Source organism: Pleurodeles waltl, chromosome 1_2 (genome assembly GCF_031143425.1).
Source record: "Pleurodeles waltl isolate 20211129_DDA chromosome 1_2, aPleWal1.hap1.20221129, whole genome shotgun sequence".
Lineage (NCBI taxonomy): Eukaryota > Metazoa > Chordata > Amphibia > Caudata > Salamandridae > Pleurodeles > Pleurodeles waltl.
The window spans coordinates 1,322,281,911-1,322,353,999 of record NC_090437.1 but is presented as its reverse complement, the minus strand read 5'-3'; the positions used below and the strand labels follow the sequence as shown (position 1 = coordinate 1,322,353,999).

At 46.8% G+C, this 72,089-nt stretch overlaps 1 protein-coding gene across 1 annotated transcript; it reads right to left on the bottom strand.

Moving 5' to 3' along the window:
• Window positions 1–34,593: 34,593 nt before the first annotated feature.
• LOC138251454 (uncharacterized) lies at window positions 34,594–64,349 on the bottom strand. The gene is made up of 3 exons (XM_069205651.1): window positions 64,222–64,349; window positions 52,069–52,192; window positions 34,594–36,767 (listed from the first exon to the last, which is right to left on the bottom strand). The coding sequence occupies exons 2-3, from the start codon at window positions 52,151–52,153 to the stop codon at window positions 34,690–34,692; spliced, it is 2,163 nt and encodes a 720-aa protein (XP_069061752.1). The 5' UTR covers window positions 52,154–52,192; window positions 64,222–64,349; the 3' UTR covers window positions 34,594–34,689.
• Between the last annotated feature and the right edge of the window lie 7,740 nt (window positions 64,350–72,089).

The following is a 72,089-nucleotide window of genomic DNA, read 5'->3' as shown; positions in this document are numbered from 1 at the left end:
GCTCAATGGAATGAGCGAGAAACCGAGTACTATACTGAGGAGTTGAGTAATCAACTTGAGGTTGATCTGGTGGAAGCCCTTGATACCAGGGTCCAACAATCAGTTAATGATGCTCTCCTGAAAGCTCTGGGCCCTGTTTCTGGGCAAATATTTGACCTCGCCCGATCCCAGGGTTGGTCGCAAGGACAACAAGAACCCAAAAAGGTTAAAGATAAAGCCAAGAATCTGGAGCCAGAAGCAGAGGTCAGTGCTATTCATGCTGACGCTTTCGAGAAACTGCAGAAAAAACGCAATGGCGAACACAGTTACAGTTCGAAAAAAAGAACTCCCCTTTCTTCCTCTGATAAGTCTTCTTCCTCGGATGACTCAGATGGGTCTGATGATCCGGTACTGAGCAAGAAGAGTAAGAAAACGCCCCTCCCCCTTCAGGTCCTAGACTTTGATCCTACTGAAATTATTCATCCCAGATCCTCCAATTGGGTTCCCCCTACCGAAGTAGCGCAATATGTGCAAGCCAATTTACGAAAAAGCTTTGATAAGGAAGTTAGATCACGCTTGAAGGCGGAATGTCCCAGACCTGATCTGGAAGGCAAGGTATCGGAAACTCCAGAGATAGACCCCACCATGGTCACTTTTATGAAGAAGTTCGCTAAAGATCCCAAAAAAGGCCTAGACTGCTCATGGTGCAGCTGCCAAGACAAACTATTGGACCTTTCAGGACCCTTGACTAAGATCCTAGAGCTGGCATATGTAGCCAAAGAATCTGGTTCTCCGGTAGACAGCACTGTTCTTATCGGGTGGGCACAAAGAGCTGTGTGCCTTCTAGGTAACTCTAACTGTGCCATTTCTGCTGAGCGAAGGAAATCAGTGCTCAGAAGCGGGACCTTCGGCCGAAGGACTGCTCTTTGGATCTTCATTCATTAAAGATCTAGTTAAGTTTTGCTCCACCTTTTCCTCGCTGGACAAAGCACAGATGTCACTTAAAAAGACGTTCAAATGAGGCCTTTTTGGCAGGGCCGGTCGTTACGGGGGACGTATGTCCGGCCGCAGCTCCTTTTCCAGTCCCCAAAACTACTACCCAAGAGGCAGAGGTAGTTGGTACGGAGATCAAGACTCCACCTTCTACCCCACACGACCCAGAGGGGGTCGACCCCGTTTCCGTAGGGGCTATCACAGAGGACAACAAGGAGCCATTCAAGACTCAAGTTTCACAGGTGAGCATCATTCACTTTTCTCAGGTCAGACTTGGGGGCAGAATTGCATCTTGCTTAGCAAATTGGAAACGAATCTCAGGGGATCCATGGGTTCTACAAACAGTAGAGGGATTTCGACTGGAGTTTGTCAGTACCCCCAAACAACTCTACTCCCCTGTACTAATGTGTTTTTCCCAAGCAAATCAAGATTTCATAGACAAAGAAGAGCAAGCTCTCTTAGACAAAGGAGCCGTGCAATTTGCTTCCCCGCACCCTCTCGGTTTCCTCAGCCCTATTTTTGTGGTAGACAAGAAGGGAGGAGGTCACCGATTAGTCTTAAACCTAAAAGATTTCAACCAGTGGATTCTGTACAGGCATTTCAAGATGGAAGGTATCCACATGTTAAGAGACATTCTGCTAGAAGGAGATTGGATGGTACGTCTGGATCTAAAAGATGCCTATCTGTCGATTCCAATTTTCCCTCCCCACAGAAGATTTCTTCAATTTCAGTGGAAGGGTCAATGCCTGGAGTTCCTGGCACTCCCATTCGGTCTATCGTCAGCCCCTTGGTGCTTCACGAAGCTATTGAGACCAGTGATGGAATGCCTCAGAACCAAGGGTGTCAGATTGATTATATATCTGGACGATATTCTGCTGATGGCTCAGTCCCCTCAAGTCCTAGTATCATTCTTGGATTGGACCATCAGTCTCCTACAAGATTTAGGTTTCCCGATCAATGTACAGAAATCATTGTTGAAACCCTCACAGATAATAGAATTTCTGGGCTTCCAGATAAATTCCACGTTATGTCAACTTCTCCTTCCATCTCAGAAGATACGCAACATCAAGAGAGAACTGAGATCGGTTTTAACCTGTCAGACAGTATCCTTGAGGAATATAGCCAGAATAGTGGGCTTATTAGCCTCTTCTATTCAGGTGATATTCCCTGCTCCCCTGCATTACCGGGCTCTTCAAAGGCTCAAGATCAGACACTTACAACAGGGTCTGAGCTATTCAGAACAAATCCCATTGACGACCGAAGTAAGATCGGAGATTCAATGGTGGCTTCATCATATAAAAGCTTGGAATGGCAGAGCGATTTTCGCTTCTCGCCCGGAAGTAGTGATAGAATCAGATGCCAGCAGATGGGGATGGGGAGCTCGTTGCAACTCCCTAGTGACGGGGAGCAGATGGTCAGAATGGGAACAATCCCTTCACATCAATTGTCTGGAACTTCTAGCGGGTTCATTTGCCATAAAGAGTCTCTCCCCGCAGAAAACAGATTGTTGCATACTATTACAGATGGACAACATATCGGCTGTGAGGTATGTCAACAAACTGGGGGGCACGAAGTCCAGAATCCTGGCGGAGATTGCCAAGGACTTTTGGCATTATTGCCTGTCTCAGCATCTAGTAGTCATAGCGGAATACCTACCTGGGGATCAGAATATCGTAGCAGACTGGAACTCCAGGTACCTATCAGACTCCAGCGATTGGAAGTTAGATCCTAGGATTTTTGCTCAGATAGTCAAGGAAAGGGGCAATTGCGAAGTGGACCTGTTTGCATCACGTCTCAATTGCCAAATTCAAAGATTTTACAGTTGGCATCCAGACCCTTATGCATTAAAGACAGATGCTTTTCTTCAGGACTGGTCTCAGTTTCGAGGCTATGCGTTTCCTCCTTTTCTTATGATTGCCAGAGTTCTGGCTCAAGTGCGGAGACAGAAAACAGAGATTGTTCTGGTGACTCCGTTTTGGAGAGCACAGCCTTGGTTCCCCACTGCTCTTCATTTAGCCTGTGCCTCTCCTATTCTGATTCTTCCTCGTCCGAATCTTCTTTTGAGTCCAGAGGGCCTTCAACATCCTCTGATCTTGTCAGGGAAGTTCACACTTCTAGTCTGGTTAATTTCAGGTCGAGATGGCATACCCCAGATGTTTTGCAACAAGCTGCGGACTTCATTAAACAGGCCTGGGCCAGTAGTACCCATAAGAGATATGATTCAGCCTGGCGCAGATGGTCTAGTTGGTGTGATGGAAGGGGTGCCAATCCAGTGGAAGCACATATTGGTTTGATTGTTAATTTCTTAGCAGAACTAGCCAGCTCGGGTTTGGCCTATCGGACGGTCAATAATTTTAGATCTGCCATTTCAGCAGGACAATCACAGTTAGAAGGCAAGCCCATTGGTGAACATCCAATAATTGGCAAGATTTTGAGGGGTATACGTCTTTCTAAACCTCCTCAGGCAAAATATACTGTTTTATGGGATGTTAATATTATATTAAAATTCCTTGATTCTTGGCCTGCCAACAGATATTTATCTCGCAAACAGCTTTCAGCTAAGTTAACCACGCTTTTATGCCTTGTCTCTTGTAAAAGAGTATCGGACGTCAGAGCTTTGTATTTAGCAGGTAGAACTTTTTCACCTGAAGGAGTCTCCTTTTCGGTGACAAGAAGAACCAAAACGAATTGTAGGTCAGTATCATATCCGGTTTATTCGGAAAATTGTTACCGAAGAATTTCGACAGGACTCTAAAGGTCAATTGTTGATTGCTTTGCAAAAACCTTTTAAACCAGTTTCCTCAGCTACTTTAGCTAGATGGATGAGATGGTTAATGAGTGAAGCAGGTGTTGATACCTCTGTTTTTGGGGCCCATTCTGCTAGAGGGGCTATGGCTTCAAAATCATTTGCCTTAGGTTCTCGGTTAGAAGATATAATGAAAGCTGCAGATTGGTCTTCAGAAAATACTTTTCGTAAGTTTTATCATAAACCTGTATTGGATGTAGCCAGTGTGGTGATGGAACAGCTTTAAACTAGCATAATCGGAGCCTCCGGTACTGACATAGAATAAAAAAATGTCTAGCTATCGCGTCGAGAATTTTCAATTCTATTAAGGACACGGAGGCGAGGATTATCCCGCCCTTATTATATTTATGCAATATTTATTATTATTTAATATCTATATCTGATGTGATATTGTCATTTAACCCTCCCATTATTTGCAATTAAAGTTTGAGATAACGTATATTTTATGAGATATTACCTACATGTTTATTGTTACAGCTTCTGATCAGAAGAACGCCTGAAAGTCTTAACTTCAAGGAAAGTTTGAGTTATATGTTCTACCGGTTGTTTCTCCGGCATGGAGCCTCCAAGTTGCGGTTTCTTCAGTATGGAGAAGAAGTTTATGACTCCGGATTCGGGATGGCGTAAGAAGCTTGCGTTTTTCAAATTAACAGTATCTGTTTAAACAAAGAAAGAGGAAGTGACTTCATAGGTCAAAGGACTTATAGCAAGGACATGGATGGTGATTGGACCATGTGCCAGGATATTTGGTGTCCTGGGTATTGTAGTTTTTTCTGTTACTTGTATTTCATTGGCTGCTGTTTATGTCAGTAAAGAAAGAGAAAGCATAATCCTCGCCTCCGTGTCCTTAATAGAATTGAAAATTCTTGACGCGATAGCTAGAATTTTTTTTATCCCCCCCACAAAGATGCACAGAAACCTAGAGCAGAACCACGTAAATTTAGTAATAATAGTGAGACAACAAAAAGAAAACTGTATTGAAGGCAGTGACCTAGACAGGGGAGCCCTGATAAGTCCCCCGTCAATCTAAAGGTCAGCCACACACTGACTCCGCACTCACGGTATGGGTTAGAGCGACGGGGGACTTATCAGGGCTCCCCTGTCTAGTTCGCTGCCCTCAATACATTGGGCGACTAACTTTCGCATTTAGGACTTGCAATATACTATATCTGTCTATCAAGAGTTTTATTTTTGCGGATACATTGCTTAATATACCTTGCCCATTTCGATCTCATGACATCAGGTTACTTGTGGACCTTTCTGATATGTTATATTGAGCCTTGAAAACGTCGTCATAAGACTGTGTGGATTAAACAACTTAATTTTGCTAATGGACTACGATCTCTCTATGCACTAATTGGACAATTAATGTTGCCTCACTATTATTACTCAATTTACGTGGTTCTCTCTAGGATTCTGTGAATTTCTTTATGGGACAGGTCTGCCCATGTTTGAAGGGTTACAATTGTCGTTGTTTCATTGTCAGCAATGTAACATCATGCCGCCTGTTGGTGCTGCATTCCCACAGCTGTGAAGGTGTAGAGCGTGCGCGGGCTCATTCGGTAATGTTGTGTTTCGCATGCTCACTTTTTCCAATGATTACGTAAGACGAGCTAATCCTTTTTAAGTTGAGCGCGCAAGCTTTCTGGCCTATTGTAATCTATCTGTGGGCTTTTAACCACACCCACTGCACGCCCATCACTATCACGCGTTCATGTGCTCGCCTTTCAAAAATCCTTTGTTATCATTGGTAAATGCTTCACATTTGTCCCTCCTTGGGGCAGTTTTGTTACTGCCTTGGCCATCAACCCTGTTACATGGATAATTGCACTTTTGCCAATACATTTGATTGTGAGTGAACTTCTTTTTCCTTTTGTGTCGCTCCTTCACGCTCATGCTCATGGTGGCTGTGGTGCTTTGAATCAATGGATTATGTTAACTGTTTTACTTTTCATTTTTAATTTATGTGGCAAGAAAAGTCAGGTTAGGAATTTACGCTAATAGCTCTAACTCGAGCAAACGCGAGACCCACTGCATTGCAAATGCTTGTCTTCTTACTGCAACAGTGAAGAAAGGAGAGTTTGTAATACAAAACTGTGTTTAGGTTTGTGTTTCACCCAGAGGTTGGCACAAGCGGGCAATAAATCACAGAAGTAAGGCAATGTTTAAAAAGAGTACTCGTGTATATCTACAGGCAGCAAAAAAGCATTCGGTAGGGGTAGCCAATGATACTCTGCCTGCCCGTGGAACTCCTCGGAATTTTGTGCAGTTTTTCAGCAATTCCACGGAATTCCGCAGAGTTAAACTCCATGAGCTCTGCCCTGGCCTATTAAAAACGAGTTCAATGTAGTTTCTTCATATGCTCTGTAAGATTTTACAATGGCTCCCCGTTGACACCAGATGAACTGTCACCTAAGCCCTACATAGCCACCGGCTGGATGATGGCAACATGGTCTACGTACGAATCACCATGCACCTCCCAAAGAGGCTATAGACCATTCAGAACTCCGTGGACAGTTTTCAGAATCTGGGCCGTAGAGTCTCTGTTCAAAGAGACACATGGAAGGAGAGTCATCTGTACTGCTCTGAGTGTCTCCCTAATCCTGGGCAATGTGTGCCAGCATGTTTTAATTTGCACAACACAAACTGAAGTAATGGGAGTAACCGTGAGCGTAAAAGTGAACTGACTGGTCTGTATTATTTTATATGTTTTGTTGAGTTCCACAGTTGGCAGTAGTTTGATGTATTTAGTTAGACCTGTTGTGTTTGTAGTCATAGTTGGTTTTTCATCTTCAAATTGGTTTGTGTTTTTTTTTAATTAAAAATAATGTGGTGTGTGTGGACTGTTGCTTGGCTGGCGGTGTGTTTGTGTGTACTGGCGCCTGGCTGGCACCGTGTGTGGACTGTCACCTGGCTGGCAGAGTGCGTGGACTGGTGCTTGGCAGGTGGTGTTCATGGATTGGCACTTAGTTGCCGGTGTGCATTGACTGTTGCTTGGCAGGTGGTGTGTGTGAGCTGGCATTTGGCTGGCGTTGAGTGTGTAGTGACTTGCTGCTGGTCACTACGCACACATTGCCAACCAAACACCAGTCCGCACACTCCATCAGCTGCCATCTGGTGTGATTGGTGTGTCAGTCCTATGGGCGTGTGAAAGTGATGGGCCCTTAAATGCCACTGTCTGTTGAAGTGAGTGTTCTTATGTGCTGGGCCCATGCAGGCAGTGTGAATGGTTTTGTGTGTGTCAGGAAAGGTGTGTGAATGGCCTGTAAAGCGGTGCGTGCCTTATCATAGCTTTACAGCTCACAAGCTGTGAGTCATTGGTTTAGTTTTCTAAACTTTCAATTATTAAAAGTGCATTTCATCTTTGTGGAACCTCTTGTGTTGAACCTTTCACTCTCCCTCATGACAAATGTGTGTGTATTTGAGAAATAGATCTTTGTGAAGTGGTGTTTGTCTTTTCTATATTTGTGTCTTAGGGGTACATTGTCTCTAAGGAAAATCTACCAACTCTAGATATTTTTGTAAACTAGAATCCAGGAGGACACCAGGGTGGCTCTCGTGGATCCAACAAAGTACTGGAATCTGTTTGAACCCTCAAACTTTCTGCAGCTCAGAGTTCCCACATGTCTGCTGATAAAAATGGCACATCACCTTTGTGGGTGAGCCTAGTGCCCACAAACATGTAGGGTCCAAGACGCAATGTGGCAACATCAACAAAAGGGGTAGCTTCAATTTTTGGGCCTAGGTTCGGCGGCCACCCAGGAAAACCCACCAAACCTAGGCATTTTTTAAAACAAGACTTCCAGGGGAGTGCAGGGTGGTGTTCCTTTAATAGATCCGATAAAGCTATCATATCCACAATGCCCTGCAAACCTCACAATTTGACTAAATTCACACATTGTCCTGGCATTTCTGTCCATATTCTTCAGAAATCAGAAGAAATCCACAAAATCCCTACCACCCAGCGTTTTCCCACTTGTCCCAATAAAAATGTTGCCCCACTAGTGTAGCTGGGCCTAGTCCCAGCGACAGGAACAGATCCTTGCAAAGGGACCCTCATTGAACTTGGTTTGGTTTGTTCTGTTGCAGACACTAGGCCCAGTTATACAAGTGAGGTACCATTTTTATTTTCATCAGGAAACTTGGGAGAATGCTGGGTGGAAGGAAATTTGTGGCTTCCCTTCAGATTCCAGAGCTTTCCATCACAGAAATGTGAGGGAAGTTTGTTTTTTAGTCAAAGTTTGAGGTTCGCAAGGCATTCTGGGTAACACAACCGGGTAAAAGCCACAGAAGTCACCCCATCCTGGATTTTGCTAGCTGTCTAGTTTTGAAAAATGTACAGGTTTGCTAGGTTTCCCTTAGATGCCGGCTGAGCTTGTCATGTTGGCTCTCATTATGCTAATGTGATTGCTGTATTTGGTTGCCAGCACCACCACGTTGTAGGAAACTTAGTCCAATTCCACACCGTGTGACAACTGTTGGCCTAACCTTTCCGGCCAGCTAGCAGTACCTCACCAGCACATGAAAGTGGAGGTGATTTGTGGCAGCCTTGTGCATGACATTCTGATTTCTCAGGAAACTTGTGGTGTAACAGATGTCATCCTTTTCTCTCAGTTATATTCATCTGACACATGCGAAGACAAACAGAACCAAGAACTGGTTCACTATATTTTATTGACTCAACTGCGTTCTAGATAAAATGGCATATAGTGCAATGATTAGGATAATAAAACACAATAATAGCAATGCGGTGACAAAGAAAGTGAAACGTAAGAAAAGTCCCACCATAGTGTCAGAATGCTAAGTGTTGGAATTCCTACCTACACCACTAAGGTACTACCAGAGCACAGAAGTGTTAGCCCTAATCCACCCTTCTGGATGCTTAGGAAGACAGTATCCCCAATACCTGAATATGGAAGTAGCGAAGAGTGCTGTTGGTCTACTGAGGGTCCTCTCTCATGTAGGTGGAAAAGACATCAAGTCTCAGCAGACAGCTGCAATGAAGCAACAGCACGCGTTGGCAATTTTCTGGCTGGATCTCTTCCTCTAACTTATAAGGGACAAAGGGATGTTTTATGATAAACATCTAGTGTTCTGAGAAAACTGCCCTAACATAAGAACATGTATGCTTCCAGTAAAGTGGCAAAGATTGTTCTACTTTGTACTGACAACTATATCGGGTACAGCCTTCAGCAAAGCACAGAACAAGAATGTCAGACCAAAAAGAATGAAAACAGTTTCTAGGCTAAAAGTGTATGTGATAAAAAAATAAAACATCACAGCAGAAAAAACTTCTGCTCAGAAAACAAAATGAATAAAAATAAATTATTACTAAGCTGATGTGCACAAACTGCATGCCTATGGCTTACATAACGTGCCCATAAAAAGCCACTAAAATAAGCTCACAACAAGCTAATACCCCAAAACCACAGCTAGGCACGTAGCAAGAACAGGGGCAGTTTTCAGTGGAAAAATGTGATGTGTCAATGTTGCGTTTTGGGCCATTTCCTGTCACAGACACTAAGCCTACAAATACAAGTGAGGTACAATTTGTATCAGATGACTTGGGGGAATGCTGGGTGAAAGGAAGCCTGTGGCTCCCTGCAGATTCCAGAACTTTCCATCTCAGAAATCTGAGAAATGTGTTTTTAGTCAAAGGTTGAGGTTTGCAAGGGATTCTGGGTAACACAACCTGGTGAGTGCCACAACAATCAGCCCATCCTGGATTTCCCTAGGTGTCTACTTTAAAAAAATGTTCAGGTTTGCTAGGTTTACATAGGTGCCGGCTGAGTTAGGGCTCAAAATTCACAGCTAGGCACATTGAAAAAATTGTACAGTTTTCACTGGAAAAATGTAATTGGCCCACATTGTGTTTTATGCTGCTTCCCGGTGCGGCCATTAAGCCTACCCACAAAAATGAGGCACTATTTCTATAAAAAGACTTGGGGGAGTGCTGGGTGGAAAGAAGTTTGTGGCTACCCACAGATTCCAGGACTTTCCATCATAGGAATGTGAGGGAAATATGTTTTTTAGTCTAAGTTTGAGGTTTGTATGGGATTCTGGGTAACACAGCCCAGTGAAAGCCATGTAAGTCACCCCTTCCTAGATTACCCTTCATGCCTAGTTTTAAGAAATGTACAGGTTTCTCGAGGTGCTGGCTGAGCTATGGCCCAAAACCCACAACTGGGCATATAGCAAAAAAGGGTCAGTTTGCAATGGAAAAAATGTGATATGTTCGGGTTGGGTTTTGGTTTTCCTGTTGCGGGCCCTAAGCCTACCCACACAAGTGAGGTACTATCTTTATCAGAAGACTTGGAGGGATTCTAAGTGTAAGGAAGTTTGTGGCTCCTGGCAGATTCTAGAACTTTCCATCACTAAAATATGAGGAAAATGTTTTTTTTAGTCTAAGTTGAGGTTTGCAAGGTATTCTGGGTAACACAACCTGGTAAGAGCCATGTGTCACCCCATCCTGGATTTCTCTAGGTGTCTAGTTTTCAAAAACATACCGGTTTGCTAGGTTTCCATAGGTGGCAGCTGAGCTAGTGCCCAAAATCTACAGCTGGGCACATTGCAAAAAAAGGTTCAGTTTTCAGTGGAAAAAATGTGATGTGTTCGGGTTGGGTTTTGGTTTTCCTGTTGTGGGCACTAAGCCTACCCACACAAGTGAGGTACTATCTTTATCAGAAGACTTGGAGGGATGCTAAGTGGAAGGAAGTTTGTGGCTCCTGGCAGATTCTAGAACTTTCCATCACTAAAATATGAGGAAAATGTTTTTTTTTAGTCTAAGTTGAGGTTTGCAAGGTATTCTGGGTAACACAACCTGGTAAGAGCCATGTGTCACCCCATCCTGGATTTCTCTAGGTGTCTAGTTTTCAAAAACATACAGGCTTGCTAGGTTTCCATAGGTGGCAGCTGAGCTAGTGCCCAAAATCTACAGCTGGGCACATTGCAAAAAAAGGTTAGGTTTTCAGTGGAAAAATGTGATGTGTCTATGTTGCGTTTTGGGCATTTCCTGTTGTAAGCACTTGGCCTACCCACACAAGTGAGGTACCATTTTTATCAGAAGACTTGGGGATTACTTAGCAGGAGGATTTTTATGGCTTCCCTCTGATTCCAGAACTTTCCATAACAGAAATATCAGGAAAATGTGCTTTTTTTAGTCACATTTGGAGGTTTTCAAAAGCAAAGATTCACAGCTGGGCACACTGCAAAAAAGGGTCACTTTTCAGTGGAAAAATTTGGTGTGTCCATGCTGCATTTTGGGCTGTTTCCTGTCATAGGCACTAGGCCTACCTACACAAGTGAGGTACTATTTTTATCTATCATGAGGCTTGGGGGAACAGAGTATAGTAGAACATGTGTTATTGCTGATTGTATTTCTCTTCATTGGCACCTTCCAAATGTAAGACAATGTGTAAGAAAAAAGTCATTTTGAGAAATGCCCTCTTATTCACGTGCTAGTATGGGTACCACAGATTCAGAGATGTGCAAATAACCTCTGCTTCTAAACTACATATCTTGTTTCCATTTCAGAAATACATAGGTTTCCTGGATACCTATTTTTCATTCTTGACATTTTACTATATAAATCGCTCAATATCTTGTACACAATAAAAAACATTTGTAAAGTGCAGCTTAGTTAGTGGCTCTGGGTACCTCGAGTTCTTGGAAAACCTACATCCAGAAAGGTCAAGCAAATGTAATGGTATATTGCTTTTGTATATTGGTCATCATGATTAGAAGTTAAAAATAAAAATATTGTCACAAATGGTCTTTTATTTCCTACAACTTTTCAATATTTCTTTTTATTGTAACACTTAGGGGCATATTTATAAGGCCCTAGCACCTCCTTGAGCCACCCTAGTGTAATTTGTTTATGATAAGGCAGCGTCAAGGAGGCCTTTTCCAGCACCAGATTTACAAAGTGGCGTAATGCAAGCATTGCGCCACTTTGTTACCCCTTGCGCCACATTATGCCTACGCCATGCGAAATGTTGCAAGGGTGTATCCCCCCATTGGGTGGCTCAGAAAAATGGTGCAGTGAAACTTACGATATTTCACAGTGACATTTTTCCCATCATTTTTAATGCCTACCCAAGGCAGGTGTTACAGTGACGCTCCCATTATTTCCAATGGGCCTCCCCACGCATTGCTGGACTAGCACCATATTGTGCCACTTCATTGTAAATTTACCCCCAAGTTTCTTTGTGAAAATCTTGAGGGATCTACACAAATGACCCCTTGCTGAATTTGGCATTTTGGCCCTCATTACAACCCTGGCGGTCGGTGTTGTAGCGGCGGTAACACCGCCAACAGGCCGGCGGTAAAAAAAATGGAATTATGACTGCGACGGAAACCGCCAACATAGACAGCCACTTTAACATTCTGACCGCCACGGCGGTACAAACAAACAGCATGGCGGTCACTGCCAACAGACAGGCGGAAGACAATGTACCGCCCACACCATTATGAGAAGCCAATCCGCCACCTTTTCCGGGGCGGATTCAAACCGAACAAAAACACAGTGGAAACTGGACTTTGAAGGGAAAACGCTCACCTCTACACACCCCACGAGGAACCAGGACGCCATGGAGCCGAAACTCCAAATTCTACCTGCCATTGTCCTCCTGCTCCTCTACCAGGAGCACGACCGACGGCGGCGACGACCACGGTGAGTACTGCAGCTATGACACAGGGGAGGGGGGAGGGAAAAGAGAGTGACACACACACAACAACACACACACCAATACATGCTGAAACATTACATTAACACCCTCCAACCCCCCCTGGAAGAACGGAAAAACAAAAGGAAATGAGGTGAACGATTGTAATCAGGAAAAATCCATTAGTCAAAAATATACATACACTGTTAACAAATATGTACACCAAGAATTCAAGTCCATTTACTGCACCTACATAGTCCGTGGACCACTGGGCCCAAAATGCATGGGCGAGGCCCACACTCAATACCCAATCCAAATGGAGGTGACACTGCAGGGGCATCAGATCAAAATAAAACAGGCACCTCAGCGGGAAGGAAAGGGTGGGCACCTCAGCCGGATGAGTGCACGGCACCAGCTCCACAAGGGGGCTCCATTCCCACTGCTTTATCCTGGGGAGTGCAAAGCCACAGTCTCTCAAGTCTCTCCAGTGGGTGGTTTGCCCACTGCTTTATCCTGGGGAGTGCGAAGCCAAAGTCTCTCAAGTGGATAACAGTCTCCACTGGTTCTGGAGGGGGCTTTGTTGCCAGAGTGCTTCATCCTGCCAAGGACTGAGGTAGTGGATGCCTTTCTCCACTGGTTCTGGAGGGGGCTTTGTGCCCAGAGTGCTTCATCCTGCCAAGGACTCAGGTAGTGGATGCCTTTCTCCACTGGTTCTGGAGGGGGCTTTGTGCCCAGAGTGCTTCATCCTGCCAAGGGCTCAGGTAGTGGATGTCATTCTCCACTGGTTCTGGAGGGAGCTTTGTGCCCAGAGTGCTTCATCCTGCCAAGGACTCAGGTAATGGATGCCTTTCTCCACTGGTTCTGGAGTTGGCTTTGTGCCCAGAGTGCTTCATCCTGCCAAGGACTTAGGTAGTGGATGTCATTCTCCACTGGTTCTGGAAGGGGCTTTGTGCCCAGAGTGCTTCATCCTGCCAATGACTCAGGTAGTGGATCTGACATTCCACCGACGGTGGGCCAACATGGAAGCTGTCCACGCCCATGGAACTGACCACCAGCCTTGTATGACTTACCACTGGGGATGGCAGTCATGTCTGCGGTGGTGCCACTGGCACAGGATGTGGGGTGGCCGTTGGCCGTCTCAGTAGCGGCGGTGCTCCTTGGGCAGCGGTGCTGATGGGGGGCTCATTGAGCATGCTGCTGGCGGCGGTGTCCTGGGCAGCGGTGCTGGTGGGGAGCTCAATGAGCGTGCTGCAGGCGGCGGTGTCCTGGGCAGCGGTGCTGGTGGGGGGTTCACTGAGCGTGGTGCTGGTGGTGGTTTCCCGAGCGGTGGTGCCTGTGGCGGCAGTGGCGGTCTTGTCCACAGTGCAGGTTGGCAGCGACTTCCCTTTCTTTCTCTGGCCCTTCCCCACCTTGGATGGTGGCACAGGTGTCTTGCCACTCCCAACTGTTGTCCTGGCTGAGCCATTGGTGGCCGGTGTTTTGGCCTTCTCCCTCTGGGCTGTGGCCAACTTCTTTTGTTTTTGAGGTGGGGGAATGTCCTTGGCCTGGCTCCTTGGGACACTGGCTGCTCTGCTGCTTGGCGCACTCCAGAAGCCAGTTACTGCTGGCACCACTGTTCCCAGTGATGTGGTGGCTGGGGTGCTGGGCTGGGACCTGGAAAGGCGGGCCCTAGGGGATGGAAGGGGTAGGGGAGGTGAAGGGAAGAGGTCAAAGTTTGACAGGAAAAGTGTTTTAGACACACTGGGATGGGTAGATGGAGGGGGTTTGGGAGTGGAGGAAGAGGTAGTGGTTGTAGGAGGTGTTCCTTTGCTGACTTTGGGTGAAGGTGCATGGGCTGGAGGATGTTGTGAGGTGGATGGCTGTTGGGTGGGTGTGTGACTGCATTTATGTAGTTTGGGAAGAGGGCTCACAGACACACTGGGAGAGGACACAGGGGATGTGTGATTGGTAGTGGGGGTGGTGAGTGCACGTGAGCGGTGTGTGGTGATGGGCGTGCTGGTAATGGACGTAGTGGCTAAAGATGGAAGCGTGACAAGGAGGCAGGAGGGAGACGTGGAGGAGGAGGACACAGTGGAGGCAGTGGCTGTTGGTATGTCTGCATGGGTATGATGCTTGTGTGAGTGCCTGTGGAATGTGTGGTGCTGATGTTTGCCAGAACTACCCTTGTGTGTTGAGGTGTGTGCATGCTAGTCTGAAGGTATGCTTGGGATAGGCTGAGGTAGTGGGGATTGGGTCTGGGTGGAGGAAGTTGGAGGGGGGAGGCTGGACACAGGGACAATGGCTGCCATCAGTGCTGAGGCCAAAGTCTGAAAAGCTCGCTGTTGGGCAGCCTGATCAGAATGAATGCCCTCCAGGTATGCACTTGTCTGTTACAACTGCCTCTCTACACCCTGGATGGCATTCAGAATAGTAAACTGCCCAACAGTGTGGGATCTGAGGAGGTCAATGGCCTCCTCACTGAGGGCAGCAGGGCTGACTGGGGCAGGGGCTGAGGTGCCTGGGGCGAAGGAGATGCCCACCCTCCTGGGTGAGCGGCCACGGGGCACACGCTGAGAGGCTGCTGGGAGGGCGGTGCTGGCAGGGGGGCTGGCGGCTGTACCTGTAGATGCAGTGGGCACAGAGGAGCCCACCACCGCAAGGGAGCTCCCATCAGAGGAGGAGTCGGTGTCGCTGGGCTTACCTACTGTCCCCGCTGTGGAGCTCCCCTTGCCCTCCATCCCACTGCTGAATTTTGAATCCGTAGTCTCACCCTCCAGGGCCATGTAGGATGCAGCTCCCTCCTGCTCTGGTGGCACAGCTCCTCCGCCTGATGATGCTAATGCACACAAGAACAGGGAGACCACAAAAAGGGGGGGGGGGGGAGAAAGTAGGAAGACATTTCAGTGCATGCAATACCGCTACAGTTGGCAGATACTACAGACACAGCAGCCCTCTGCACTACGCCATGCACTTAGAGATCCCTAATTAATGACAGGGCCATGGGGTACAAGGCCTATGCTGCACACATGGAAGTCACAGGAGCCTGACTAGGGGTAGATGGCTCTTAACACTGGTGGGGTGGGGTGCCACATAGCCTGCCTCACGAAGGGACCTTGCCTACAAAACTTGCCCTGGCCTAGGGGAACCCACAGCCCACCTCCCCCACTCAGACACCTCCAATGCGCGCTGAATAAGATGGATGTAACTGTACTCACCCCTTTGTGGCTGCTGTGATGCCCTCAAGCGCCCATCCAACTCCGGATACGCCACCGCCAGGATCCGGAACATCAGGGGGGTCATGGTGCGATGGCCACCCCTCCCACGTTGGGAGGCCATCCCCAGCTGGGCCTCTGCTGTCTTCTTGCTCAGCGGCGAATGTCCTCCCATCTTTTACGTCAGTGGGTGCACCGTCTGTGGTGGACCCCCAGGGCCCTGACATCTTTGGCGATGGCACGCTAAATATCCTTCTTCTGGTGGGCGCTGACCTACAGGAATAGTACAGGGCAAAAGGAAAAACTATAACCGTCCGGACCGTCACCGTCATTGGCCCACGTTCCCACCCTTGCCCTGACGCACATCCTCTCACCGTTGTTTCATGCACGCCTCATTCCACCCCCCCTATCTCCCATCCACACCACTCCAAACAGGCATTTCCCATACAGCATGCTCACAGTGTACTCACCTGTTTGTCTGGAGGACCGTAGACTAGCGTGTACTGGGGGAGGACCCCATCCACTAGATTGTCCAACACCTCCGATGTGAAAGCAAGGGCCCTTTCCCCAGACACTTGAGCCATTGTTGCTTCCAGACTGAGATCACAGCAGCACTTGCAGTGTAGGTCCGCTCCTGTCGAAGAACAGGTACTGTCACTGCCGGCGTACATCGTCATTGGCTCCTGGGACCCATAGGGTCCAATAATAACCAATGCAGGATTGCGCCGCGGTCTTCAACCGCCTACCCCGACGGTGTACAACGCCAGCGCAATTACCTCATATCCCATTGTCCCACATTACAGGTCAGGCAGCCTCCATTTCAGGGGGCCACATGGCATTAATTTTAAATGCGTCACACATATCTAGGCCTTGCATACACACTAAGACAGGCACATAGTGGATTGACAAATGTGTGCAATAAAGTTGTTTATTTCGTACCTCAGTGTTGGCTGACCCTCTGATCGCTGTTCTCATCCATGGAGCACGTCAGCTGGGGCAGGTGAGGAGATTGCGGCATCCTCTGGTATACAGACAGCTGGTTGACCTGTAGACAATGGAAGAGTGACATGTAATAGTCACCTACAGACTTGATCGTGCCACAATCTAAGAACTGTGTGCCCAGTTTGAGCCAGACCTGATGTCAGCTATCCGCCATCCCACAGGAATCCCCCCTCTAGTGCAAGTCATGTCAGTACTCCATTTCCTGGCAAGTGGGTCCTCTCAAACAACAGTGGCCATTGCATCAGGCATGTCCCACCCAATGTTCTCTAACGTGTTGTCCAGAGTGTTGTCTGCCCTGCTGAAACACATTTGCAGCTACATCGTCTTCCCCCAGGTGGAGGATTTGCCCAAAGTGAAAGGTGACTTCTATGCCATGGGACATATCCCCAACATCATTAGTGCCATTGATGGGACACATGTGGCCTTGGTCCCCCACCGCAGGAGTGAACAGGTGTACAGAAACTGGAAGAGTTACCATTCAATGAATGTGCAGATGGTGTGTTTGGCCGACCAGTACATCTCCCATGTGAACGCCAAGTTTCCTGGCTCAGTGCATGACGCTTACATTCTAAGGAATAGCAGCACCCCTTATGTGATGAGGCAACTCCAGAGGCACCGTGTGTGTCTATTATGTGAGGACATGGACCCTATACAGTGTGGATAGTTGTCTGGGTCTGGGGTTGTCCCTAAGGGTTAGTGTGTGTCAAACAGTTGTCCCTCAACATTTGCAGGTGACTCTGGCTACCCCAACCTGTCATGGCTACTGACCCCAGTGAGGAATCCCAGGACAAGGGCAGAGGAACGCTACAATGAGGCACATGGGTGAACTAGGAGGGTTATAGAGAGGACCTTCGGCCTCTTGAAGGCCAGGTTCAGATGCTTCCATATGACAGGTGGTTCCCTATACTACTCACCAAAGAAGGTGTGCCAGATCATTGTGGCTTGCTGTATGCTGTACAGCTTGGCTTTGCGACGGCAGGTGCCTTTTCTGCAGGAGGATGGTCCTGAAGGAGGTGTTGTGGCAGCTGTGGAGCCTGTGGACAGTGAAGAAGAGGAGGCAGAAGAAGAGGACATAGACAACAGAAACACCGTGATCCATCAATACTTCCAGTGAGACACAGGTAAGAAGACATCACTGCCTCCTACATCTGATAAAATTGTTCGAACTCTCATCTGTCTGTCACTTTCACCCAGTGTATGGACCCTGATTTGTCACTTTCCCTTTCGATTTCACAGATGTGGGTCCCACTGTGTGACCTCTGCTATGTTACCTCATGGTCTAGAGCTGTGTGACATTGGTATGTTGGCAATACAATGGACATTGGTATTTTCCTTAGTTATAGTGAATACACATTTGTGAAAGCACAGACTGACTCCAGGTTGTTTTGTGATTCAAGGGTGTTTATTTAAGTGCAAAATTGTGGAGGGGATTGTAAAATGGTCAGGGGAGATGGTGGAGGAACATCCATGGCAGAGTCCAGTTATTTGTCTCACAGATGCATTGTCCAAAGGGGCATAGGAAGTGGAGTTAGGGCAGTTTAGGGATGGACAGGGTGACAAAGTGGGACGGAAGGATGACATTCAAGGTGGTCTCATTTCTTGGTGGGGGTCTTGGCATTGTTCTCTCTCTTTGTCCTGGATCTCAGGGACCGCTTGCAGGGTAGTTCTCCATCTGCAGGGGGTGGGGTGCTGGTGTCATGGTCCTGTGGCGGTGCCTCCTCTCCACTAGCGCTGGCGGAGGTGCTGGGCAGTTCATCGTCCAGGCTAGTGTCAGGGGCCCCTTGTTGTGCCACATGTCCCTCCTGGTGTTCATGAGGTCCTTCAGCACCCCTACAAAGGGTGGTACTGATGGATTTGAGTTCCTCCCTGAACCCCAAATACTGTTCTTCCTGCAGCCGCTGGGTCTCCTGAAATATGCCCAGTATCGTTGACATCGTCTCCTGGGAATGATGGTAGGCTCCCATGATGTTGGAGAGGGCCTCGTGGAGAGTGGGTTCCCTGGGCCTGTCCTCCCTCTGTCGCACAGCAGCCCTCCCAGTTCCCCGGTTTTCCTGGGCCTCTGTCCCCTGAACCATGTGCCCACTACCACTGCCCCCAGGTCCCTGCTGTTCTTGGGGTGGTGGGTTAGCCTGGGTTCCCTGTAGTGGTGGACACACTGCTGCTTGACGTGTCCTGGGGACAGAGATATGGGGTGCTGGGTGGGTGCTGTGCTGGTGTTTCCTGAGGGGGGAGGCTCTGTTGTGGCCTGTGACTGTGTGCGGGGAACCAACTGTACCGAGGTCCCAGATGGGCCGGGCTGGTCATCTAGATCCAGTTGGACAGAGCTGCTGTCATCACTGTGGGCATCTTCTGTGGGGGGAGTGGACATGTCTGGAACCTCCTGTCCGGTGACGTTGGGTAGGGGTCCTGCAGGGGTGTAAATGCATAGTTTTAGTATCTTTGTGTGCCATGGTGTGCAATGGGTGGGTGACCCTGTACCCCAGTGCTTCCATTCCTGTGTAGGACCGTGTGTGATATTTGTTTAGGGGTCTGTGTGGGTATGTGTAGTGGCCATGCATTGGTGATGGGTGTTCATGCTTTGTTGTTGCATGCAGGGCCTGGTTTTGGGATGTATGGTTTGAGATAGTGGGACATATGTGAGGAGTTGGAGTGATGGGGGTGAGGGCGAGGGTGGGGGTATGTGATAGCATGCAGGCAGGGTGGGGAATGAAGTAAAGTTTTAACTTACCAGAGTCCATTCCTCCAGCTACTCCTGCGAGGCCCTCAGGATGCATGATCGCCAAGACCTGCTCCTCCCATGTTGTTAGTTGTGGGGGAGGAGGTGGGGGTCCGCCGCCAGTCCTCTGAACCGCTATGTGGTGTCTGGAGACCGCGGAACGCTCCTTCCCCACTTCCTCGCCCTTCCTAATGTCATCCTGTGTTCTTGGGTGCTGTCCCACTGCATAGACCCTGTCCACGATTCTGCGCCATAGCTCCATCTTCCTAGCTATGGTGGTGTGCTGCACCTGTGATCCGAATAGCTGTGGCTCTACCTGGATGATTTCCTCAACCATGACCCTGAGTTCCTCCTCAGAAAACCTGGGGTGTCTTTGCGGTGTCATGGGATAGTGTGGGTGATGTGTGAGGTGGTGTGTGTTGTGATGTGTGGGGTGATGTTTAGGGGTGTGTGGTGTTTTGTGCGTGGATGTGTATGTGTGATGGTGTTGTTTGCCTCTGTATGCTGGTGTTGTCTTTGCTTTGCTGTCTCTCTGGCCTTCTTAAAATTTTTGGGTAGTTAGGGTTTGTGGGTAATGTGGGGGGGTATTTTATATTGTATTGGGTGTGTGGGAGTGGTGTGTGTATGTGTATCAGGTGTGTGTATTTCGAATTGTCCAATGTGGTTGTGTTTTGTAAATGTATGTGTATTTTGAGCATGTCGGTGTGTACCGCCAATGGTTTACCGCAGTTGAAAGACCAGCGCGTGGAATCGTGGGTCGTGATAGTGTGGGCGTATTCCTGTTGGCATGACGGTGGAGGTTTTGTTATCAACAGTTTATCACTGACTTTTGGTGTGGCGGACTTGTGTGGGTGTCTAGATTTTTGGCTGGTTCCGAGCTGTGGGTCGTAATAGCTGTGGCGGAATTCCGCTGCCGCAGCGGTGTGTCTTCTGCACGGCGGTAAGCGGCATTTACCGCCAATGTTGTAATGAGGGCCTTTGTCTAGTTTCAGAAAGGTATAGTGTAGGAGGCTGGCCTGGCTTGTAGTGGGTACCAGAGGTACTTACACCTCGTGCCAGGTCCAATTATCCCTTATTAGTGTAGAAGATGTGTTTCTAGCAGCTTAGGCTGATAGAAGGTAGCTATGGCAAAGCAGCTTATTCTGAACTAGGAGACATGTAAAGCTCCTACTATACCACTGGTATCATATGCACAATATCATAAGAAAACACAATACACAGATATACTAAAAATAAAGGTACTTTATTTTTATGACAATATGCCAAAGTATCTCAGTGAGTACCCTCAGTATGAGGATAGCAAATATACACAAGATATATGTACACAATACCAAAATTATGCAGTAATAGCAAAAGGAAGTAATGCAAGCAGTGTAAAGTTACAATAGATTGCAATAGGAGCACATAGGTATAGGGGCAACACAAACCATATACTCCAAAAGTGGAATGCGAACTACGAATGACCCCAAACCTATGTGAGCTTGTAGAGGGTCGCTGGGACTGTAAGAAAACAGTGAGGGTTAGAAAAATAGCCCACCCCAAGACCCTATAAGGTAGGTGTAAAGTGCACCTACAACCCCCAGAGAGAACCGAAGTAGTGATAGGGGGATTCTGCAAGGAAAACCAACACCAGCAATGCAACAACAGTGGATTTCCGGACCTGAGTACCTGTGAGACAAGGGGACCAAGTCCAAGAGTCACAACAGTGTCGAGAGTGGGCAGGAGCCCAGGAATGCCAGCTGAGGGTGCAAGGAAGCTGCCACTGGATGGAAGAAGCTTGGTGTTTTGCAAGAACAAAGAGGACTAGGAACTTCCCCTTTGGAGGATGGATGTCCCACGTCGTGAAGAAGCTTGCAGAAGTGTTCCCATGCAGAAAGACCGCAAAAAAGCCTTGCTAGCTGAAAGGGTCGTGGTTAGGGTTTTTGGATGCTGCTGTGGCCCAGGAGGGACCAGGATGTCGCCACTTAGATGAGGAGATAGAGGGGGCGCCCAGCAAGTCAGGGAGCCCTCACAGAAGCAGGCAGCACCCGCAGAAGTACCTGAACAGGCACTTAGAAGAAAAGTGAACCAGAGTCGACCTGAAGTCACGAAAGGGAGTCCCACGACGCCGGAGGACAACTCAGAAGGTTGTGCACTGCAGGTTAGAGTGTCGGGGACCCAGGCTTGGCTGTGCACGAAGGAAATCCTGGAAGAGTGCATAGGAGCCGGAGCAGCTGCAAATCACGCGGTACCCAGCAATGCAGTCTAGCGTGGGGAGGCAAGGACTTACCTCTGCCAACCTTGGACTGAAGAGTCACTGGACTGTGGGAGTCACTTGGACAGAGTTGCAGAGTTCCAGGGACCACGCTCGTTGTGCTGAGAGTTGACCCAGAGGACCACTGATACAGTCTTTTGTTACCTGCGGTTGCAGGGGGAAGATTCCGTCGACCCACGGGAGATTTCTTCAGAGCTCCTGGTGCAAGAAGAAGGCAGGCTACCCCCAGAGCATGCACCACCTGGAAACAGTCGAGAAAGCCGGCAGGATGAGGCGATACAAGGTTGCTAGTAGTCGTCTGGCTACTTTGTTGTGGTTTTGCAGGCGTCCTGAGCAGTCAGCGGTCGAACGTTTGAGAGAAGGTGAAGAGGGAGATGCAGAGGAACTCCTGTGAGCTCTTGCATTCGTTTTCTGGTGAGAGACCCTAAATAGCCAGAAAAGGAGGTTTGGCTACCTAGGAAGGAGGATTGGCTACCAAGAGAGGTAAGAGCCTATCAGAAGGAGCCTCTGACGTCACCTGCTGGCCCTGGCCACTCAGAGCAGTCCAGTGTGCCACAAACACCCCTGTTTACAAGATGGTAGAGGTCTGGGACACACTGGAGGAGCTCTGGGCACCTCCCCTGGGAGGTGCAGGTCAGGGGAGTGGTCTCTCCCCTTTCCTTTGTCCAGTTTCGCGCCAGAGCAGGGCTGGGGGATCCCTAAACTGGTGTAGACTGGCTTATGCAGAGATGGGCACCATCTGTGCCCATAAAAGCACTTCCAGAGGCTGGGGGAGGCTACTCCTCCCCAGCCTTCACACCTATTTCCAAAAGGAGAAGGTGTTACACCCTCTCTCAGAGGAAGTCCTTTGTTCTGCTTTCCTGGGCCAGGGCTGCCTGGACCCCATGGGGGCAGCAACCTGTCTGAGGGGTTGGCAGCAGCAGCAGCTGCAGTGCAAACCCTGAAAAGGCAGTTTGGCAGTTCCCGGGTTCTGTGCTAGAGACCCGGGGGAGCATGGAATTATCCCCCCAATGCCAGAATGGCATTGGGGTGACAATTCCATGATCTTAGACATGTTACATGGCCATGTTCGGAGTTACCATTGTGACGCTATACATAGGTTGTTACCTATGTATAGTGCACACATGTAATGGTGTCCCCGCACTCATAAAGTCCTGAACGATGTGGGGGCACCTTGGCTAGTGCTAGGGTGCCCACACACTAAGTAACTTTGCACCCAACCTTCACCAGGTTAAGGTTAGACATATAGGTGACTTATAAGTTACTTACGTGCAGTGGTAAATGGCTGTGAAATAACGTGGACGTTATTTCATGCAGGCTGCAGTGGCAGACCTGTGTAAGAATTGTCAGAGTTCCCTATGGGTGGCAAAAGAAATGCTGTAGCCCATAGGGATCTCCTGGGACACCAATACCCTGGGTACCTCAGTACCATATTATAGGGAATTATATGGGTGTACCAGTATGGCAATGTGAATTGGTAAATTTAGTCACTAGCCTGTTAGTGACAATTTGTACAGAGAGAGCATAACCACTGAGGTTCTGGTTAGCAGAGCCTCAGTGAGACAGTTAGGCACCACACAGGGAACACATACATATAGGCCACAACCTTATGAGCACTGGGGTCCTGACTAGCAGGGTCCCAGTGACACATAACAAACATACTGAAAACATATGGTTTTCACTATGAGCACTGGGCCCTGGCTAGCAGGATCCCAGTGAGACAGTGAAAACACCCTGAGATATACTCACAAACAGGCCAAAAGTGGGGGTAACAAGGCTAGAAAGAGGCTACTTTCTCACGTATAGCTTTCCAGGATTCACCATGGGTTTCACACCCATTTCCGCCACAATCTGAAAGGAGGTTGAAAGTACAAAAAATAGGAAAAATGTGTATCTCCCAGTAAAATGCCAAAACTGTGTTAAAAAGTTTGGTTTTCTCAATCAAGTCTGCCTGTTCATGAAAGCTGGTAAGATGGCGATTTTAACACCACAACTTTTTGCTGATGCCATTTGCAGAAATAGATAGGGGCATCTTGTTAAAACCCACTTAGAAGTGACACAGTGATATTGACAACTTTTTCAATGTGTGACACATCTTCGAGATGCATTGCACTAAACCTCTTATGCATCTTCAACCCAGACATGGGGAATGACCAAGTAACTTTTAAATAGGAATCTGACCAGCTGAAGTAACTTTATACACTAGAATAAGTTATAAAATCACATCGTCTCTACTAGTAGTAGACATACAGATGTGAGAATTACGTTGTAGGACCACCTTGACCAACCTGTCACCATGTCATCTATGATATCATCATCCACTGCAGCAAGGCAATGTGATGTTGTGTACTCTATGTGAGTGACAGGACAGAATTGTCACTTCTTCATAGAGGAAAGGGTCCCCAAGTCCAACCAAGTGTACTCCAAAGCATAACAGGTAAGTAAACATATAAGGCAGGTAATACATGTATTGCCATTTAACACTACAACATAGACTTGCATTCACTCACATTACACTGTCACTCATTATGTCACACATATTCAGTTCTCTAAATGCATATAAGTAGACTATACCCACTGTAATGTGACACATAGCCATTCTGCATACATTACATCTAGGACCAATGTAAGAGTGTGCAAGGTGCCATTCTACCATTTTACAGTCTTTTACATTGGTCCCCACACAGCAGGCTACTTGTGTCAGTCAGTACTGATGCATCACCTCTGATTTTTTATGTATTTCTGAAGTTGCAGAATTTCTAAGGCCGACTTTAGCAATGCGCCACTTTTGAGACTGATGCGTTGTGGCAAATTTCCCTCCAATGCGTCTTGGATCTTTTACCTGTCTTTACGCCATGGTGCTTCATATTATAAATACAGAGCATTCATGGCAGTGTAACCTGTTTTGATGCATTGCAAGAGAGTTTGATGCATCGCTGGTGCAACACAGCAATGTGTAATTTCTTGTAAATGAAGCTCTACCTTTGGTGTCCAGCATGTCCTAGCACCCAACCTCAGAGAATGCACAGTCAGTCCTTCCTGGGTCCTCTCCCTGGCAGACCGATATCTTGAAGGGCAATGAAAGCACTTCTGCTATCAAGCTTCCCCTCCCTTAGCAAAATCATGAAGTTATAAAACGGTTCATCCTTTGTGTCTGGAAGCACGATGGCCAAGCAGAGGGATTTTCTCGTGTTTTGTCTTCCTGTGGCAAGGAGAGACATCGGAGGAAAGGTAAAAGTTTTTCCTTTCTCCAGTTCCCATTGCAGTATGGATTTGTCCTGAGGGATTATGGTTAGGACCATGATTCTCCAACGTGAATCCACAGTAGAAGAGTAGTAATTTTTGGGTGCAGAATGAGAGTGCCGCCCTGGCAAACGGACGCTCGTCCAGCAGCATTATGACTTCATATTTTGTTTGGACTAAGCACAACAGAAGTCACCCCTAAAACCCAAATAAGACCTGGTTAAAGCAGTAGATCAAGCAATCATTTCTCATAGGGTAGAAACAATAAAATGATTATAGGAAACTTAATTTTATACCACCAAAAAATATGGCAACAAAAGTACAAGGGATGAATATTTTCAGTAAAATGTAAACACGGTTATCAAAAGGCAGCATTTGACATAGTTTAGGATTGTGTTTTTATGTGCAGACTGAACACATGGTGCTCATGAAAAGACAGAAGATGGTGCAAAGGGAAACACCTAAAAGGAGGTTGTACAGCAGACAGACAATATTTGGTAATTCATGTGCAGGAGTTGAAACAGTTCCATAGTTACCCCAAATATCATTGCAGTTCCTCCATATTCATAAGAATTGACCATAAGAGATAAGATCTCCCCATTTCCTTGCCAGATGAGGAGAATGTCACCAGGGTTTTTGAAAATGCTATATTCATGACATCCTCTTCATCTGGCATGGAACTGGGGAGTCTTTATCAGTTTTTGTTCATTGGCTCAGTATAATGCAAGAACATCTCAGGTTCACTTTTGATGCCAAAAAATAAGAACTGATCTTTTCTGAACATATCCCTTCCAATGCTTGATGGCAAAATTGGCACCACTTTGTTTAGAAAATCGACTGAAAGAAACAACCTACTTCTATACTCCTGCAAAAAGAACAATTGATGGACAGAATGCTAAACAATGTCAAACACTCACACCCAGTACAGAAAGCTGGGGCTAAATAAATAGTTTTTTGCTTACCACGCAACCCCTGCCACATGCAAATCTGTATTGACTCTGCTCCCCATGGGAATAATCCAGCCCAAACTGCCAGGCAAGGTCCTCCCTGGATCAGAAACAAGGTACCGGGACAAGTTTTGGGGTATCACCCTAGATTCACCAGGATAGCTTGAATCCAGTGGCATGGCAGGCATGAGACCTCTATCTCACTCAGAGTGACAAATGCAAAAAAAAAAATTCATTGGTGGAACGCTCAACAATTTCAAACAATCACCCCCATTAGAGATATCTGTGGCTAAATCCATTACTTTTTTGCTCACCACACCACCCTAGTTTGGACATTGCCATATGCAAATAAACTGAGCTGCTGGTTAGATCATGCAGAACTGAGCATGGCATTCTGTAAGACGTATTTTCCCAAAAGGTTAGTTCCTTATTTGTTTCCTCTCCACCGCTTGAATTACCACCCACAAATCTGGTTTGACTGGGATCTTGTATTTACAGATTCTGTTGTATTGGGGCTTGTGTGATCAGCTGACACACACTAGGCCCCCTTCACGGCGGGTCCTTATTAGTGGATTGCTTCCACTTCCACCTGGATCTGTTCATGCATGACTATCCTTAACTGGCTGGGTGTCTTATGCTCGTTCCAGGTCATCGTACCTGGTGCTTTATCCACATTCTACAGTGCTTTGTTTTCTGTGGATTTACACAACCTACCCATGAGTGTTGTTTTATTTTTTATTTTTTTGCCTTATTTGACCCATTTGTGCTCAGTTGTGCTTCCTCAGCTAATTTTTTTGTTTACCATCGGTTTTAAACAGAATCCAGTCTGTTATCCAACTGTGAGTGTTTATTTCTTCTTCATACTTTCACAGTGGTTATCACTTGTTTCTTGTCCTGATTATTTCCCTCCTGTCTTTGTTTATTCTGCAGGAATCCTCAATATCTCTCAGGTACTGCCAATATGATATTGTAATTCAATACGCCTATTTTTGGTTGAAAGCTTCTAGAGAGCAACCATATTTATTTATTTATTTTGTGTGTATTGTCCTGATGATGACCTCAAGTCAATGAAGGTTGAAACGTCATGGACAAATATCAGCAGATGTTCAGACTTGTACTGTGCAATGATATTTGAAGAAATTATGGAACTGTTTTAACTCCTGCACATGGATTACCAAAATTGTCAGATCTCTGAATAACCTCCTTTTATGTGATTCACTTTGTCCCGTTTTCTGTCTTTTCACAAGCACCATGTGTTCACTCTGCAAATAAAAAACCAATCGTGATCTATGTCTAATGCTGCCTTTTGCTAACTTTGTTTACCTTTTGCGAAATTTATGCATTTCTTGTACCTTTGTTGCCATATTGTTTGTTTGCATTAAATTAAGTTTTCTATAGTCATATTTTTATTATTTTTTGTTTGGTCATGGTTTACATCCCTGATGGTCAGTTCAGCAATTCATGTGGCTGATCTGCCCCCAGAGGGATGGAAGCTGCTGACACAACGCCAAGGTTTACTAAGAGCCACCCCCTGATAGATGGTCGCTCATTGTGTACTTTATCTAGAATTTTGCATATCATGGCCAATGGGATCAGCCCGACTAGGGGCAGATAGGCCTTTTTTGTGACTAATCTGACCCCAGGAAGGGATTGAACCTGTCACTAGACCACCAGGAAGTATTAAAAGCAGTTTCACTGCAACCCCCTAGCATATGGTCACTCCCTCTGTACTTATTTTGAATTATACATACCTAGACCTTATTTTCTGTCCTGCCTGAGTGCAGTTTGGGCATTTGTATGGCTGATTTACCCTCAGTAGGCATATAAATCTCAGCTAGACCACTAGGGATGTCTGAAGATATATCATAAATGCAATGCTTTGAGACCCTCACGGGTGAGTAGCCGCGCTTTACAAATATTGATTGATAGACTGATTGATTGATGTCACAGTTACAGTTATCTAAGTGCATTTATATATCGCCTTTTCATATTTATATTTTGTTTAATTTGAAAATTTCTTAGCAATAAGAGAAAAACCAAACTAATCATATTCCTAGACATGTCAGACAGCCGGGGGGATGACAGCTTTTTTGTAAATGTCAGGTAATTTCAGCTCATGTATGTTAATTTTGTATGTTGATCCACAGGCTTGCTGATGTTATACGTTGACCCATAGGTGGGACACTGAAAAGCAAACTTTGCATTGCCTCTCAGTATCCTCTTCAGCTGCAGTTTAACTAGCACTTTGAGTTGTCCCTATTGAGGACTGATACATAAGTGTGAATGGTAATATTGTAGCCTCTTTTAACTTTTTTACTGTCAGTAGAATCTTCTTCGAATTATTTGGCATTCAGTCCCTGATACCTTAAAATGCACAAGTGCTCCTTGAGTACACTCAATAATTATCTTGCTATAATGTAGTAAATTAGGGCGTGATTTAGATCTTGGCGGTACAGGTTCCGCTGTTCTTTTTCTGTTGGATTTCCCGTCCACTGGTTTGGAGGTGCGCTCACGTATTTTAAAAATATATATTTTTATCTGCATTTTATGAGACAGTACAACTAGAGCACCAACCTGTGCCCAACATAATGAAAAAACATTGAGCAGGAGTCCATCATTGCATCAAGCAAATCATCATACTTTAGAACATCATACAGACAGAAGGACTGGAAGCTCTACATTGAATTAAATTGCACAATGAATGAAAAACTACGCATCATTAGTCCTGTGACTGAGGCCCCTCTTCAACATTGTGTTGCGTACCCAGACCATAACAGTCAATCCAGCTACCCCACACTTTATGAAATTTACGGAGACAGCCTCTACTTTTATAAGGTTCTCTCTCTGCCACCATATAAAGGCCCATGTCGACTTTCCATTTGGACATTCTAGTCGTATCTGGGGCTCCCCGTGGTCGGCCAGGTCACGCTTTGCGACTAATAACCCCAAGCTGCAGAATATGAGTTTCAAACTTAGAAGGTCTACATCATTGAGGATTCCTAAAAGCACAAACTTAGGCTCCCCTGATAGTGTCGTCCCTAACACTCTGCTCGGTTCTAGGAGTATGGTGTGGATATTCGGACATGTATCTGCACGGCTCCCCGCATCGCAGGCATCCAATAGAGGTTGCCCTGCCCATTATGTGCAGCCGGGACCTATCATAGTAGATACTGTGTAAAGTTTTAAACTGGATGAGCTTTAGACTGGATTTTAGTGCTATTTCCCTTGGAAACATGATTGCAGCCTCCCAATCTAAATCAACTAACCCACCTATGTTAGTCCCCCATCTATGCCTACGTTTCGGGAGTGTGTCAGGAATGTTATTTTTAATGGTTTGTATACTACAGAGAAGGCTTTTTTATGTTATTTGCTCCAACAGAAGTCTACTTTCCAGTGGCGAACTAGCATTAGGGGCCAGGGAAACGTTCTCTGATTTCCAGGCATAGGCATGTTGGAGGTACTTATAGCATTGTGTTTCATTTAGATCAAATTCATTCTGAAGGGTTGCAAAGGACATCATAGTTCCTTCTTCTAGGTTGTCTCCTATTAAAGAGATGTCCAAAAGATCCCAGACCGCAAAGCCTGTCAGTTTCCCAAGTTCTTTAAGAATCTCTCCCATCCAGAGTGGGGTCGCCTGGATGATGCAGTGTGCCCATCCTAAGCACTTATTAGCCCTATGCCATGCCTCCATGGCCAGCTGGGTAGGTAGTGATAGACGTCTCGTACCCTTCCCGCCATAAAGATAATGGTGGTAGGAGCGCATTTGGAATTTCGTGCACTCCAATGCATAGGTGGGGTGTTCACAACTCTGGTGGCCCCTCTCCTCAATAGCAATTAAGTGGGAGGCCCAGTAATAGGCCCTGAGGTTAGGGAGTGCTGTTCCACCACTGCAAGAGTGTTGTTGTAGAGTGCACAAGGCTATTCTAGGATGGCATTATTCCATAATAGTTTCTGCAGTTTATCACCTATTTTTACGAATATTTCCTGAAGTAGGTGTTTTGCAAAGCGTGTATGAATTTAGGGAGAGTGATCATTTTTTAATGGTGATGGAGAGTGGTGCCCATCGATCTGCATCTGCTTGGAATTCCAGGAGTACCTTCCTTACATTAAGGTGGATAGATTTCCCCTGATCGGGTGTAACTAAGACCCCCAGATAATGAAATTTCTCACTTGTTACCTTCAGCTGCCCAGGGAGGCCTATCTGAGCTTGAATACTGCTAACTGGGAATAGGACTGTTTAACACCAATTTAACTTGTATTCCGAATGAGTTCCGTACCATTCAAAAACTTTGAAAAACATTGGGATCGATAGCTCTCGGTGTGTTCTATACAGAAGGATATCATCCGCATACACAAATATTATTTCTTCTGGAATCAGGGATTTCTGCACACATAAACCTCTGATGTCTGGGCGCATGTGTACAAGACAGGCCAGTGGTTCTAGGGTCAAGGCAAACATGAGGGGTGGCAGGGGGCAACCCTGTCTATTCCCTCTTTCGATGGGAAACTCTACTGAATGAGTTCCATTGACTTTCACTGTCACCACCAGTTTAGCATAAACTGGAGTGTGCCATGACAAGGACTACAGTCCAAACCACATTCTCTGCAAAGTTAGTGTTATGAAGGGCCAATGTATGGCATCAAATGTCTTGATGGCATTTAAAGATATCACCACTTCGGAGTCAGGTCTAGACTGCACTTCCATCTTCCAGTTGTACAGTCTATGGGGGCTCCCTCTAGTGGATCATTTAGGCATGAAAACAGATGAAACCGGATTGGTCCTCATGGACCAGTAGAGTGACAATTCTCACGAGTCGCGAGGCTAAGACAGTGACAAGTACCTTTGTTTCCATATTTAGCAAAGATATCGGGTAATATGAGCCACACTGTGCTGGGGGGCTACCGGAATTATGGGCCTGATTCTAATGTTGGCGGGCGGCGGGGCCCCAGGGGCCCCGCGGCACCCCCTACCGCCATCCTGTTCCTGGCGGGCGAACCGCCAGGAACAGGATGGCGGTAGGGGGTGTCAGAATCCCCCATGGCGGCGCAGCAAGCTGCGCCGCCATGGGGGATTCAAAGGGCAGCGGTAAACCGGCGGGAGACCACCGGTTTGCCTCTTCTGACCGCGGCCGAAGCGCCGCGAACAGAATGCTCTGCGGGGCACCGCCGGCCTGTCGGCGGTGCTCCCGCCGACCCTGGCCCCGGCGGTCTTAGACTGCCGGGGTCAGAATGACCCCCTATATATCTCCACTATTACAGCCCTGCGAAGATCTGTCTGGAATAATTTTAGCAGGTGCGGGGCCAGTATGTTAGTTTGGTTTTTAAAGAATTCCACTGGCAAGCCATTCGGCTCTGGGGTTTTCTCTGAATTCAGTTCAGAAATAGCTGCCTGTAATTCTGTGAGAGTGAGATCCATTTCTGGTGTGTCGTAGTCTTCACAATAAAGAGTGAGCAGATCAATCTCTGCCATATATTCTGCTAACTGTGTGGGACTGTATCACATAGGACACCATTGCCATCCTTGATTTAGTGTACCCATCTAGCGGCAATTTCCTGGCACGTTAACCACGGGAATAGTTTCCCAGCTTATGCATCTAAATCATAAACGCAATGTTATGTGGCAAGCATTAGCTTGCATGCATCTTCTGATGCCAGAGCTACATATTCTGCTCTAAAGGCCTCCGCCCTTCTCAATGACAGGAGATCTGTTGAGGTGATATTAATGGTTCTGATGCCAGAAGTTTCTGTTCTAATTCTTTCAGGTCCCTGGTTGTTTTTTAATTCTTATGGGCTGTCACGTTTTGAGTTCTATCTCTATTAAAGGCCCTATATGCCCCCCATACACCAGATGCCCCTAATGCCTTGTTCTCAGTGAAATAAAGCGTCGATTTGGTTAGGACCTCTCACAGAGGTTGAGCATCTCGTGGTTCCCATGTATTTAATCTCCACTCTTTGTTAGTCCCAGAGGATTTTTGTCCCATCAATACCTATAGTGGGAAATGGTCAGATAGTCCCTTGCAAGATCTTCAGCTTGATATGTCTTTCAACTCATCCCAGTCAGTGTGAAGAAATAACCGAGCCAGGAAAAGACACGTGTGCCTGTGTAATAGGAGTAGCCTCTGTCACTTTGGTGTTGACGTCCCCATAGACCAGAAAGCCCCAGCAACATCGCAAAGTCAGCCAATGGTGTGTGGCGAGATGGGACCGGGTTCTTCTGAGATCTATCCATAGCCAGGGCCATTATATCATTAAAGTCACCCTCAATGATATGTAAGGAGGGGTCAGTGTCCAGCAAGATCCCTATCAATTTGTTCAGTGTTGGTTGTTGAAGTCTAGGAGGGGCATATACGCTCCCCATAGTAACAGTTTGACACCCTCATAGGCCCTAGACTGCAGCATAGGTCCCTTCCATGTTCTATGTATGTGAAATGAGGGAGACTTCCGGATAAGAATTGCTACTCTCCTGGACCCTGTTGTGAACCCTGCATGTGCAAACATGGTATACGCTCCACGAGCTTTTAGAAAGAGAAATTACACTGGGTACCCCTTAGGTGGGTCTCCTTTAAGAGTACCACATCTGGCTTAAACCACCAAATATATGCTGTCATCAGTCCCCGTTTCATTATATTTCCCAATCCGTTCACATTCCGTGTGAGTATAGACCGGTTCGCTCATCCTATTTGGATGTTGGCAGGACCATAGCCGAAAAAACTGCTACAGTTCTGCTGCCTCCACCAGGAATCTAAACCTGTGTCTGCAGTGCAATAGGAAACAGTGCCTGGCAGTGGGACCCCGAGCACTGTTACCATCAAGCAGATATGGATCTGCCATCCCGACAACTGTAGCGGGAATACCTCCTCACCAAGGCTAGCAGTTTGGGGGAGAAGGGGGTGAAAACCCACCTTTTCCTCCCTTTTGCTTACCTTTTCTAATTCAACCCAACTGGAGGAGTCCTGCCAATGGTGCTGCCACTCAACCACAAAGGACACCGACCCTGTCTTCCCAGGACACAAAGGTGAGCAGTACATGGGACATATACAGGGAGGGGTGTCACTACACAATTGCTCAGGCGACATACATGTAAGTATATTTTATTTTGTATTTGTGGTTGGAATTTGTGTTGACATAAGTTGATCCATACATTGCATTAATAACACTTATACCAACAAATAATCCAATGGGAGACCCCTCCTCCTTTGCTAACCCAGCACCGTTACACCACCACTACAGCTGGGATATCTAAATCTGGTTGGTGGTACACCACCAGCCCCATGATCGCGCATTACTATCAGCCAGCATTGGAAACCTCCATTGTGGGGGTTTGTTTCCCAACCGCTAACATCTAAATATGCTGGGAAGTACTCCGTCAGCTCGACAGAGTACTTGAAATGGCGGGACAGCAGTAAGACCATCAAGATCTTAATCAGGCCCTTAGTCATTATCCTTTGGTTTGTTTTAGGTTCAGAGTTGAGACAACCTCCCCTCAAAAGAAATAGAACTGAAAAATAAAAAAAATCATAGACAGAAAACCTTATTGTGCTAGATTACAATAGCTAAACATAGAAGTACTGACATGATTAAGGATAAAATACAAAAGAAGTTGGTGTACATCTTTTAGCTAAATCACTGAACACTTATAATATTTTTGTCATTAGATAGCCTATGAGTGTCTATGTCCAGTTTAGCATACACACAAATTGCAATCTTTTTATTGTTTATTTTATTATGATTCCAAAACATTAGTGTGCTCACATAGAATTCTAAGTGTATAATGTGCAATTATAGGTTACATACAGAAACAAAGAAAGGAAACATCATATTGTACTTCCTGTTTAATTTTTCACCACCCACACATGCTGGTCTTGCCACAACCGCTCTGAGCACTAGTACATATCCCATAGCCCCCATCCAGATTCATGTGACTATATTTTCTGTCCTGCTGTCCGCATTCTGCAGCACACATAGAAAGAATAAGTCTCAAGGGATTGCTTTTTGTGCAAGAAGGTGCCCTCCTTGCACAAAAACAATCCTATGCCATCCCTGCACAAAAATAATCCTACATGCAATGGAGTGTTGGTGCTAGGCAGCTGTTGTGAGCCAGCCCTGGGCAAAGAAGAGGAATGTGTCATATTGGGATAGTGTGGAGCATTCCTACCCTTTCCCTGTGGTGCAGCACAGCAAGGTGACTTGCTGTGCCACTTGGCCATAAATATGCCCTATGTGATTGATAGTTGGAGTAGTTAAGAGCATTGTTAATGATTTCAATGTGACCGTCTTTAGGATGAACATTAGTTATTTATTGCTAAGTGCAATATTCAACAGGTTAACACCCACCTAAATGGTCCGTAGAAGGCCTAGTCTGGAAATCCTGTACGAAGTTGGAGGTGGTGGTACTCTAAATACAGAATTCCTTGTCAAAGCAGGGTACCTGACAATTCTTTAATTTCACCAGGATATTTGAGACTCAGTTGAATTCAAAGACACACCTATGAGTTTGAGGACAGATGTATCTTGTGGACTCTGAGATCAAGAGTAGAGGTATTTGACACACGCTTAAGATCAAGGACAGATATTTTTAACAGTGCTTAGATTTCAAGGCAGAAGTATCAAACATGACTATGAGTTCATGCACAGAGGTATCTAGCATACCAGTGCAAATAAGTGGGCCATCATTGCTTGATATCTACCTACCATTCAGTTTCAAATGAATTACATTTTAAATAAATTGACAAAATGTAAATGTGAACAAGAAACGTGATACACCCAATGTAAGGTGCTTACCACCCACTAAAATAGAAACTCCAATTAGTTATTTTCAAAGCTTAAGGAATTAAATATGACTTAACAAGTATATAGTTCCCCTGTTAGACAAAGCTAGATATGTCTAGATTCATGTCACCCCGAGTTTTCCACCTCACTTGCCCCTGACTTTACAGCCTCACTAATGCTCTCCTTTTCTACTGTTGACATGGGTGGGATGGCTGCCCCCAGCTGGCAATTGATTGCATCAACTCTTGATTCTATACTCATGTCAAAATCTTGTTTTTTTGAAATGACTAAATCTTGGATTGATTTCTGTGCCTCTGCACAACCACTTTGTAATTTCTCACGCTCAATCTGAAATGCAGGATTAGAGGGATTCATGGTGAGCAGTCTTCCTAAAGCGCTCACGCGGTCCATCAGGTAGCGTTCGGACACCTCACAGTAGGTAGATGAGATCATGTTGACTAAGTTTGCAACATTGCTGGCTTTGAATGCTTGGTTGTACAACATGTCCTTCACAAACGCATCGTTAGAATAGTTGGGAATGCTCTGGACTGATTTCACGGACTGCACTAATTCATTGACATTTTTTCCTAGGCAGGAATTAATGAGGTTGGATATCATCTGAAAGAAGCGGATCATCTTCTCCCACTGCTCCTTCACCTTTCCCAGGGCATCTAGGCCTTTAATGAGCATATTTTTGGCTGTGTCAAAATCAATCTGCTCCAGTTTATGGCTCCTCATTTCAACCAGGATCAATGTTAGTTTTTCATTTTCTTTTTTGAGGTTCTCAAAGGATTCCTTGTACATTTTCTGAGTTTTGTCTAATTGAAGTGTGGCTTGTTCCACTCGTGCTTGTGCCATTTGTGCAGACTGGGTGCCCATACCGCCTCCACCTTGAGCTTTGGCCGCATTCGGTGGCTTTTGCTGTAAAGGCTGAGAATATGTAACTGATTTACAATAGGAATCAACTTTTAATGAGCTGCTAAATAAAGAATTTATCCTTTCAGCAATTGATTTCAATTGCTTGTTATCTGTATTCTTGGATAATGCAGCTCTTTCCAAGTCTTCACAAATAGCAATGCCAGATTGTAAAACACCATCCATTATTGTTTGTGCTTTACATTCAACTTCATCCGCTATATCCTGTTTCAAAGACAATATCAGTCTTTTTACATAGTTTGTTGAAACTGTCTGCTCTCTTTCATCATAAACAATCTTCATATTAATAGTTTCCCCATTTCTGTCTATGACTTTTCGAAGTCCTTCTGTGATAGCTGTCATCTGATTGGACTTGGAGCAGATATTGTTAGTCGCCTGGGTGGACCTCACGTCACCTGTGCCAGCATCACTAACAGTACCCACAGCCCCACTGGCAGGAATATCTGTGCCAAGTTCCTTGCTTATAACTCTGTTTACGGTGAAAGACAGTGTGTCAAGAAGACCACCCACAAAATTGGCAGCCATGGTTTCCCACACAGAGGGCACTTTTTTCAAAGCATCTTTATAGGCATTTGATGCATCCTTTAGTTGTGTCTCAGTAGACTTTCTGAACTCCTCTGCCATTTGCACAGATTTGTTTGCAGATGCTTCTCTTATGGTGAGCTGCTCCAGCGCGATCTTCACATCGGTCAGCTTCTTCTCGTAGCCCTTCTTGGAGTTCAGGCAAGCTTCAAGCACCTCCTGGATTAGATGAATGGTCTCACTAAAACTTATCTCCACAGACTGAGCTAATGATATGCATTCATTGGACAGTGTGAGAAACCTGCTTAGCTTCTGTGGGAGAAGGGCATTAACACTGTCCGTCTTCTGGAACAGAATTGTGACTATTTCTTTAGTGGCACTTGGCATGGAACCTGTGAGGAGCCTGATTTGATCCATGTTTTTGTTTGCAGTGCTGAAGGAACCCCAGGCCTTATTGCAAACCTGCATTAGGGTGGCAGAAAATGACTCAGGGTATTTCAGATACTTGAATCCATCTTTTGGTGGATTCAGGTTGATAGAGAAATCCCCTCCGGCTGATGAAATGGCTGCCAGCTCTCCCAGGATGGCGATGGAGATGGGGGCAGGCATCAGGAACTCTTCCCAATTGGCGTAGGGTTTCATCATCAGCTCGGTTTCCAACCTCACGTCTTCGGCTTTAGTGACACTCCTGACTGCATCATTGAGATTAGCAGCTGATGATTTACAGTTAACTTCTCTATTGAATCCTGGAGAAAAAAGTTTTTAAAAAGTTCATTTATTTATGTTAGTGACCATTAAACATGAAAGAATGCAATAACTAACCACAAAAATCTGGAAGAAAATATATCCAGTTGGAGAGTTTAACACATTCATTCTTTAAACCAAACATACGTAATCTTTAGCTCCTGCAGCTGAGCTAATCTCTCTCGCAGAACCAGACTTGACATGTTAAGCAGCAAGAACAAGGATCATCCTTTGATTTCAAAAGATCCTTGTTTGGGACAAATGTAACCTTTTCTCTAAATTATTTGGTAACAAGAAACCATGGGTGAATGAGCGCTGTGCACATGCCATTAACTAACTTTTCATCTTATATGTAATAATGGTGCCTACCCCAAGCCCCACCCACACCAGAGTGACACCAGAGGTTGGGGACACCATCCCAGGTAAGTAGGGTAAGTATAGGTAAGTATTTTTTAAAAAATGTTTTAAGTGCCCTTGGGGGCCCTGAAAATGGACCCCCCCCCCCACCCCCTGCATGGCACTGGGTGCAATGGCCATGCCCAGGGGACACTGGTCCCCTGTGCTGGCCATTGGGGTAGTGGCCATGGCTCCTGTCTCTTATAAGACAGGAGTTATTTGGTATGCATGGTTTTGCATCAGGAAATGACGCTAGGCTGGTTAACCCAATTTTTTTGCCTTTAACCAGCCTACCATCATTTTATGAAGCAAAATCTCCTTCCCCTGTACCGACACCCCCACCCGGCTAACGTCATTTTTTTTAGATGCTAGGCCACCTTTAGCGCCGGCTTGTGGGATTCCATAAATTCGGTACCCAGCTGGCGCTTTGGAATGACGCAAGCCGGCGCTATACTTTTTGCCGGAAAACTGCGTTTGCTGAGTTTTGCGGCAAAAGGTATAAATATGGGCTTGAATTCACAAAAGTTGACCTTGCTGCATAAAACTTGCCACTCTCACATAATATCACCCAATGCCAGTGCAGTATGTTGCAGGAGTGAATCTCACACTAGTGGTGGGGATTGGGCATTTCAAGGCACGGTCAGCCTTGAAAGTTTATTAATGCCCACATACCCATAAGGCTCCGGCAGTCACAAGCTCTCCTCAACCCTTTTCCATTCTGACCTCGTTGGATACTTTCCCCTATCCGGGCCAAGAATAATTTATTTTCCAGGGTGAGAAGGGGAGAGGGCCATCCCAAAACTTCATGGGTGTCAGCTAAGAGATTCCTTAATGGTAATACTATTTTTACTGTACAGAAAAAAAAATATGAAGAAAAACGAGCCGACTTTTTCCCTAGACTAAATTGTTTACTGTGTACAAATACTTTATTGGAAATGACAATCCAAAGGAGCAAAGAGGAATGTACAAACCTATTCATCAAGCATGCCTGGAAAACTGCAAGGTTGCTCAGGCCATCAAGTTTAACTTTTTTCTGGATAAAGTAGACAATTTGCCCCTGTGCGAAGGTGTTATTCTTTGTGTGCAGATTTGCAACTGTTTTCATTAATCAAATATCAGGAGATATGGTCTCATATTAGACATATACCTAGTGATGCCAGACTTAGACTAGAAGTAGTGCAGTATACTCTTCAGGCAAAGGATGATACTGGATCTGACACACAGTAATGCAGATTGCCTGAAAGATATCAGGTTTGGCAACATCTCAAGTTGAGTGATTGAAACTTGGGGGCTTATTTACAAGCCCTTAGGGCCCCATGAGCATCACTTTTAGTGGTGCTCCGGTGGCACTGCGCCATTTCCATATTTACAAGGCGACGTTAAGCCACTTTCCATGGCTTAACGCCCCCTTGAAAATATGGGCCACAACGCAGTTTTCTGCATCAGAGGGGCGTGCAATCGGTTTTGCTCTGGGCGTTCCACTGCAACACCATTGCATTTTGACGCTGCTCCAGATTTACGAGGATTCCTCAGGGGTGTTGTTAGCATGGCGTTACAAGGGGAAATACTTTTATTTATTTTTGTTTTTGCTTTTCCTGTGTGTGCTGCAATCTGCAGCACACATACGAAGACTTAAACGCCTTTAATGATTGTTTATGTGCAGGAAGGGACACCTTCCTGCACATAAACAACCATCATGTGCAATGCAGGCAACCTTGCACTATGGTTCAAGAGTGCCTGCGCTGACGTTAGGCAGCTCCTTTTAGCACCAGACAAAGGGAAAACATAGGGGTGTGCCGTATTCTTTTAAGATTCTGAAGTGGCGCTGCACGATGCAGCCAGATTTGGTGCAGAGCCGTGCTGCACCACTTTTAAGTAAATGAGGCGCTTAATGTGGTATCAAATTCAATCCATTGTAGGCTCTTATTAAGAACAATGGGCAGGTATTTTCCAGGAGTTACTGATGCCGGGAGTAATTGTTACTCATGTGGTGACACAAATCGCGCCAATCATGAGTTGAAACCTCAGCATTCACTACGAAACAAAGAATTTCCATAAGAGTCTGCAATTCAGGGTTTGATTCCTCATTTTTCCAAGGACTTTCACATGGAGATTTCAACAGCTAAGATACCCTTCTAAAAGTGAAGAGATCCATGATCTACCAGTGGATTTCGTAATTCAGATGGAAATGGTGCCTGCTGTTTCCAGCAGCAATGGAATTAAGTGGAAATGTGTTTCTTGAACGCCTTCCACGAAATAGGAGCAATATTGTACTGTTGTAAAATGAGAAGCATATGTGGGAAGAGTAAAATAATGGAACAAGCCAGGAATATTAATTGAGGTTGTGCAATGCAGTGGTTTCAGCCACAGGTCAATAATTGTGAATCTTTGGACTTATATGGTCCCTCCTCTCTTCGAGCAGTGGTTCTTACCTTTTTACTTCTGTTGACCCCCATTTACTCACTACTGGACTACAGGGTCCCCCATTGATGCATTATTGGAACCAGATACCCCCACTGAATCATTACTAGAAACCGAGTATCCTGGCCTAAGCAAGTTGGATGATTTGAACAGCAAAACAAAACACAAAAGTAGAGGCACAGGCTTGCATTGAACACAAATAATGAAATGTGTTATTTAATTAACAAACAAATACCAACAAATGACATTTTAATTTCAATGGGTAGTGTGGACCTTTCCTAAATTCAACTGAGGCCACCCATCGTCCTTATTGTATTTTGAGTGATGCATTTGCACTGCCCTTAGGAACCCATCTGAGGACACCAACTTCAGATTCCCTCACCTTTCCAGAAGTTTAGAATTTTCAATTTCACGTTTTGCTTCTTTATTTATGTACACCTGTAGGACGCTGGCCTGGTTTGTAGTGGGTACCCTAGATACCTATACCTTATACCTGGTCCAGTTATCCTTTATTAGTGAAATGTAGTCAGTGTTCTAGCAGCTTAGGCTGTTAGAGGTAGCTGTAGCAGAGCAGCTTAGGCTGAACTAGGAGACAAGCAAAGCTCCTGCAATACCACTATTGTTACACAGTAGTTATACACAATAAAAGACAATTCTCAGTGTTACCAAAAATAAAGACACTTATTTTAGTGACACAAGGCCAAAAATATCTTAGAGGCAATACTCATTCTGAGGGTAAGTATTATAAACAATATATACACTAGAGACCTGTAGGAGGCTGGACTGGCTTGTAGTGAGTACCAAGGGGTACTTGCACCCTGCACCAGGCCCAGTTATCCCTTATTAGTGTATAGGGTGTCTAGCAGCTTAGGCTGATAGATAATGGTAGCTTAGCAGAGCAGCTTAGGCTGAACTAGGAGACGTGTGAAGCTACTACAGTACCACTTAGTGTCATATGCACAATATCATAAGAAAACACAATACACAGTTATACTAAAAATAAAGGTACTTTATTTTTATGACAATATGCCAAAGTATCTTAGAGTGTACCCTCAGTGAGAGGATAGGAAATATACACAAGATATATATACACAATAGCAAAAATATGCAGTATAGTCTTAGAAAACAGTGCAAACAATGTATAGTTACAATAGGATGCAATGGGGAAACATAGGGATAGGGGCAACACAAACCATATACTCCAAAAGTGGAATGCGAACCACGAATGGACCCCAAACCTATGTGACCTTGTAGAGGGTCGCTGGGACTATTAGAAAATAGTGAGAGTTAGCAAAATAACCCTCCTCAAGACCCTGAAAAGTGAGTGCAAAGTGCACTAAAGTTCCCCTAAGGACAAAATAGTCGTGTTAGAGGGAAAATGCAAGGAAAACACAAATCAGCAATGCAACAACGATGGATTCCTGACTGAGGGTACCTGTGGAACAAGGGGACCAAGTCCAAAAGTCACAAGCAGCTCGGAGATGGGCAGATGCCCAAGAAATGCCAGCGGTTGGTGCAAAGAAGCTCTTACTAGGCTGAAGAACTGTGAATACTGCAGGAACGACAAGGGCTAGAGACTTCCCCTTTGGAGGATGGATCCCCCACGCCTTGGAGAGTCGTGCAGAAGTGTTTTCCCGCCGGATGGACGCCAACAAGCCTTGCTACACGCAAATCGTGCGTTTGGCGTTTTTGGACGCTGCTGGGGCCCAGGAGGGACCAGAAGGTCGCAAATTGGACCTGCAGAGAGAGGGGACGTCGAGTAAGACAAAGAGCCCTCACTGAAGCAGGTAGCACCCGGAGAAGTGCCAGAAACAGGCACTACGAGGATGCGTGAAACGGTGCTCACCGAAGTTGCACAAAGGAGTCCCACGTCGCCGGAGACCAACTTAGAAAGTCGTGCAATGCAGGTTAGAGTGCCGTGGACCCAGGCTTGGCTGTGCACGAAGGATTTCCGCCGGAAGTGCACAGGGGCCGGAGTAGCTTGCAAAGTCGCGGTTCCCAGCAATGCAGCCCAGCGAGGTGAGACAAGGACTTACCTCCACCAAACTTGGGCTGAAGAGTCACTGGACTGTGGGGGTCACTTGGACGGTGTCGCTGGATTCGAGGGACCTCGCTCGTCGTGCTGAGAGGAGACCCAAGGGACCGGTAATGCAGCTTTTTGGTGCCTGCGGTTGCAGGGGGAAGATTCCGTCGACCCACGGGAGATTTCTTCGGAGCTTCTGGTGCAGAGAGGAGGCAGACTACCCCCACAGCATGCACAAGCAGGAAAACAGTCGAGAAGGCGGCAGGATCAGCGTTACAGAGTTGCAGTAGTCGTCTTTGCTACTATGTTGCAGGTTTGCAGGCTTCCAGCGCGGTCAGCGGTCGATTCCTTATCAGAAGGTGAAGAGGGAGATGCAGAGGAACTCGGCTGAGCTCATGCATTCGTTATCTAAAGTTTCCCCAGAGGCAGAGACCCTAATTAGCCAGAAAAGAGGGTTTGGCTACCTAGGAGAGAGGAAAGGCTACTAACACCTGAAGGAGCCTATCAGCAGGAGTCTCTGACGTCACCTGGTGGCACTGGCCACTCAGAGCAGTCCAGTGTGCCAGCAGCACCTCTGTTTCCAAGATGGCAGAGGTCTGGAGCACACTGGAGGAGCTCTGGACACCTCCCAGGGGAGGTGCAGGTCAGGGGAGTGGTCACTCCCCTTTCCTTTGTCCAGTTTCGCGCCAGAGCAGGGGCTAAGGGGTCCCTGAACCGGTGTAGACTGGCTTATGCAGAATTGGGCACCTCTGTGCCCAACAAAGCATTTCCAGAGGCTGGGGAAGGCTACTCCTCCCCTGCCTTCACACCATTTTCCAAAGGGAGAGGGTGTCACACCCTCTCTCAGAGGAAGTTCTTTGTTCTGCCATCCTGGGCCAGGCCTGGCTGGACCCCAGGAGGGCAGCTGCCTGTCTGAGGGGTTGGCAGCAGCAGCAGCTGCAGTGAAACCCCAGGAAGGGCAGTCTGGCAGTACCAGGGTCTGTGCTACAGACCACTGGGATCATGGAATTGTACCAACAATGCCAGGATGGCATAGAGGGGGCAATTCCATGATCATAGACATGTTACATGGCCATATTCGGAGTTACCATGGTGAAGCTACATATAGGTAGTGACCTATATGTAGTGCACGCGTGTAATGGTGTCCCCGCACTCACAAAGTTCAGTGAATTGGCTCTGAACAATGTGGGGGCACCTTGGCTAGTGCCAGGGTGCCCTCACACTAAGTAACTTTGCACCTAACCTTTACCAGGTAAAGGTTAGACATATAGGTGACTTATAAGTTACTTAAGTGCAGTGTAAAATGGCTGTGAAATAACGTGGACGTTATTTCACTCAGGCTGCAGTGGCAGGCCTGTGTAAGAATTGTCAGAGCTCCCTATGGGTGGCAAAAGAAATGCTGCAGCCCATAGGGATCTCCTGGAACCCCAATACCCTGGGTACCTCAGTACCATATACTAGGGAATTATAAGGGTGTTCCAGTAAGCCAATGTAAATTGGTAAAAATGGTCACTAGCCTGTCAGTGACAATTTGGAAAGAAATGAGAGAGCATAACCACTGAGGTTCTGATTAGCAGAGCCTCAGTGAGACAGTTAGTCACTACACAGGGAACATATACATGCACACTTATGAGCACTGGGGCCCTGTGTGACAGGGTCCCAGTGACACATACATATAGGCCACAAACCTATGAGCACTGGGGTCCTGACTAGCAGGATCCCAGTGACACATAACAACCATACTGAAAACATGGTGTTTTCACTATGAGCACTGAGGCCTGGCCATCAGGATCCCAGTGAGACAGTGAAAACAGTGACAAACACCCTGACATACACTCACAAACAGGCCAAAAGTGGGGGTAACAAGGCTAGAAAGAGGCTACCTTCTCACAAGACCAAAATCAGGTAAGTAAATAGTCACAGAATAGTGCAAACAGTAGAAAATACCATAGAATGCAATAGAAAGAAATAGGCCTAGGGGTAACACAAACCATATGCTAAGAAAGTGGAATGCGAATCACAAATTCCCCACAAGGCAAGTGTAGTGTGTAGAGGGGCGCTGGGAGTGTAAGAAAACCACAAAGGTGAGTAAAATACCCCACCCCAGAGCCCAGGAAAGTAGGAGTAAAGTACTGCAAGTTTCCTCAGGACACACTACAAGTCGTGATAAGAGTTATGGCAAGAAACAAGCAAGACTGCAAGCAACGAATGGTGGATTCCTGGACCGGAAGACCTGTGAATTGAGGAGACCAAGTACAAAAGTCGCAGAAGATTCCAGGAAGGGCAGGAGCCCCTGCCAACCTAGAAGATGGTGCAAAAGAGGATTCTCCAGTTGGAAGAAGTCTGTGGAAGAGCATCAAAGAAGATGGCTGTGGGTTCCTGAAAGATGCAAAGGATGTCCCACGTCGAGATGTTGGATGCAGGTGAGTTGCAGCACTGGATTTGTCCAACAAGCCTTGGTGCAAGCAATGTCACAGTTTGCATCAGAATGGCACTTCCTTGACCCAGGAGGGACCTGGGGGCCTCAACTTGGACAGAGGAGGCAGAGGGGGCTCCCAACACTGGAGGAAATCCACAGATGACCAGGCAGCACCCACGGGAGTCCCGGAACACGGGGACAAAAAAGGTGCAAATTATGGTTGCTGCAGCACTACAAAATAAGGCCCCACGCCACCGGAGAACAACTCAGTGAGTTGAGCGTCGAAGGATAGAGTGCTGGGGACCTGGGCCACGCTGTGCATGAAGGATTCTTGCAAATAGTGCACAGAGGCCTCAGGAGCTAGAGATGACGCAGTGCATAGGGGTACTGTCGCAAACCGGGAAGGCAGGCTCTTACCTCTGCCAAATTTGGACAGCTGGACCATAGGACAGTCTGGGTTGAAGGGGTCCACCACCTGTGCTCCAGGGAGCACGCTCGTCGTCAGGAGAGGAGTCCTAGAGAACCGGTCGTCGTCTTAGAAGATGCCTGCTGGAGCAGGGAAGCGACTCCATCACTCTTTGGTCCTTCTGGTGCAGGGTGAAGACAGGGAGTCCTCAGAGCATGCACACCTTGGAAACTGTTGCAGTTGCTGACTGGAGCTGAAGTTGCAAGGTCATAGTAGCCTGTTTGGATACTTTGGAGTTGCAGAGGATTCCTGGTGGAAACTTGCAATCTGAATCTGAAGAGGAACCCACAGGAGAGACCCTAAATAGCCCTGAGAGGGGGATTGGCTACCTAACCATGTATGCACCTATCAGGAGGGGTCTCTGACGTCACCTGCTGGCATTGGCCACTCAGAGATCTCCAGAGTGTCCCCATACCTTGGAAAACAAGATAGCTAACGCCAGGGACACACTGGAGGAGCTCTGTGGTTGTGATGGACAGGGGAGTGGTCACTTCCCTTTCCTTTTTCCAGTTTCGCGCCAGAGCAGGGACTGGGGGTCCCTGAACCAGTGTAGACTGGCTTATGCAAGGAGGGCACCATCTGTGCCCTTCAAAGCATTTCCAGAAATTCTGACAGGCAACCCCTCCAAATCCTGTAACACGTATTTCCAAATGGAGAGGATAACACTCTCCTCCCAAAGGAAATGCTTTGTTCTCCCTTCCTGGGACTGAGCTGCTCAGACCCCAGGAGGGCAGAACCCTGTCTGTGAGGTGGCAGCAGCTGTAGCTACAGTGCAAGCCTCAGAGCGCTGGTTTGGCAGTACTGGGGGTCCATGGTGGAGCCCCCAAGGATGCATGGGATTGCCCCCACCAATACCAGATTTGGAATGGGGGGACAATTCCATGATCTTAGACACCTTACATGGCCATATTAGGAGTTACCACTGTGAAGCTACATATAGGTTTAGACCTATATGTAGTGCACATGAGTAATGGTATCTCCGTACTCACGAAGTCTGGGGAATTGGCCCTGGACAGCGTGGGGGCATCTTTGCTAGTGCAACGGTGCCCTCACACTTAGTAACTTTGCACATAGCCTTCAGTAAATGAAGGTTAGAAATATAGGTGACCTATAAGTTACTTAAGTGCAGTGAAAATGGCTGTGAAATAGTGTGTGCAGTGGCAGTCCTGAAGAAGGGTTTGTCTGAGCTCCTTATGGCTGGCAAAAGAAACGCTGAAGCCCATGACGATCTCCTGGACTCCCAATGCCCTGGGTACCTAGGTACCATATACTAGGGACTTATAAGGGGGACCAGTGTGCCAATTGGAATTGGAATATGAAGTCACTAAACTATAGTGACTAACTTGGAAGCAGAGAGAGCATAAGCACTGAAGTTCTGGCTAGCAGAACTTCAGTGACACAGTTAAGCACTACTGACAACACACAGATTAGGCCATAAACTATGACCACTGGGGTCCTGACCAGCAGGATCCCAGTGAGACAGGCAAAACACACTGATAAATAGGGTTTTCACTATGAGCACTGGGGTCCAAGCTAGCAAGATCCCAGTGAGACAGTAAAAGCACACTGACATACGCTCACAAACAGGCCAAAAGTGGGGGTTACGATGCTAGAAAGAGGCTACTTTCTCACAACACCTTATTTATCTTTTAATATCATTTAATTTTGTATGCAGACGTGGACCCTCTGATTGTCTTCGCAGAGCCTGGTTGGTGCCTGGACCACAGGTTAAAAACCGCGGCTTTAGAGACTGATGCACCACTTTTTCTGCGTCCCTCTACCGGCACCTAACAACACCACGCTATAATATAATAAGACGCACTATGGCACTTTGCTACACTTGCCTCTTGAATCTTGACGCTTGTGAAGCAAAGTGCAAGGAGGCCCATAGGTCTCTATGGGAACTTCATTTTAATGCCTATTCTGAGCAGGAATTAAAAATGATGCCAAAAATGGCACAGTGAAATCTGTTAAATTTCACTGCAGGCCTCCTAGCGCCTGAATGCCCACCCCCTGCGTACATTATGTCTGGTGCAGGCATAATGTGATGCGGGGTTTACAAGTGGCACAATGCATGTACTGCACTACTTTGCAAATATGGCACATGCAAAAAGCCACTGTAGCGCAGCCTTAGCATAAAATAAAGTACACTTTGGCAGCGCGAAGGTGGCGCTAGGGCCTCTTAAATATGCCCCTGTGAGTTATGCTGTTGTGTAGATTCTAGGCCTACTTTGGGGGATAGCAGTGCATAGGCAGACCCATATCTACGAGGCCATACAAAGTCACGTTGCGTGGTTTTTCATGACCTCATTGATATGCAGTAATTCAACACAGCGCAAATTGCAGGGTTGCCTTCCACTGTGTCAGAGGGGTGCTCCATGGGCATTGCAGTGGGGTTTCCCAAGTAACACCCCTGGGTTTTGACGCATTTCTAGATTTACGAGTAAATGTAAACCTGGGAATGCATCAAAACTGTACACCTCCCCAGGGGAGGAATATCTTTGTTTATCCTCGTTTTTTCCTCTTTCTATGTGTGCTGCACTGTGCAGCACACATAGAAAGAGAGAAAGAGGAAAACGTCTTTATGGATTATTATTTTTTCTGCAGGAAGGTGCCCCTTCCTGCACAAAAACAATCTTGGATGCAATGCAGGCACCCTCACACCATGGTGCAAGGGTGCCTGCTTTGGCACTAGGCACCAAATTTTAAGCCGCACTGGGTGAAAGGACAGGATTGCACTGTATCTCATAAATACAGTGCATTCCTGTTCTCTCAACTTGGCTTAGGGCAGTGCAGAAAAAATATTTGTGGCGCTGCCCTACACCAATTTCTTGTAAATATGCCCCTTTGTGTGTACAGCCTCTAAAGCCAAAGGTTGCCTTCTTGTAAGCAAACCAGCTATACTGGCTCACTAGTTTACGTGTGTTGACATGTTTGAGTGTTAAAGTATAATAAACAATGAGCTTCATTTACTAGATCCTGACACATTGGCCCCAATGTGTCAGATTTCTTGCTCTACCCTACAATCCCCTAATAATGCAATGAATGCGCTGCATTTACAATACAGAGCTCTATGGTGCACGTTTTCCCAAATTCTGACGTATCCGTTGGCTCTAAACTCATGCATAGCTGGACTTGCGTAAAAAAATGACAATACTCCAGCATTGCTAGGGGGCCCTCATAGAAAAAAGCCCAGGTCAGGCAGTAAAAATGTGACGCGGTAAAGGTGTTAAATGATGCAGCGAAATGTAAATTTCACTGCATCTGATCTGTGTGGCTTTTCCTGTGGGAGCACCTACCCTGGCGCAAGTATAATGTGAAGCAAGAGCATTGGGCCCAATGCTTCAGTTTGTAAATCTGGAGCAGTGTAAAGCACTGATAGGACCACTGCTGCATCCAAACTGACACAATGGTGGTGCAAAGGCCTTATAAATGAAGCCTAGTGTTTTTTTATGTTGCTATTTATTGATTATTTTCCAAAGTTGAACATTTGAACTGGCTTGCAACTGAAGTGTTTTTAAGAGCATTTACTTATTTGCGTGTCATCTGTCCTCTGGTTTACTGTTCTACTTTGAGGCTGCCCCCTAGTTAAGGGTGGGGCAGTAGGTACGAGAGCCAACCCTCTCCATACAGGGTTCAACACTCATCTTAGCACCAAGACACCAAGGCCCAGATTTATGGGGGCCTAGTGCCATTTTAACGCAACATTAGCGTTATGTTTTTACGCTAATGTGGCGTTAGAAGGCCAAAGACGCCTCACCATATTTACAAAGTGGGCAAAGAAACCTATGAGACTTCTTTGCGTCATTTTCATCAGCATTTTTTAACACCTGCTGTGTTTAATGGGCCCCTGGGTGCTTTCCAGGATTAGCGTAATAATTTTTGAAGCTCATCCTGCTAAGCACTGGACTAGCGTAAAAAACTATGGCTCTAGTCCCTCTTCCTACCGCCATGATGCGCTGTGTTTTAAATACGGAGCACACATGGTGGTGTTAGGGGGGCGCTAAGGCGTGCAAGAAAAGTGGCCATGCACTAGATGCTGTGCCACTTTTCATAAATCTGCCCCCAGGTTGTATGGTGTATGGTGTGCCCTGGTACTGTATGAATGTGTTCAGTCTGTCAGTCACATATCCTTGTGTTCCTAGTACTGTCAGAAAAGCAAGTAAATAGTGCAATTCAATTTACTTTTTGTAGCAAAAATTGAACTATTTCCAGTGAAATGTTCATATTTAAATTGTCCAGTGAGTCAGCATTAATTGAAAATGATATCAATCTAGCAGGATAGTCCTGAACTTGGGGAGACAATTTTGACAGGATAAAACATTAGGAGGTGGTTTAATTGCAGGAGACAAATGATGCTTGTAAAAGGAAAGTGGCTGGTGAGTTTCATAAAGATCATTATAGACTGTTCTACGTTTCTCAAAGTTTTTTCCAGCGAGGTTGCTTATAATTATTTAACCCAGCTTTGCTGCCTTTCTACACAGTTTTTTGTTTTGTTAGTTGGTTAAGTTTTAGTGTTTTTAATGATTACCTTTGCAGAAAGAAAAAAAACTTGTCAAAGACATTTTTAAAATTTCACACAACCATAATGTGTGTTTCAAAGTGTGTATTTATACTTAACTAGCAGTCATTCTGCTGCCATTCCAATTCTTTATCCTCAGGACCTGATTCACAAAGGGCCTCTGCACTCATGGAGGAGGCCCCGGAGTCGTGGGGGAGTCTCAGCACCCAGGCTGGAATCTCCGCAATGGGACTCAGGCCCTCAGTTTTTAAATCTGCTGAAATTGTTGAAATTATGTTAGTTGTGTGTCACCAGTAAATGACCTTTGTTGTTGTCATAACTCCTTGCTGTGACATCACAACAGTTCATAACAAAACTGTGGTGATGCCATAAACGCCTTCAGGCCAGGCTGGGGGTATCTCTGAGAGCCTGTCAGTGCAACTCTGCTGGTCTGCTTTGACTGAAAGCAGAAAGCACAACTGCAGGAGGGGGAAGGAAGGCAGGAGAGGTAGTGGGTTTTGGTTAAGGATAGCAGGTAAGATAGTTATTTTTTACATTTGCATCAGGGAGGAAATGGCAGGTTATGTGTAACTCCCCCATTATCCTCTGCCCCTGCATAGTAGTTGAACGTAGGGACAGGTGAATTTAGAGGCCATACATAACATAAAATAATGCCTGGGCGAAAAGGCAATTATGGGGATGTTTTTCACATTAGGGTTCTGAGTGACATCATAGACAACTCAACCTTTGCTCTCATTGTCTATTTGACATCACTCCAAACCCCTCGAAGGATGAAGAAGAGGAAGAAGAAGATCAAAATGAAGAAGAAGAGGAGGGAGCAGTGGAGGAGAAGGAAGAAGTAGAAGAAGAAGAAGTAGGAGGAGGAGGAAGATGAGGAGAAGGAGGAAGAGGGGGCGTAGGAGGAGGAGGGCGAGGAGAAAAAGAAAAAAAAGCAGGAACACATGGCTTTGGTTCTTTATGTTAACTGCCAGAAACCTAGCTGTGAGAATTGGTACCAGGCCACACGTTTACTGTCCCCTTCTGAGCAGACAATCAATTTCTGCTAGTGATGGTGAACCTCATAGGAGCTGTACATGGTCAAAGACAAACCTAAAGTCAATGAGCGGTAGGGAAGGAAGCTGGGCTGCCAACGGTTAATGCATCGTGGTGTAGTGTTCTTAACATAGGAGCTTTAGCAAATGTAGTTTTGCAGTTGTACAATCAATTTCGGTGTGAAAAATGCTTACAAATTGTGCCTTTATTGTGGTCAAAATTGTTGAATATAGGTTTTGACTGATGTGGAGCAATGCACTATTATTGCATCACAGATCCAGCAATAGGATGATTCAGAATCCTGATACAAATTGTGCAGGGATCAGTGACATAACTACAATTGTGGTGTTATCACAGATTGATCAGGCCATTCTAAATGAGGGTCTGGGGATCTGCAGTACGAGCATAAAAGTCTGTATACTGCTGTAGTCTAGAGGATGAAGTGAGGACATGAGTGTCGATACGTTATAACGCACTATCTGGACTGCACCATCTCTAGACATGGTACTATCTTCTGCCTAGAAAAGTGATGGGTTCAAGGGGAACATAGCGCTGCGTGAAGGTCAAGTTTCTCATCAATGAAATCATTCTTTAATGCAGCTCATACCTTCCAGACAGAACCATATGTGGCTTTTGTGCTTTTCTCTTAACTGTCCAGACCATTACTTTACACACATGGATGAGTTCTCTGCACCAAGAGGGACACATATGGTTTTTGTCCCTCTCTATTAACTGGCTAACCTATGACTTTACACTCATGGATGAGCTCTGCTCGGGGTCCTTAGAGATACATATGTCTTTCTTCCATCTTTACTAATTGCCCAATCCATGACTTTACTCACATGAATGAACTCCACTCAGTTGCTTAGTGACACAAATGGATTTTGTCCCTTTCGATTAACTGGCTAAGCCAGGAATTTACACATATTGATGTGCTCTACTGTGTGCCCCTCGACAAAGGCATATGTAACTTTAGTCCCTTTGTGTTAACTGCCCAAACCATGACCACACAGATGGATGAGCTCGGCTCTCTGCCCTTAGAGACACATGTGGCTTTTGTACCATTTTATTAACTGGCCAATCCTTGAATTTACACAGATGGATGAGCCCTGCTCAGAGCCCCCAGACAAAGACACACATGGCTTTGGTTCCTTTCTATTTACTGCCCAGTCTGTGACTTTTCACACATAGATGAGCCATGTCCTGTGCCTTTACAGGCACATATGATTTTAGTTGCATTCTATTACCTACCGAAGACATGCCTTTACACACATGGACACACTCTCATCTTCATCCTAAGGGACACATATGACTTTCCTTCTTTTCTGCCCAAACCATGACTTTACACTTGAATTACTTTCTTCCCTGCCTACTATCTGCCAAGCCATGACTTTACACACATGGATGAGCTCTGCTCTGTGCTCTAAGACAGGGACACTTTGGGCTTTACTCCATTATGGTAACTGCCCAAGCCATGACTTTACACACATGGATGAGCTCTGCTCTGTGCCACTGGGGCTCCATTTAACAGATGCTAACGGGCACAACTTTCTGCTGTGTCAATTTATTAAAAAGTGCTAATATCACAACTCTATTTTAAGCAAGTAAAATTTGGGCATGGAAAAAACTCTGCAGGGAAGTGCTAGGCCTGAATCAGGTGCAGACTCCTGTTTGTGCTCGAATCATAAGTAAAGCAGCTCATAGAATAAAGTCCCCTCTGATCATTTCTAAATAAGGCCTAAGCACCGACTAAGAGCATGTGTACTATGGAGACATCCTTAAAGCTGAGAGCTGCACATTATGTGGAGTGTGGCATTGACTGCATGAAATACAGGGTACTTCCCAGGAATGAATCGACCACTGAACCTGTGATCTTTGTTCTTATTACTCTTTGGAAGGTTGAGATGGCCTTTCACCCTCTTGCTGTGGGGGGAGATCTTTAATAGACTCATGATCACCACTGTCACTGTATGAAGTCACTGTTTATCATGATGTAAGTCATACTTCTGTCTCAGATAACTTACTGTAAATGGCAACTGGGCCACAATAGGAACTTTCCAGGATGGACAGTGTGATGGCCAGTGAGTAAATTAGTATCTGGAATCCCATGCTGCTTGGTCTGAGTGATCTGCTAGTCGGGTCTTCTTCCTGCATAGGAGGGCAGAGAAACATCATTTATCACATGTAAAAAACTAAGACAAGTAAATATCTCAAGCTCCGACAATCAAAAACAGCATTGTGGCTGAAAAAATATTCATAGAAAGGCAATGAGGTCTGCAGGAGTTTGCCTGTAACTCGACCCATCCGTTTTCCCGTCCCTTCTCCTTCAAACAGCTCAAATGTCTGAATTAGAGATGAAACCAGTGCTTAATTTGAGCCTGTGGATGCCGATGTGGTGCACCAGCACTTATTGTTGGGGGCCAGCACTTATTTTTGTTTTGCATCAGGCATTTGCTGTGAGCAAAAGACAATAATGGGAAACATGGAGGAAGAGAAAGATGTAAAAGTGTCACAATGGAGAAAGCAGAAAGCTGCAAGAGTGAGCTGAAGTGTCAGGGAGTGGCTGTAAATGGATTAAAGAGGCCCGAGATGGCCTCACAATTACGCTGCCTCACTATTCTGTGCTTGGACATTTAACAGCAGCAGCCACAAGTTTCAGAGGAAAGCTACAACTGTTTATCACTTTTTACTGTGGATAAATCATACAACTGTGTGTCCATAGTATTTTCCGCTGTCAGCTCCAATTCTAGTGCCAGTCCCCCCTGTGACAGTTCTCTTGTTCAGCTCATCTGCAGTCCACCACCCTCTGCTGCCTTCTGTTTGCGTCCTCTATGCTCATTATCTATACATTTCTGCTTGTTTTTTCTTCATCTTCTGCTACTTTTCTTATTGTGTTTCTGTCTTACCTGTTTTTCTGCCCTTTCTGCTACTTTTCTGCTTGTTTTTCTGCCTTTTCTGGGCTCCTTTTTGCCTTTTCTTCCTTCTTCCCACTGTTTCCCTCTTCCAGCTATTTCCTTCCTCCCACCACCCAGTACCCTGCTTTCCCCAGTACCTACTCAATGGAGGCTGCCGCTTGACCCCATTAACCAGGTCCTGGTGCCACCTCCCCCTGCAACAGTTCTCCTGTCCAGCAGACTGTGGGCAAGCTCTCCGACGGAGACGTTGCACCCACAGTGCCCAGATACCCCTAGGGGTGACAGTGTTGGGCTGCATAAATTCTGATTGATTGATAACGAGTTCCTGCCATGAGGGACTGAGTGAGAGACTAAGCCTGCTTCTGAATTTTAAGCTTTAGTATGGCTTGAAGCCTCGCTGTGCATCAGCTCGGCAGACATTGTAATACGCATTCCTGCCAGGCTGACCGGAGGGAACAGTGTTAGGATATTGGACTCTGCTCCTTTAAGGGAGCTGAAGCCAAAAACCTAACACTCCAGCACCCTTGGAAGACAGTGCACATTCCAACGGTCCTGGGCAGGAGGGCCCCTGAACTGGCATGGGCAGTGCAGGGGGCCCCCTTTGGCCCCCGGCACTGGCTTTCTGCCAGCCTTTACATGACGGGGTCCTCACCATGAAAAGGCTGGTGGAAAGTGAGGTTGTAATCAGCCGGGTGGCACTGAGTTCACTTCCTCCCTGTCTGGTTACAAGCCCTACCGCCATCATGCCATCGGCAGGGACGGTGGCCGCTGGTGGGTCTTCCCACCAGGGTTGTAATTGGGTGGTCAGACCTCCAAAGTTGCAGGGGTCTGACTGTCAATGCGAATGTGGCAGACCTCGGACTGCCACACTTGTAATGAGGCCCTACGTCTGAGGAACAAACTACCTGCCAACCCTCATCCCCATCTGGCATGCCCATGGTATCATGGTGGGTGAAAAACAAGATGAATTTGATCATTCCATCAATCACCTTTTTGTTTTTGCATTTGACTCCCTAAGTGGACCAGGTATGCCCAGTTGTGGGTCCCAGGCTCACAGTGCCACTGGATCCAAGCTATACCCAGCTGATGAACCCAGAACTAGGTTAAAACCATTCGTAGGTGTTCTGGTTCAGGAAGGACCAGGACTGGTAGTTTGAGCTGGACTGTTACCATGAGGTGCAGGTTCAAGGCCGATTAGAATGTGGCTGCATCAAAACTGAGTTGGCATGGTGGGCAAAAACTAATCGATTGGATTGTGGCCCCCAAGAGATTTGCAGTGGCTGAGATTAATTTGTGAATTCAATCCATCACCTCGTTGTTTTTGCATTTGATGTCAATGGTGGCATTTTCAACACCAGGAGCCGATGTGTATGGACACAGAACACTTCGACTACAGCTTCTTTTGCACATCTGCTGATCTGCTATGTGAACCTAAAGGGTCAAAAGTAATTGTTTTCTTTGATGTGCTCATTTAATTCACATGTGCTATTTTATTGCCATTTCATAAAAAAACAATAGAAACAGTAAACTCTGGCACTGAAAATTGAACTTGAAGGTTTTAAAGTATTTGAGTTGAAGTCAAAGAGCGAGAATATGGTTGCATTATTATTATAGACATTTAAATATTTGCATTGTGTTGTATTTTTGGGGCCCTGAGTAAGACTTATTTTGGAGCCTCTTGTTGGTTTCAACTTTGAATTTTATTACTCACATTTGGGCTACTTGTAACCTGGATGATGCCAAACAAACTTTCAGAACCTGGTTTCTCATACAGTTGCAATATGTCTCAAATGTCCTTAAGATGACACTGGGCAAAGAGAGAATGGAGGTAGAGATAGGCAGGGAGAAGAGAGGTTCGGATATGGAAATTGAGGTAAGCTAGATCAATCAGAGAATTTATAAAGCGCACTGCATACCCGTGAGGGTTTCAAGGCGCTGGGGAAGGGGGGAGGGGTGCTGCTACTGATCGAAGAGCCAAGTTTTGAGGAGTCTTCTGAATGCGAGTAGGTCTTGAGTCTGGCGTGGGTTGGTGGGGAGGGAGTTCCAGGTCTTGGCGGCGAGGTAGGAGAAGGATTTGCCGCTGGAGGTCTTTCGCTGGATGCGGGGGACGGCGGCCAAGGCGAGGTTAGAGGAGCGGAGCTGGCGGGTGGGGGTGTAGAATCCGAGCCTGCAGTTTAGGTAGGCAGGTCCGGTGTTGTGGAGGGCCTTGTGTGCGTGGGTGAGTAGCTTGAAAGTGATCCTCTTGTCAACTGGGAGCCAGTGAAGGTCTCTCAGGTGGTGGGAGATGTGGTTGCGGCGGGGTACTTTGAGGATCAGTGGAGCGGAGGCATTTTGGATGCACTGGAGGCGTCATAGGTGTTTGTCAGGGATTCCTGTGTATAGTGCGTTGCCGTAGTCTCTCTTGCTGCTGACGAGGGCCTGTATCACGGTTCTTGTTTCAATCGGGATCCACTTGTAGATCCTGTGGAGCATGCAGAGGGTGTTGTAGCAGGATGAGGAGACTGCGTTGAGCTGTTTGGACATGGAGAGGGAGAAGTCGAGGATGAAGCCTAAGTTGCGTGCATGGTTGGTGGGAGTGGGAGGGGTTCCCAGTGTGGTCGACCACTATGAGTTGTCCGAGGCTGAGGGGGTGGGTCCGAGGATGAGGACCTCCGTCTTGTCCGAATTCAGCTTCAGCTGGCTGTTTCTCATCCATTTGGCGATAGCCTTGATGCCCTTGTGGAGGTTGGTTTTGGCGGTGTGCGGGTCTTTGGTGAGGGAGAGGATGAGCTGTGTGTCATCGGCATAGGAGATGATATTGAGGTCGTATTGGCAGGCCATTTGTGCGATGGGGGCCATGTAGATATTGAACAGTGTCGGGCTGAGGGAGGAGCCCTGGGGAACGCTGCAGATGATGTTGGTGGCTTTGAATCAGAAGGGGGGGAGGCGTACCGTTTGGGTTCGGCCGTGGAGGAAGGACGCGATCCAGTTGTCTTGTATTCTTGTATTCCGTCTTCGAAGAGGCGGGCCATCAGGGTGCAGTGGCATACTGTGTCGAAGGCGGCAGATAGGTCCCAGAGGGTTGAGGGCTGATGTTTCTCCGTTGTCCAGTTGGCGTCTGATGTCGTCTGTGGCGGCTAGGAGGGCGGTCTCGGTGCTGTGGTTCCATCCGAATCCTGACTGGGAAGGGTCCAGGATGTTGTTGTCTTCGAGGTGACGGGTCAGTTGCATGTTGGCGATTTTTTCAATGACCTTTGCCAGGAATGGGAGCCTGGAGATGGGACGGAAGATTTTGAGATCTTGACTGTCAGCTTTGGGCTTCTTCAGGAGGGCGTGGATTTCAGCATTCTTCCAGCTTTCCGGGAAAGTTGCTATTTCGAAGGAGATGTTGATGACCTTCCGTAGTTGGGGGGCGATGATTGTGTCAGCTTTGTTGTATACGTGGTGAGGGCACAGGTCCGATGGAGATCCTGAGTGGATGGAGTTCATGATCTTGAGTGTCTCTGTGTCGTTGACGTTGGTCCAGGAGGTCAGGTGGTTGGTGCGGGTGGTACTTCCGGGGATGGGGTCTGGTGTGGTTGTGGTGGGGAAGCTGTTGTGGATGTAGGTGATTTTCTGGAGGAAGTAGGTGGACAGGGAGTCGCAGAGTGCTTGAGATGGTGGGATGTCATTGACATTGGTGCTTGGGTTGGAGAGTTCTTTCACGATGTTGAAGAGCTCTTTGCTGTCGTGTGCGTTGTTATCCAGGCTGTCTTTGAAGGAGGATCTCTTGGTTGTTCTGATGAGTTGGTGGTGCCTGCGGGAGGCGTCCTTGAGGACTGTGTGGTTGTCGGGGGTGTGTTCGTGGAGTCATTTCTTTTTTAGTTTCCGGCAGTCGCGTTTGGGGGCTTGGAGCTCGTTGGTGAACCAGGTGGCTTTTTTGCAGGCTTGGTTGTTGGGAGGGTTCTTGAGTGGCGCTAAGGAGTTGGCTCAGTTGGTGATCAACTGACTGAGGTTGAGAGCGGCGATGTCTGGGTCGGTGGGGTCGGGGGGGGTTCTGGGTGAGGGTATTGTTGAGTTGTTCTGCGGTGACTTTGCTCCAGCGGCGGCTAGGTAGTTGTTGGGGGCGGTGGTGCTTGGTGTGTTTCTTGAAGGTGAAATGGATGCAGTGGTGGTCGGTCCAGTAGAGTTCGGTGGTGTGGTTGAAGGTGACGTCGGCGCTTGTGGTGAAGATGGGATCGAGCTTGTGGCCGGCGATGTGGGTGAGTGTGGTGACGAGTTGTCGGAGTCCGAGGTTGGCGAGGGTGTTGATCAGTATGGTGGAGTTGGGGTCGTTGTTGTTTTCGAGGTGGAAATTGAGGTCTTCGAGGAGGATGTAGTCCGTGGAGGGCAGTGCGTGGGTGCTGGCGAGTTTGGCGATGGTGTTATTTAAAGGGTGCTCGTGGGCCCTGGGGTCTGTAGATGAGAGTTCGTCTGAGGGTGGTGTTGGGATCGGTGTGGATCTGGAAGTGTAGGTGCTCGGCGGTCTTGAGGGTGTCGTCCGTGTGGGTGGAGATTTTGAGGGTGGTTTTGTGGGCGATGGCTATTCCTCCTCCAATGCCATAGGTGCGGTCTCTTCAGGTGTTCTTGTAGCCGTTCGGGATGGCGATGTCGGGTGCTGAGGAATCGTTCCACCAGGTTTCGGTCAGGAATGCTACCTCTGGGGCGGTGGTGTTGAGCAGGTCCCAGAGTGCGATGGCGTGCTTTCGTGCAAAGCGGGTGTTGAGGAGTATGCAGTGGAGGTGGTTGGATTCAGCTTTGGGTGGTTTCGCTGTTTTTTCGCAGGTGAATTTGCAGGTGTGGCAGGAGAAAGGGCCAAAGGTGTTCCTTGGAGAGGATTGGAAGCAGTCTGTGTTGTGGCCAGGGTTGAGGGAGATACGGTCATTGGCGGTGTAGCAACGTCTGGAGGTGCGGGGGTTCCGAGGACCAGGGGGGGTGGCGCTGGTCGCGGTCCAGGCACAGACGGGTGCAGATGGGCTTGCCTCTGGCGCGGGTCCGGCGCGCCAGCGGCGCGGGCGTGCATCGACCACCATTAAGAAGGGAGGAGGGAGGGAGGAGCAGCTGGGAGGCGGGAGGGAGAGCTGAATGGGGGCGCGAGGGGGCGGGGCCGCAGGGACGCAGCGGCAGGGGAGCGGTGAGCAGCTCAGAGAGAGCCGAAGCGGGGGAGCGCACAAGGGGCAAAAGCAGGAGAAAAAAGTGGAATAAAACAGATGAACGCGCCAAAAAACGGGCACTAGCACAAGGGTGAAATCAGACAGAAGGACACGGCACAATAATAACACAGGCACAAAAGAGTAAAATCAGACAGAAGGATACAGCACAATAATAACACGGGCACAAAAGAGTAAATTCAGACAGAAGGATACGGCACAATAATAACAAGGGCACAAAAGAGTAAAATCAGACAGAAGGATATGGCACAATAATAACACGGGGCAGGAGACAGGCACGGGCACAAAAGAGTAGAATCAGACAGAAGGATACGGCACAATAATAACACGGGCACAAAAGAGTAAAATCAGAAAGAAGGATACAGCACAATAGTAACACGGGGCAGGAGACAGGCACAAGCACAAAGAGTAAAATGGGACAGATGGACACGGCAAAAATAAAAAACAGAGCACAGAAACCAAAAAGTATTAAAGCAGAAGTCTAGCGACGCTTACCAGAAGCCCACTATACACCAGAGACGAGGCGCAGGCGGGCGCCTGCGGGTGGAGGAGGGCCTCGAACACGCGAGCAGCAGCATGGGCGGGGGTCGGGGACACGGAGGCAGCAAGGTGGTGCTGCGATCGTAGGGGAGCGAGCTCCTGGCCAAAGGTAGGTCAGAGGTCGCTCACCCTCGACACGCAGCGACCACCATTAAGAAGGGAGGCGGGAGGGAGGAGCAGCTGGGAGGCGGGAGGGAGAGGCGAATGGGGGCACGAGGGGGGCGGGGCCGCAGGGACGCAGCGGCAAGGGAAGTGGTGAGCGGCTCAGAGAGAGCCGGAGCGGGGGAGCGCACAAGGGGCAAAAGCAGGAGAAAAAAGTGGAACAAAACAGATAGACGCGGCAAAAAACGGGCACTAGCACAAGGGTGAAATGAGACAGAAGGACACGGTACAATAATAACACGGGCACAAAAGAGTAAAATCAGACAGAAGGATACGGCACAATAATAACACGGGCACAAAAGAGTAAAATCAGACAGAAGGATACAGCACAAAACTAACACGGGCACAAAAGAGTAAAATCAGACAGAAGGATACTGCACAATAATAACATGGGGCAGGAGACAGGAACGGGCACAAAAGAGTCGAATCAGACAGAAGGATACAGCACAATAATAACACGGGCACAAAAGAGTAAAATCAGACAGAAGGATATGGCACAATAGTAACACGGGGCAGGAGACAGGCACAAGCACAAAGAGTGAAATGGGACAGATGGACACGGCACAAATAAAAAACAGAGCACAGAAACCAAAAAGTATTAAAGCAGAAGTCTAGCGACGCCCACCAGAAGCCCACTAGACACTAAGGATGAGGCGCAGGCGGGCGCCTGCTGGTGGAGGAGGGCCTCGAACACGTGAGCAGCAGCGTGGGCGGGGGTCGGGGACACGGAGGCAGCAAGGTGGTGCTGCGATCGTAGGGGAGCGAGCTCCTGGCCAAAGGTAGAGAGCCAAAGAATACCTTCCCAGGGGTGCCCTTGGATGGTGGGGGCCATCACTGGACAATTCCCCACTTTGCCCATGCCTTCAAACATCTCTGATACTATGGGGCATATTTAAGAGCCACTAGCGCAATTCTAATGGCACATTAGCTCCATATTTTTATGCTAATGTGGCATTAGAAGGCCAAAAACACAGCGCCATATCTACAAAGTGGCACAATGCATGCATTGCACCACTTTGTAACCCTTTGAGCTACATTATGCCTGCACCAGACATAATGTATGCTACTGGGGGGTTCCCCCGTTAGGGAGGCTGGAAAAATGGCGCAAGGAAATCGAACAGATTTCCTTGGATCATATTTTTGGCACTTTCACTGCCTGCTCAGAGCAGGCATTAAAAGGGGGCATGCCATTTAATACAATTGGCCCTTATTTACTCTGCAGGCGTAGTGCCAGAATTTTGCTACTTTTCCTGCAGAGTAGATCAATAGCGTTAAAAAAGTTAAGCTATTGCCCTCCACCCTGCGCCATAGTGTGCCGTATTTTGAATATGGTGCACACATGGTGGCGGTAGCGGAGCACTAAAGAACACAAGAAATGTGGTTCTGCAATGTGTAACGAAAGCATCATGTTTGCATCCGCAGTGAACACTGTATATGTGACATTATTCTCAAATACAGGCGAACACAAGCATCACCCAGGAAAAGTCCTCTTCCTCTCTATAAAATGTCAACCAATTTGCCTGGACGGCTGTGGAATAACAATAAAACACCAGGGAAAAGGATACTTTAGCCTATAGGAGCACTGTAGAGTATTATGTTGGAGGTGGGGCTCTGTTGCACTAATGTAATACAGAAAGATACTTCAGTAAGGTAGGTGATCTCTGCTGATGTCTGTATTGAGTACAGGTCACATGTTCATTCTTCTGAGACTGGGGAAGTGAATAAAGTTAAAATGGCTAACAGTAGCTTTTATTATTATTTACAATACTTAGAATTGTCAATATCTACTGTATCAATAACTTCACCAAAGAAGCCTTCAGCAAAGTCAACCTATCTGGCTTGTAACCACTTCATCTGAGACATATTGGATATCTGTGATATGTTTTTATAATGGTAGTATAGAGCTCATTAGCAATGCCACCAGACAGCTACAGCTGTGTGTAGCCAGAAACTAACAGAGTGTCTGGCCTGTCTCAGGATATCTGTACTAGTGACATGCTGACAGTGTTATTGGTTCAAAGGGGCAGGGTACAATCGAAGACAATAGTGTGCTGCCACAGCACAGTGATAACTAGCATACTATCATTAATAGAAGCATCATGCAGGTGTGTGGTGTTGCGGGACAAGGAAGTTATAGGGGTGTTCATGATCTCTCTGGGTGGCATCAGCAGTGTTGTTTGGCATTTTGTAAAAGTAGTCACAATTTGCACTCAAATATTGTTTAGGAGTATGCAGTGATCAATTGGACCACTGCCTCCTACTAAAAAAAATGTTGTTTTCAACATTCACAATGGGAGGCGACCCCTTCTCATTTGTGAATGGTTAATGTTGGCAAATTGTTAGGTGCATATTTATCAAAGTTTTGCATCACCCTTGCATCACACAAGCTACCTTAAGGACAATGCAAAACCTAGATATGATTTGGCAAGTAAAGTAAGTCCACCTTGCGAAGCCATGCAGTGCTTATTAAATCTGTAGAAACACAAGGTTACGCAAGTCACTGCCTTCATTACTCTCCCGCATGGAAGCATTCAGTGGGTGGAGCGTGGGCGGTCCCACACATCCACTCATAGATTTTGACGTAATCCCAGACTTACCATGAGTGGTAGACATGCAAATGTATCAAAATGATATGCCTTCCCAGGGAGGCATGATGAATAGAAATATGTTTACTTCTCCTCGTTATTTCCTCTTTCTACATGTGCTGCATTCTTCCATACATTTAGAAAGTGTTAAAAGCCTCAAAATATTGTTTTGAAGGTGTCCAATGTCTGCGCAAAAACAATCCTGCCTGCAACGCAGACACCCTTGTACCATGGCGCAAGGGTGCCTGCATTTGGACTAGACAGCCAAAAGTGTGCTAGCACTAGGAGAGAGGATGTGGAATAATTGCAAAAGCGGACGACTTTGAAGCTGGGGAACCTGGAGGGAGTCTCTGTAGGTGGCTAAACATCCTTTGTTTCTGGGCAAATCACATAGGGCCTCATTAAGGAGTTTTTGGGTCGGGCTGTGCTGCACAGATTCCTGCTACACTGCTCTGCATCAAAAGAATGTGGGGTATCTATGAGATACGGCACATTCCTGTCTTTTCAGCTGTGCTGGTGCACAATGGGCTGCCATGCACCAAATAAGGCCCCCTTGCACCATGGTGCAAGGGTGTCTGTGTGGGAGGGATGATTGTGTTTCAGCAGGAAGGGACACCTTCCTGGACAAAAACAGTCACAAGAGACGTTCTCCTCTTTTTATGTGTGTTGCAGAATGCAGCACACAGAAAAAGGAAAAACAAGGAGAAATAAAGGTATTTCTTCTCGTTGTGCCTCCCTTACTCCTCCCCTGGGGAATGTATTCCCAGGTTTACAAAATCTTGCAAGTCTGGGTATGTGTCAAATGACATTGGTGTGATATGGGAAAACCCACCACAACACCCATGGCATGCCCTCCTGTCGCAGGATGAGTCAATGAAGCCACTAGCGATGCATTGACTCAGTCCATATTTCCATGGATATGAAAGGTCACGCAGGGTGGCTTTATGTGGCCTTGTAAATATGGCCCTGCAGTGAATGATGCCAAGCAAACTTTCCGAACCTGGTTTCACATACAGTTAAAAATGTCTCAAAATTCCTTAAGATGACACTGGGCAAAGAGAGAATAGAGGTAGTGGTAGGCAGGGAGAAGAGAGGTTTGGATATGGAAATAGACAGAGGGAAGCTAGAGAGACACAGAATACCTTCCAAGGGGGACCCTTGGAAGGTGGGTGTCCTGGGAATTCCTCACCTTACCTTATGCCTTAAAACGTCTCTGATACACTAGGTTTGATAGCCAGGCCTGGATCTGTTTGGATGAGACAACAGGGGGGTGGATGTGCAACTTTCTCTTTATGCATTTGTTTGCCTTGCATTGGGATAGACACGCTTTTTTGTGGCCACTGCAGCACACTTTTGTCCTCGCCAGCAGTCAACTAATCAAACTTCATGGACGGTATAAGATGTGGAGCCAATATAATCATATTCACAAGGTCATGAAATGCCACGCAGGCTGGCTTTACATGGCTTTGTAAATATGGCCCTGCATTGTGCACCGCTAAAAGTGACACTCCGGCAGTGCAGAGGGGCTTGCAAATAAGCCCCTTAATCAGTGCTTAATTTGTAAATAAAAACATGCTGGTGCCCAAAGCCCTCCTCTTAAATATGTGGCTGCTGCTATTAAACGTGCGAACAACGAATACCAATGCAGCGTATTCCTGAAGCCATCTCGGGCCTCTTCACTCTATTTACAGCCCCTCCCTGCCACTCCAGCTCACATCTGAAGCTTTCTGCTCTCTCCGTTTGTGACGCTTTTTCGTTTTTCTCCATCTTGATAGATCTGGCACATTCCTTCACTCTTTCTTTCACACAGCACATCATGGATTTTGGTAGCAAATCATGACTACACACCATTGCTTAAAATGGGCCGGTACTGTCCGGTAGTGAGTACTGGCACTTTTTTACTTCGAGAGGGAGAGTACCTGCACTTCTCAAGATAAACATAATATCAGAAGTAAGCCGGCACACTGACACAGAGTACCTGCATTTCTATTTTTCCATTTCAAGCACTGCTACACACCATAAGAAACTGGTATTTAGAATGGATGCCCCTTCTAAATATCAGTTCTGTGTGGTTTTCTAAATCTGTTTAATGAGCCAGAAAAGCGTTTCCAAATCGTTATATGGGCTCAGTACATTTGAAAACCCCTTGTTAATCTGGCCTTAAGGTGACCTGGAAGGAAGACCAATCTTAAACCTGGTAGTTTCCCATTGTGGAGATATCAGTGTAGAGGTGTTATGCTTAGTTGATGGAAGCACTTGTGATGGAGAAATTAGGGTTACAGTTCTGCAAGTTCCATAAACTTTTCTGGCAGAATATGTTTTTTGCACAAAAATGAAAGGTTTGCATTTTAAGGGCCTGATTCATGAAAAAGATAGCGCCGCCTTTACGTCATTTCTTTAAGCAAAAGCTGCGCAAACCTACAAAATAGAATTATATTTTGAAAGTTTGTGCCGCTTTTGCGTCAAAAATGACGTAAAAGCGGTGCTATCTTTTCATAAATCAGGCCCTAAGGCCCATATTTATACTTTTTTAGCGCCGCATTTGCGCCGCTTTTTGACACAAAAGTGGTGCAAAGTTACAAAATACAATTGTATTTTGTAACTTTGCGTCGCTTTTGCCTCAAAAAATGACGCAAATGTGGTGCAAAAAAAGTATAAATATGGGCCTAAGTTTCTCTCAAAACGTGTTGCCATTACAATTCCTTCTGTTGCTGAATATTTCTCACAATAACTAACATTTGGCAGAGATATCCTGGTTTTCATCTATTCATCTTCACAAAGTTGCGAAGAGAATCATTTGTGCTCACCTTCTGACTGACCACCGGGTGTCTGGTCTCGCCACTGCCTGCTGCTGGCGTCCCTCAGCTCAGGAGGGTGAGTGGTGGTGCCTGGTCTCACCTGTGACTGCTTCTCTCTCCTGTCACCTCAGGTGGGACCCCCCTTAGTGAGTGAAGTGGAGATACCTGTAGATATAGAACCTGCAATGCAAATTAGGAGGAAGGTCTTAAAGAAAAAACTGTTTCCACAGAACCAAAGAAATCAATCACCAGCAGGAAATTCCTGTCCTGCAACCACTCACCAGAGGGCGAGGAATTTCGACAAACAGATGTGAGAGAATTAAGTTGTTTTAAAACGTTTAGTTGTGTGCTGTGAAGCCCTAGGGTGTGGTTCGTGCTTCCCAGATCCCATCACGTCGGCACACCTTGTTAAACACAATAAACACTACCAGGCCAGCTCTAGCCCTAAGTACATATGTAAACTGACTGATATCCATCGCATTACTCATGCATGCTCTCTAAGAACGAGTCCCATAATGCAGGAATCTCACGTCTCTCGCACATATTCGCAAATGCACTCACCACAAGGAATGCTGTGACTGGCTGGCCACAACCTGACCAGAAAGTTGCGGCTGCCAATTTAACGTCCCAGGACACGGTCCCAGGGGCTAAAACATAAAATCAAAAGAGGCATAAGAGGTCAGGGTGGAGGCACTTGACCTCAGGGCTGTGATACAGGGATCTTTGAGGGTAAAATAATTTTTTTCACGATGCACAATATTCATGAGTACGATGCAATCTTCAGCGTGGCCCCACCCTCCAGGTAACGTCATAATAAATTTGTCAATCTCGGTCACAACGAATTTGCAAAAGATCACTGAAAAAAAAAGAAAAAAAAAACATTCACAGATTCCTTCCTACACTAATTCCAGGCCAGGCCCTATGGGTAACCCCTGCTGCACATGGCCAAAGGGTGGGCCCATCACAAGTTTGCATTGTTATGTGGGCTGGCCGCACCCCAGCTTTCCGCTCTATGCGGCCTGGGGTTGGGTGTTTATAGGGATTTGCTGTAGGGTCTGGCCACAGGCCAAGCCCTGCGGCCAACACCAGCCGCACAGCAGCTGTTGGGTTACCATGTAGTAAGTAAAATTACTTTACTTTACTTATGTTAAAAGAATCTTAGAAATTCACTGAAAAAAAACAAAGGTTACAGGGATGTTATAGTTAGGTTCTGAATTTACTCGTACAAAACCATAGAAATTCAGAAGTTATAGTTAGAGTTATTTCAAGTTACAATAACTCACGCCCTAAGGTAAATATAACTTGCGCCTTCACCTTTGGTTTTTTGAGAGTCATGGCATTTGTTCACTTCAGCAGACTCTCACTCAGGACTCATTTAGGCTATTTTTTTAGCCTTTATCAACTGTAGAGAGCACTGTGTTAAATTCAGTTTGAATGCTTGACATGTGTCAAGTAAACCAAATGGGTAAAAATGCTATCGTCTTTCTTTTCATCCTAAAATAAGCTCATTCTCCAAACCACTGTGTTCTTCATGCATTCAATAATCCAAACCAGCATGTCCGGATTACTTTTGCAGTCCATCAAAATGAATAAATCATACCTGTCACCTCCAGTTCCAAATAATTCCTCAGTAGAACTCAAGTTTTCTTTAGGTGCCACACTTATCTTCCTCCAGGAACTTCAATCATGAAAATCAACTGCTGTTGTAATAAAAACTTCCTCACGCTCCACCACTTTAGCAGATTCCCTGTGTACTGGAAAGTTCCAAATATCCAACACAGTCTCCGGGGGGCACTCCAGCCTTAATGCAAACACTGTAGATTGCGGTTGCCGGTGTGCTCCAAATCGCAAATTGGTGGTGGTGCACGGTGAGGCGACCAAATAATTCCCAAGTGAGAGCCAAGTTTTCTTTAGGTGCTGTATATATATATATATATGTATATATATACACACATATATATATACATATATATGTGTATATCTATCCAAACAATTACTCCAGCCAGGCGAGGCATCTATCTCGCTACAAGTGTGAATAATGAGTCTCCGTCACAGGGTAGAATTGAAGTGAAGATTTAATTGGCAACACATAGCCAAAGCATTTCGGAATATGGCAGTAGGTAGTCATAGTTAGGACCTAGTTTTTATAGAAAAAACTTTTTTTGACTTGGCTATGTCTTTGGAGCCGTTTGATGAATCGTCACAACATTTTCCAAACAAAAAGGGTGTGCCAAATGAATCTTGTTTTGCATGGGAAGTTTCGAGGGGGGTGAGAAAAATGAGGGGAACAAAAAAGTGTATTTCCTATGTTAATTTCCATAGGGTCTTTAGACAAGCCTACACCTTGAATCGCTGAACGGAATTACACCAAATTTGAAGGAAGCTATATCTTGGTGCACAGATTGTGCTTATTGTGACTTGATGTAAATCTGTTCAGTAGTTTCTGAGATATTACAGGGTCAAAAACTATAGATATCTAGGGAGGCAAAAGATCCATGGTGAGATGTGATTGGCTGTCAACACATTAGCCAGGAAGTGCTGGCAGCCATCTTGGGACTCGGACTCAGCAATGGCTCAGAGGAGGCTGCGGAGAAGACCTGTTTCTTGTCTAGAAAGGGCTCTTTCTGTTAAGGGGGGGCTGATTTATTTGCCTGAAAAACAACAGTAGAATAGTCAGCTCAGCACACTTGCCATGAGAATGAAAACCGAGCTTTGAAGCCCTTAATACTCAGAACACATGCTGCGCTTTCACCACGCTTTTTGTGCTTCAAAGAGAGTGGTGTTGTGTCTTCACAGGTACAACCTCTGCCTTGACTACTTTCATGTGCGATTCAGGAATGTGAATATACACATTTTAATCAGAGATTTTAACCTGTGCGCCTTTGTGCTGCAATGTGGACCAATGCTCCCAGGGCTCTGTTCTTTACAAATATCCCCCATGAGACCAGCACTTCCGGGTGGGAAAGGTCATAGTAGTTTCTGGGGTTAGCCTTGAGCACTTTAAACTGTGCTCACAATTCGTGGTTGCAACAAAGTGCCTGGAGAACATGCATTTTAAGACTGGCAATGCTATCTTGGGTGTTGCTCGCTGTGCCAACTGGCTCTGAGACTGGGCTGATGGTTTAACCGGATGAAGGTCTGCCACCCTCTAGACATGCAGGAGGTTTTAGTACATGTTAAAGAGTGGCGTGTATAGGGGAAGGTCACTACAGGTCACCTTTAGGAGTATGGGAACGAGCTGTGCCCAACTACTCCAAATGGGTGCTTCTGCCAGTGAGGGTGTTCTCCATCAATTGCAGGGAAGGTACTTCTGTTGAAGGTGTCAGGTTGAGTACTTTAGACGCTAGATGACCAGGCAGAGTCTAACGCTGCATTTAGGCGCTAGAACTCTGGTACCTGTGTGGCCTCTGCCTAAATACCCCAAAACAGGGGGTGGGAAGGGCGAGAAGCTGAACAGCAATGGCTGGAAGCATTTATAGAGCTTATAGACCTTATAGACCTGCCTCCCTTGTGTTTGGGTGATATTATGAATGGAGAGACTGATATCCAGCCAGGAAGACTCCCTCCACATCGGGGAGACAGATGCTCCACAGGGTAAGCGTCCATCATCAGAAGCATGAAATAAATAAGTACATTATTTGTGCAGCATGGCAAATCACCCATGGGGGTCTTGAGGTGCTGAATTGTAGGCACAAAGGGATTTGCCCAGAAACACAGTATATTAAGCAAACACTGAGACTTGAACCGGTGTACCTCAGCTCTAAAGTCGGGAGCGCAGAGCGTAAAGCCAGTGTGATGGTTATTAATTCAAATGAGTGATGTTTCAAGTTATCATCTGAAATGCAATAACTGTCACTCAGGTTCATTGCAGCTTGTGAGCGCAGTGAGGACATGGGCACTTCTACATAGCGCTCTTCACATACTCAGCTGCCTCTTGACACTGTTCATCAAAACAACTGTGAGCCACCTCTCAGACTCACTCCGAAGGCAGAGCCTCGGAGCCTAGGGGGACTGGGGGTGCCCCTGACAGGCCAGACCACCTCTGTAGGGGGCCCAAGTCTTCGGAGACATTCTGGGGGTCATTACAACAATGGCGGTAAAAGGCGCTTACCGCCGTGCAGAAGACCACCAAAACACTGCCGCGGCCGCGGAATTCCGGCACAGCTATTATGACCCACATCTCGGAATCTGCCGAAATTCAGACACCCACAGAAGACCGCCACACCAAAGGTCAGTGTTAAACTGGCGAAAACAATACCTCCACCTCCACGCCAACAGAAACCCGCCCCTGCTATTACGACCCACGAATCCACGTGGCGGTCTTTCAACCGCGGAATTCCATTGGTGGTACACACCGCCGCGCTCAAAATACACACACATTGGACAATTCCAAATGCACACACCTGATACACATACAAACACCACTCCCACACACCCAACGCAATATAAAACACACACCCACATCACCCACAAACCCCTACGACCAAAAATTATTCACGAAGGCCAGAGAGACAGCACAGATTAGACAATCCCACCACACAGAGGCACACAACACCATCACCAACACAACATCCACGCACAAAACACCACACACCACTACACATCACCACACTCATCAACACATACACCACCCCACACATCACCCACACCACCCCATGTCACGCCAAAGACACGCCCGCTTTTCCGAGGAGGAGCTCAGGGTCATGGTGGAGGAAATGCTACAGGTAGAGTCACAGCTATTTGGCTCACAGGTGCAGCACACATCCATAGCCAGGAAGATGGAGCTATGGCGCAGAATAGTCGACAGTGTCAACGCTGTGGGACAGCACCCAAGAAATAGGGAGGACATCAGGAAGAGGTGGAACGACCTACGGGGGAAGGTGCGTTCAGTGGTCTCCAGGCACAACATCGCGGTTCAGCGGACTGGCGGTGGACCCCCACCTCCTCCCCCACAACTAACAACATAGGAAGAGCAAGTCTTGACCATCATGCATCCAGAGGGCCTCGGAGGAGTCGGTGGAGGAATGGACACTGGTAAGTCAATTCATAACTTTCATATCTCCCACCCTACCTGCATGCTATCACACACCCCACCCTTACCCCCTCCCCTATCACTCCAACTCCTCACTAATGTACTCATAACACAAACCACACATCCCAACACCAAGCCCTGCATGACACAACTAAGCATGGACACCCAGCACTAAAGCATGCTCGCTGCACATACCCACAACACCCCCCCAGCCATCATCACCCAACCCCCATACTGGAATGCTTGCCCTGGGGTACACGCTCACCCACCAAATGCACACCATGACACACACGCATGCAATAATCATGTCCTTATGCCCCAGCAGGATCACAAAGGACCGTCACCACCCCGGAGGGTCCAGACAACTCCACTCCACCCACAGAAGAGGCCCACAGTGACGATAGCAGCTCTGTCCTACTGGATCCTGATGACCAGCCCGGACCATCGTGAGCCTCGGGACAGTCGGTTCCTCTTGCACAGGCACAGCCCAACACTGACCTTCCACCCTCTGGTAACACCAGCACAGCACCCACCCAGCAGGCCCAAACCTCCGTCCCCAGGACAGGTCAATCAGCGGTGTGTCCACCACTACACGGAACCCAGCGTAACCCACCACCCCAACAACAACAGGGACCTGGGGGCAGTGGTAGTGGGCACATGGTCCAGGGGACGTAGGCCCAGGAACACAGGGGAACTGGGAGGGCTGCTGTGCGACAGGGGGCGGACAGGCCAAGGGAACCCACTCTCCACAAGGCCCTATCCTCCATCATGGGAGCATACCACCACTCCCAGGAGACGATGGCGACGGTCCTGGACAAGTTTCAGGAGAGCCAGCGCCTGCAGGAGAACCAGTATTTGGGATTCAGGGAGGAGCTCAGGACCATCAGCTCCACCTTGGGCACCATTGTAGGGGTGCTGAAGGACATACAGCAGACCTTGAGGGACACCGTGGCACTCCAAGGGGCCCCTGACACTAGCCAGGACGATGAATTGTCCACCACCTCCGCCGGCGCTAGTGGACAGGATGCCCCGCCACAGGACCACCACACCAGCACCCCACCCCCTGCAGACGGAAAACCACCATGCAAGTGGGCCCTGAGATCCAGGAACAGGACAGAGCAAGATGGTAAGACCCCCGCCAGGAAATGAGACCACCCTGATTGTCCTCCCACTGTCCCACTTTGTGACCCTGTCCATACTTAAACTGCCCCAGCTCCACTTCCTATGCCCATATGGGCGGTGCACCTGTGAGACTAATAGACTGGACTCTGCCATGGACATTCCTCCACCATCACCACTCACCATTTGACAACCCCCCTCCATTTTTGAGCACTTCAATAAACACCCTTGAACCACAAAACAATCTGGAGTCAGTCTATGATTTGGTAATATGTATTATCAATGACAGTGTCAAAATGTGTTTCTATTTGTAAAGGCAACATACCTATGTCACACATCACAAGTCCTTGAAGGATGCAAGCAGATGACACATGTTGGTAACCACACCTGTGAAACCGTAATAGAAAGGAACAACTCAGTTACCAAATAATGCTATGAAATTAGACACAGGATAGAGGAAGACGTGTGACAGTGAATGTAATGGTAAAAATGAAACTTTTCTCACTTGTGTGTCACTGGAAATATTGCTGTATGACTGACTCCCTGTTGTCTTTGTCTTTTTCCTCAGCTTCCTCCTCATCACTGTCCACAGGCTCCACAGCTGGCACAACACCGTCATCTGGACCATCCTCCTGCAGAAAAGGCACCTGGCGTCGCAATGCAAGATTGTGAAGCATTGAGCAGGTGATGATGATCTGTCACACCTTCTTCGGTGAGTAGAATAGGGAACCAACTGTCATGTGGAGGCACCTGAACCTGGCATTCAGGAGGCGAAGGTGCGTTCGATCACCCTCCTAGTCCGCCCATGGGCCTCATTGTACCGTTCCTCTGCCCTGGTCCTGGGATTCCTCACTGGGGTCAATAGCCAGGACAAGTTGGGGTAACCAGAGTCCCCTAATAGCCACACACGGTGCCTCTGGAGTTGACCCATCATATCAGGGATGCTGCTATTCCGCAGGATGTAGGCGTCATGCACTGAGCCAGGGAACATAGCATTAACCTGGGAGATGTACTGGTCTGACAAACAGACCATCTGTACATTCATAGAATGATAACTCTTCCTGTTCCTCTACACCTGTTCACTCCTGTGGGGGGGGACCAGAGCTACATGTGTCCCATCAATAGCACCTATGATGTTGGGGATATGTCCAAGGGCATAGAAGTCACTTTCACAGTAGCCAAATCTTCCACCTAAGGGAAAATGATGTATCTCATTACGTGTTTCATCAGGGAAGACAAAACTCTGGACAGGACGTTGGAAAACATAGCCTGGGACATCCCTGATGCCATGGCCACTGTTGTCTGAAAAGAGCCACTTGCAAGGAAATGGAGCACTGACAGCACCTGCATGTCAGGGGGGATTCCAGTGGGATAGCGGCTCCAACTGGGTACATAGTTCCTGGATTGTGGCACGATCAAACCGGTAGGTGACGATTACATGTCGCTCCTCCATTGTCAACAGGTCCACCAGCGGTCGGTACACCGGAGGATTCCGCCATCTTCTCAAATGTCCCAGCTGACTGCGCCTAGGAAGGACAACAGCGACCACAGAGTCAATTTTAATCAAGGTATGTACCCACAGTTACACAGAAGACTACACCAAACACAAAACCCTTCCTGTATGTGTGTTGAGTGTAGGCCTAGATATGTGTGACGCAGAAGTAAATGAAGCCATGTGGACCCCTGAAATGGCGGCTGCCTGACCTCCACACTGGGACAATGGGAT

Excerpts from the sequence above, each read along its gene's own strand:
- LOC138251454 (XM_069205651.1), bottom strand. The coding sequence starts at position 52,153 with ATGGGATTCCAGATACTAATTTACTCACTGGCCATCACACTGTCCATC. Across the intron at positions 36,768-52,068 it reads TGGCCCAGTTGCCATTTACA|GATTCAATAGAGAAGTTAAC; the intron begins GTAAGTTATCTG and ends TTTTTTCTCCAG.